The sequence below is a fragment of the Marmota monax genome, unplaced genomic scaffold (genome assembly GCF_021218885.2).
Source record: "Marmota monax isolate L192 unplaced genomic scaffold, Marmota_monax_Labrador192_F-V1.1 WCK01_AAM20220418_F8-fsc00061, whole genome shotgun sequence".
In the NCBI taxonomy this organism is placed as follows: domain Eukaryota; kingdom Metazoa; phylum Chordata; class Mammalia; order Rodentia; family Sciuridae; genus Marmota; species Marmota monax.
Genome location: NW_026695230.1, coordinates 18,845,042 through 18,917,130, shown reverse-complemented (window position 1 = coordinate 18,917,130; position 72,089 = coordinate 18,845,042). Strand labels below are relative to the sequence as shown.

General features: G+C 36.9%; 4 protein-coding genes and 1 pseudogene across 4 annotated transcripts; all 5 read right to left on the bottom strand.

Annotated features, from left to right (window-relative positions):
- Positions 1–11,179: 11,179 nt before the first annotated feature.
- LOC124088409 (olfactory receptor 6B9) lies at positions 11,180–12,112 on the bottom strand. Its single transcript, XM_046437954.1, has one exon. It carries the CDS (start codon positions 12,110–12,112, stop codon positions 11,180–11,182), a length of 933 nt encoding a protein of 310 aa, XP_046293910.1.
- A 22,948-nt stretch (positions 12,113–35,060) lies between these two features.
- Positions 35,061–36,005, bottom strand: LOC124088408 (olfactory receptor 6B9-like). Its single transcript, XM_046437953.1, has one exon. It carries the CDS (start codon positions 36,003–36,005, stop codon positions 35,061–35,063), a length of 945 nt encoding a protein of 314 aa, XP_046293909.1.
- An 8,074-nt stretch (positions 36,006–44,079) lies between these two features.
- Positions 44,080–45,421, bottom strand: LOC124088407 (olfactory receptor 6B9-like). Its single transcript, XM_046437952.1, has 2 exons — positions 44,503–45,421; positions 44,080–44,105 (listed from the first exon to the last, which is right to left on the bottom strand). Exons 1-2 carry the CDS (start codon positions 45,419–45,421, stop codon positions 44,080–44,082), a joined length of 945 nt encoding a protein of 314 aa, XP_046293908.1.
- A 5,029-nt stretch (positions 45,422–50,450) lies between these two features.
- On the bottom strand, positions 50,451–56,224 carry LOC124088406 (inhibitor of nuclear factor kappa-B kinase subunit alpha-like; annotated as a pseudogene).
- A 2,283-nt stretch (positions 56,225–58,507) lies between these two features.
- LOC124088405 (olfactory receptor 226) lies at positions 58,508–59,506 on the bottom strand. Its single transcript, XM_046437950.1, has one exon. The coding sequence runs from the start codon at positions 59,504–59,506 to the stop codon at positions 58,508–58,510; it is 999 nt and encodes a 332-aa protein (XP_046293906.1).
- Between the last annotated feature and the right edge of the window lie 12,583 nt (positions 59,507–72,089).

Sequence of the window (72,089 nt, the reverse complement as noted above, 5' to 3'; positions counted from 1 at the left end):
ACGAAATCTTTGAAATATGGGATATATTATATGCATACAGCACATCTCAATCCAGAGCAGGCATATTTCAAGTATTTGATAGTGACACATGAATAGTGGCTACCATATTGGATAACAGAGTTCTAGAAAGTGAGAGTTATAAGATAAAAAGAGAAAGAGGACTTTAAGGCTCAGTATGACTTTGGGGAAATAAGGAATATGTCGGTAGGTTACGGGAGCCACTTATGAACTGTGCATGAACCAAATCGATATGGATGCCATCGGGTAGGAAAGTCTGGTATCTGGGAACTCCCAGTGGCAATCCTGCTGGTTTGAGACTACCTGCTACATGTGAATTCCTACCAATCTCTGTCACAGGTTCAGCACAGCACTGGAAATGGGGTGACCTGCTGAAGCCACCCAGCCACACAGATTCTCAGAGATGGGTGTGTCTTGGCAAGATGACAAACAACTTGTTTGCTACAAGAAGCAAGAAGCAAGACTCCTCCTGTTGAAAACTTATCCCTGCCTTTGATGTATTCTCCCTTAAATAAAGGATCAGAGACATTTTTTAGTTGTTCAGTTCCAGCTCCAATTGGGACTCGATGACCTATCAGATGCTCCCTTAAAAATCTAATTTCTGTCTCTGTCTCTTATTCTTTACTATTTATTGTAGACACTCCACTTTTCAAGCAGTTCACATCTCCTGAGCAGGAAACTACCCTGGTAGGAAGCTGGCTGCCTTGCAATAAATAGGAAGTACATAATTGTGTTATATTTCCCAAGAATTTTATGCTCTCTGCTCTCAAATTTTCCCATTATATTATTTTATTTTTAGTCTATCAAAATTAGCTACAATTTTGATAATAAATTTGAATTCCAACTCTAACTTCCATTTTCAGGAAAAAATAATCACATAATGACATCAATAATAACAACAAAATTCTAAGTTTACTAAGAAACATATAGTTTACAGAAAGACTGTTATTAGATTATTAGATTTGTGACTTTTGCTTTCAGATTGCACACTAACCTTCGCCATGTACAGAGCTTTAGATTTCTCTATTGATTATTTATTGATAGGTAATAGACCACTCCAAACTGGGTGCAGTGACTCATACCTCTAATCTCAGAGACTGGGGAGACTGAAGTAGGAGGATCACAAGTTCAAAGCCAGCTTCAGCAACTTAGTGAGGCTCTAAGCAACTTAGTAAAACTGTCTCAAAATAAAATATAAAAGGTCTAGGGATGTGGCTCGGTGGTTAATTGTCCTTGGGTCCAATCCCAGATACAAAAAAAAAAAAAAACTTTCAATATTCATTCATTTAATTCAACCATCTGCCCATTTGTTTGCCTCAAGCCTGTGGATTAGTAAATCAGCCAGGACTTGGCTGGTAGTTTTAAAGATTTTAGGAGTAAAAGAACTTAAGTTTCATCTTTTTCTACCATTCTTTAAGCTACAATGGGATTCTGGTAATCCATAAATAATGGGTTTGAAACCTTATGGTTTTGGTTCATTGGAAATTTTACTTATTAATAGCAAGTATGTGTACCCAGTTCCATGACATGGAATGTAAGTAATTGTTCTCTTATTCTCATTATTGGTTATTGAAAACATCATTATTTTAGCTTCCATTAGCCTCACGAGGGGCAGCATTATAAAATCAAGATCCACCTTCCCTATCTGTATAAAGACTTTCCTGGTATTTCCAAGGCATTTTTACATTCTTGTAATTATTGCAAGTGGCTTTTTCCACTATTTAACAGGAATAAGTTCCTTATTTTTCTGGGACTTAATAACTCAAAACTTGTTTATTCTGAGGATTAACCAATCTCATGAAAGTCATTTTTACTATTTATACTATAAACAGACAACTATACCCCATAGCAGAATTAGAGTCAGAATCTTAAAGAATAGGCTAGATAAATCTGTATTTTTTAAGAAGTACTCTAGGTGGCTCTGAGAGTGGTACACATTGTTATTTACAATGAAGACATGGTGAAGGAAATACTTCAGCCATTATAGATATTGTCTACCTAGTATTTGTGACTCTGCTTTCAATGTTAGATGAGACTGTTCTATACACTTATTCTTTGTACTAGATGACTAACACATCTTTGTCTCCATTGTGACCTATTAACAGTCTCATTCAGCATTTAATTTACACATAATTATAGCAAATTCAAATCCCCAGGACTTTGGTAAGTGAATTTTTGGCATGTTTGTATTCTATAGAAGTATGCTTGAAAAGCTCATTTATAATGCATTTACATGTATTTAAAGGGGTCTGCATTTGTGGAGTCTATGGATTTGAAATGATGTCTATATCTGGTCTCTTTTTGTGAGTCTTGATCCATAAGGCCTAAGTTTTGCTCAGGGAATTCTTGTTAAATACACTGAAAACAGAGGCAAAAAGGATATTTATGTGGAGGGGGAACTTGCCCAGTAGATTTTATTCTAGTATCTTGCTTTGACATTAAAAGAGTGAGAGGATCATGTTTGATATTTTCAACCTCTAAACAGTTTACTTTCCTCAGCTCCAAACCTTGTATGGGGAGCATAGCAAACAACTGGTTTGAAACATACCTCTTTCATTGACAATCTGTTGAACTTATTCAGAGAGCTTTCTCCCTATTGCAATAGTTATTCTTTATAACTGAAGTTGATTCCTAAGATTTTTTTTTGTTTGACACACCCTCAGCACAACTAGAATCAGGATTTCAGATGTGGTGGAGAATTTTTCATTTTTAACAAAGACCCTGGTATATAATCTATTAGATAAATACATCAGTACAATCTACTGGGTAACTCCAGAGTCACATCATTTGGCTTCTGTCTCAGGTCTATTTGTCAGTGGTTCACTCATTAATTTTCATGATCAGAGACAAAGTAACAAACATCATAACATTTCTTTTCACAGAAAATTAAAATAAGTGTGTGTCATAGATCGAATCATGGGAATGAGAAAAATGAGCCTTTCACTTCAAAAGGTGATGCCATCACTCCCTGACTCATTGTACCTGACTCACTCACACCCTTTATCTTGCCTCCTCAGTGATAAGGCTTTTTTGTTGATAAGGATGTTGCCCTACAAATGTTAGATACTATTCTTCTCTTTTTTCTTGCCATAAACTTTTGCAAGCTGAAATTTCTTATCTCCATTCTCCCCAGCACAAACTGCTAATCTCAATGCTTCAATAGAGTCAAAACAATTTCTTTTACTCCACAAGGTTAAATTTATATCTAAGAAAAGTTTATAAAAAGGAACAAAGAGAGGAATGGGTAAGGGAAATAAAGCATATATGGGCATAAAAATTATAATGAGATAATAGGCAATTGTGCTTATCTTCAAAAATTCCTCCAAACTCTTAGAATTATTTCCTGATATCAATGTCTTCTTGTTTCTACTTACATTTTTGTGATAATGTTGCATTTGTTGTACAGATTGACTACCTCTTATATGAAATACTTGGGACCAGAAATGTTACAGATTTGGAAATTTTAGGGGACTTTGAAATATATTTTCATGCACACACACACACACACAATTTCAACTGTGAATAAACCTATTACTTTTAATATACTGTATTCCCTTGGTACCCCCAAACCATGAAAAAAAAACCCTACATATATATACTGTATGTATGTATATTTTGGGATTGAAACAAAACTTAAACACAAAATTTATTTATATTTCATATATACCTGAAATACATAGATTGATAATTTTGTATAATATTTTTAGTGTACCTGCATTTTTTAGTACAATCCATCGAATGAGGTCAAGTGTGTTATTTTCCATTTGCAGTATCATGTCATCCCTCAAAAAGTTTTAGATTGGGCTGGGGTTGTGGCTCAGTGGTAGAATGCTTGCCTAGAATGTGTGAGGCACTGGGTTCGATTCTCAGCACCACATATAAGTGAACAAAATAAATGTCCAAATAAAATAACAACAACTTTGTTTTTAAAAAAAAAAGTTTTAGATTATGATAAATTTTAGATTTTCAGGTTAGGAAGGAGTGCTCAACTTGTTTTTCCTATTCAAAACCTAATAAGTATATGAAAAAAATAATGCACACAAATAAATTAATAAAAAATAAAAATAATTGTTGGGCACAGTGATGCATGCCTGTAATCTCTATAATTTAGGAGGCTGAGGCAGGAGGATTGCATGTCGAAATCTAGCTTCAGCAGTTTAGCAAGACTCTAAGCAACATCATGATCCTGTCTCAAAATAAAAAGTAAATTTAAAAAAAAATGAGATGGGGATGTGGTTCAGTGGTTAAGCACCCCTGGGCTCAATCCCTGGTAGGAATAAATAAAAATAAATTAAATAAAAATTCACAGAAAGTGAATATATTTTTCTTTACTGGGGGTTCACAGTGAAATGTGTTCCCTTCTTTCCCAGCTGAGGCATCTATGCCTGAGAAGAGATCAGGGAACACAAGGGCCCTGATCTGTTGATATATGTGGGAAAATCTTCTTTACTCTCGGCATTTATCTTAGAGATATGAGTGATAGGAAAACTAACTAGTGCCTAGAAACAGAAATGAAACAGAGAAAAGTAGAGGCAATTCAAAAATTTAACCCAGATTCCCTAGTTGGGAAGGGGAAACAGGACAGCACAAATAGAAGGTAAAGGAGAGTGCCAACTGGTAGCCCTAAATACAGAAGAAACCCAAGGTTCTTATAAATTTCAAAATTTCAGCATGGGGATTAGGTCTGAAAGCAGTCCCTGAAAACTTACATGACAAGTTAGTTCTACAGAAGACACCCAATGCATCATTTGGCAAACAATATCGTGCCATGGGCCATCTTGAGAAAGACCTTATTAATAGGCAACTCTGAGGTTCAGGAAATATGAAATAGCCATAGCTTGGGGGCTCTGGGACTCACCTAGCAGTGAATGAGTAGGAGGTGACCACATGACATCTGTGGAGTATGGGAAGGTCAATCACAGATTTTCTGAGAGTCTTAAGCAGAAGGAGCATGAGCTGTGGAGGGCCCAGTGGCCTGTGTTCCAGCCTTGTGTTTATTCCCATAAGGGCTGAGTTTGAGAGCACCCTGAGGGAGGTTGGCAGACTGCTGGGTTCTAAGATTATCCTTTCCCTAGCACAGATTTGCTTGGTTTACTTGCTTCCTTCATACTCAAAGGCATTCAGATGAAATGCAGCTGTGGCTTCAACATTTGCCACACACAGGAGCACACAGACTAAAGCTCTCTGGAGTGAGTAGGAGCCATTGAGACGGTCCATACATTCAGCTGTTGAGAGGGGCTGATGAGAGGGCTTATGAGCAGCTAGGACTGACCCCAATTCCTCGGCTGTGTATACAGGGGCTTCTGGAGTGAACATTTCCCTGATGTGTACGCATTGCCTTAACCAGCCCTGGTGAGTAAGAGGGCAGGACTCAGCCTGCAAACTGCCCTAACAGGTTCCACTGGGGCTGAGAGTGAATACACCTGAGTGGAGCTGCAATGCAATCTACCCCCCACATCAGTACCTGGTGGATTTCAAAATTAGAAGTCCCAGAAAGAAGTGTCTCCAACACCTTGGCAAAGAGAAATGTCTCATTCTTTTTTTTCTATTTCCCTCACTATCTTTTTGTTTTAATTTTCATCTGATTTTGGTATACTTAAATCCTTTAATTGGCTTTCTTTCCTCCCTCTCTTTTCTCTCCTACCCCTCTCTGAGATACACTCCCAGCCATTTCCTTTTGTACTTTGAAACAGGGTCTTGCTAAGTTTTCCAGGCTGTGCTTGAAGTTGTAGTCTTCCAGCCTTAGTCTCCCAAGAAGCTGAGATTATATGCGTACACCATCACATCTGGCTCCTCAAATGTGAGAGTGCCCAATTTTATGAAACAAACATTATAGAACATAAAAGGAGAGATAGACCCCCCCCAATACAATAATAGTGAGTGAATGCATTATCCAACTCTCACAAATAGATAGACCATCCAGGCAAAAAAATAAAAATAAAAATAACAAAAAACAACAGAATTAAATTACATTTTAAATCAAATGGATTTAATACACATCTACTTAATATTGTAACAGCTACAGAATATACGTTCTTTTCATCAACACCCAGAACTTTCTCCAAAATATATCACATTTTAGGCCAAAAGCAAATATTAACAAATACAAAAAAAAATCCTAAAATAATTTCTTATAATTTATCAAACCAGGACTGGGGATGTAGTTCAATGGTAGAGTGCTTGGCTTGCATATATGAGGCACTGGGTTAGATCCTCACTACCACATAAAAATAAAGATATTGTGTCCATCTACAACTAAAAAATTTTAAAAAGAAATAATTTATAAAACCATAACCAAATGAAACTAGAAATCTACAGCAAGAGAAACTGCAGAAATTATACAAATATCTGAACAATACACTTTTGAAAATCAGTAGGTCATTGAAGAAATGAGTGGACAAATTGGAAAATATTTAGAATCAAATACAAATGGAAACATCATCTACCAGGACCTTTGGGACATAGCAAGAGTAGTTATAAGAGGGGAAGTTTATAGCTCTGAGTTTCTCCATCAGAAAAACAAAGATCTCAAATTAATAAACTAATGATCCATCTCAGGTTCTTAGAAAATCAAAAACAAGCCAAACCCCAAATCAAGTAGAAGAAAAAAGAATAATAAAGATAAGAACAAAAATAAATAGAGACTAAAGAACAGCATAGGGGATCAATGAAGCAAAAATAAGTTGTTTTGAAAATATGAACAAAATTGACAAATTTTAGCCAAAGTAACAAAGAGAGAGAGAGAGATCCCAAATAAATAAAATTAGAGATGAAAAAGAGAATACTAAAATATACACCACTGAAATCTGGAGGATCATTAGAAACTATACCAAAAATTATATTAATAAAATGCAAAACCTGAAAGATATTGACAAATTTGTAGACATATATTACCAACTAAAATTGAACAAAGAGGATATAAAAAGCCTAAATAGATCCAATGAAATTGAAACAGTCTGTAGTACATCAGTAATTAAACAGATTTAGTTATGAGGCTTGTTCTTTCCTTTTGGCTCTATTTATGAATAACATTGATCTCAATTCTAATAAAGCTTCCATGGATGTTACAATTAAGTAGTACATACCTGGAGAAGTAGGGGTATTTCTTGATTGATGGGAGATGGTTTGGGGTGATCTATAAGAGGGTTGTCTAATCATGGAAGGCCCTGCTGGAACCCAGTAATCCTGATAGAAGAGCATGAAGTTCCAGTGAGAACTTACTTGTATTCAAATTGAAAAAGGATGAGAGACTCTGGAGGATGTAGGCCCAGATAACTGAAGTAACTAGTCTCATTATCTCCTCAGATGAGATGGTTTAACCATTCACAGATGTGTGGATAGCATAGTATTCAAAGGCCCCAAATATATTGCTGTGTGTAAAAGTGAAGAGGTCAGAGAGGAAACTGAACATTTAAAGAATACAGCTTTCCAATCAGTTTGATGAAAATGAGTTATAGATGTGCTGATAGATATTGATCCTCTGACCCTTAGAATAATAGAACACGACCAAGAATAGTCAGTATTCAGGATGTTCATCTTTAACTGCAAGCAATTTCTGAGAGAATCCTGTGAAAATATCCCTAACAAAATAAAATTTGGCATCTCTCCAATAGCATTGCAGATGATTAGAATTATAAGAAGCATTTGTCCTTCACTTCTTCATCAAATCGATACAGAAGACCAGAGAGATAGAATAGATATGGAAAGTTACTTCACCCTTCAACTGTACATCCTGGATAAAGAACTCCACATTGGTGATGAAATTTGCATTGTAGAATACATGTTCATGCTCCAGGTATCAATAAAGCTGCCTTAGAGAATTAAACACTGCCGTGGACGATGGAACCACTGTGGATCTGCACATGTCCCCATTCTTCCATTCCTTGATCCCCAGCTGCTTCACACTTATGCCTCAGATTTCATTACCAACATGGATGTAGCCTGCCATTGGTGCCATTACTTTCCTGGACCCTATAGACATAGTCTCTCTTCAATGTCTTATGTTTATGGCCTATTAAAAATATTTATAATTACAATAATTTGTTAGGTGATGCATAATGAAAAGATGCAAAATGTAACATCAAAACATAAAATGTTGGGGGACATGTTGAGTAAAAAGGTAGAGATTTTTCATGATGAAAATTAAGTAATTATCAGTTAAAAATAGTCATTTATGACTATAAAATGTTTGTGTAAACTTTCTAGTAACATAAAAATAAAAACTTGTACTAGAAACACTAAACAAAGCACTGTAATACATTACAGATAATCTGTAGTGGCATTTATTACCAAATGACAATGGAAGTTAGCAAAAAATAAGGTAAATAGGATCTGTAGAACAACCAGAAAAATTTACAAATTGCAGAAGAAAGTCCTCATCTATCAATAATTATTTTCAATGTAAATAGGTTAAATTCCTCAATCAAAAGACACAGAATAGCTAAATGGTCAAAACAAACAAGACCTTATCATATGCTGACTATAACTTACTAACTCCAATTTTAAGGGCACACATTGATTTAAATTGAAGAGATAGAAAAATTTATGCCATAAAAATGGAAACCAGGGCTGGGGTTGTGGCTCAGTGGTAGAGCGCTTGTGTAGCATGTGTGAGGCAATGGGTTAATCCCCAGCACCACATAAAAAAACTAAATAAACAAAATAAAGGTATTGTGTCCATCTACAATTAAAAATATTTAAAAAAACAGAAACCAAAAGATAACAAGGATAACTAATTAACTATATAATTATTAACTATTTAACACACAGTCCTTTAGACAAAAATGTAAAATGGCACACAGAGACTTATTACACAGTGTTAAAGGTGTCCATTCAATAAGAAAACATGTCAGTTTCATTCCATATTATGTACAACCACAAGAATGGAATCATAATTGGAATGGGTTGTACTCCATGTATGTATGTCAAAATATGCTATACTGCCATGCATATCTACAGCAAATTAAAAAAGAAAACATCACAACTATAAATATGAATACACCCAACTTTAAAGTACCTGAATATAGAAAGCAAATATTAATAGATCTGAAGGGTAAGTTAAAATAATGAATGTCATGGGGAATCTAAAAAGTGTAGATAAATTGGAAATTACCACAGTCTGCAATGTATCATAATCTACACAAATGTAAAATACAGCCATTTTATCTGGTATGGTATAAAAACAAATACAAAATGGGAAGGACATGTAAAAACAAGGTAAATAAGGTAAAAATAAAACATAGATGGTATATAAACCAAAGGCCTAATTAAAACATGAAATGTATTTTTCAAATGATGGATTAAATAGTGTGTTTATCATTCTTAAAATTTTAGCAGATAATAGTTCATTAATTAATTTATTTAGTATTCCTGCTGACCCAGACACATGCATCTCTCTTCTACCATTTTACTAAATGAAAGCATATACTCTCACAGGAAAGCAGGGGGTTGAAATTCTAAACCTTGCTTCTTGTGTTCTGACAAAAGAAAATCTAAAGTCAGACACCAAAAGCCATGCAAGAGAATTTTATTATAAGTGACAGTAGAATAGAAATGAGGTGAAAATAAAGTAAGAGCAAAGTAAGGCTCAAGCAGAGAGCACTCTCAAGAGAGAGATGACAAAGACGACAATGCTGTCTCCAAATTAATTTCTTTTTGACATTTACCAGGAGAACCAGGGACCACCTTCTGTACTCTTTGCCAATCAGGTATAGCAAGGGTCGAACAGTGGAGTTTTTGACCTTAGTTGGTCCTCTCCAGAACTGTCATGTTGGCCATCCTAATTAGGGAGGACTTTATCTACAAGTCAATCCCATGTTAATATAGGTATTAGGGCCAGTAGCCAGTCAAAAGTCACCTTAGTGTGCCTGTGCCAGTAAAGAACACCCAGTTCTGAGATAGTAGGAGACATGTGGCACCATAATTTCCAGTTCTATATTGACCTTTATAGGTCCTGTCAAGAATCAGTCCTATAAATCCTTTTTTCCTGAGGTATCCCACACCCTTCATCCTCATTACCACTTTTACTTTTGTTTGTTTATCCTTAAGGATTTTGTATCCTGCTTTTCCATAGGCAATCTGCTACAAATTATGTACTCATCTGCCTTGGTAGTAACTTTAAAAAAAAAATCAAGAATACTTAAAGTAAACCTGTCCTTGCCCATGCATTTCACTACTCATTGCTAGCTACTACCTAACAATAATACTTTTCAAGATCTCGCATCTACTTTTTCAAAATTGAAATAAAGGTAGATATTTTGGGAAACTGGGAAAAATTCTTCATATTCTGGCCAAGTATCATATAAGCAAAAGAATTTGGTCTTTTGTCAATACCAGATCTTCCTTTACTTGAAAAGAAATGGGATTTAATAAACAGTCACTAGTTTTCCTAAAGTCTGGCCCTTATTTCATCCAAAATATTCTATGAAGAAGTTCCAAAAATTGAAGCAAATTAAAGCATGAAATGATATACATAATATAATCAATCACAGGATATATATATATATGTGTGTGTGTGTGTGTGTGTGTGTGTATCTATCTATATACATTCATGCATATATGTATACATATATACATACCTTTATTTTACCTCTTTATTTTTATGTGGTGCTGAGGATCAAACATGTGCTAGGTGAGTGCTCTACTGCTGAGCCACAACCTATCCCCTTGATTAAATTTTTAAAACAAATAAAATAACATTAAGACCAATTAATTATAAAAGTAGACAGTCCCCAGCCCTCCTCAAATAAATGAACAGACCATAACCTTCACATTTTATACAACAAATCTCTTTTTTCACCTCTCCCTAAAGGGAGAGAATTTTTAAAATAAATAAGTCAAAATAGAATAACCTCACCAACAAAACTCTGAAAACAGATAATAATTGATTACTTCTTAACACATTCTTCATAAACAATAAAATTACAACTATTTTATTAATAAATATCTCAGAATTTTGACAACTTCATCTACTGCCTTATAAAAGGAAGCATTTAATGAAAACCTGATCAACGGGGGGATTTTCTTTGATCCCTGGTTAAATCATTATTCTGAGTGAGTGTGTTTACAATTGTAGACTCTCCTCTAATTAAGGTGCTTTTTGTGGTTAAAGAAAATTATGAAAGAAGGAAGGTCTCTTCAACAAAGAGAATCTCTCAAGGGCTCAGCCACTCACGATGGTTTTTCTAATGGCATCCTTGACCTCCTTGTTCCTCAGGCAGTAGATGATAGGGTTAAGCATGGGAGTAAAGACTGCATATATGGCTGAGATCAATTTGTTAGAGTTAAATGAAGCAATGGCCCGAGGTCGGACATACATGAAGATCACTGCTGTGTAGAAAATGACCACCACTGTAAGGTGAGATGCACAGGTGGAGAAGGCCTTCCGCTGCCCAGTGGCTGAGGGTATGTGCAGGATGGTAGAGACAATGAAGGCATAGGAAAGGACAGTAGTAGCAAAGCCAGGAAACACAAGGATGATGATGGCAAGCACAAAGTCTACTCTCTCAACCATAGATAAGTCCATGCAGGCTAGTTTGAGGATAGGTGACACATCACAGAAAAAATGGTTCAAGATATTATTGCCACAGAATGCAACTTGGGAGATAAAGTACACCTTTGCCATGGAGATGGTGAAGCCACTTACCCAGGAACTAATGATCAGTTGAACACAAAACTCTGGGGTCATCATGACTGGATAGCGAAGAGGCCAACATATGGCCACATAACGGTCATAGGCCATGGCAGCCAAAAGCACACATTCAAATGTGCAGGCAAGTGAGATGAAGAAATAGAGCTGAGTCATGCATCCCAAAAAGGAGATGGTATTGGGATGAAGTAGAAATCCAACCAGCATCTTGGGGACTGTGACAGATATATACCAGGCCTCCAGAAAGGACATGGTGCCCAGAAAATAGTACATGGGCTTGTGCAGATACCCAGTGACCCATACAGTGAGGATAATGACCGAATTCTCCAACAGAACAAAGAGGTAAGTGATGAGGAAAAGGAAAAAGAGCAAAATCTGCAGCCAAGGGGCAGTAGGGAATCCCACCAGGATGAATTCACTAATATGAGTGATGTTTCCTTTCCACATAGCTAGATCATCCAGAGGCAAAGATTGATTGATAATAACACCAAACTGAAGAGTAGGATCTGCACTGCCAGCAAGGGACCCTCAGACTACAGATACTTTAATTTTACACTTTAGAGTCATCATCTAGTCCAGGGTATGATTTGGGAATCAGGAGAAGTCACAAGTTCTCCAGAAAATCAGAATCAAATTCCTGAAAACAAATAATGCAGAGCAAATAATGTCAAAGCAGAATTAACAAGTCAGACTTAGGGTTTAGACCTTAGGATCTGGACCTTCTTCATGTAGTACTAGGAGAAAATACTTTCTTTGTCCATATAGCCCCTGATTTCAGAGGCAGCTTGATTGTAGGAGATTATAGTGGTTTAAATCAGTGCCAAGGAAGGTCCAGAACCACAGGACAGGGATCCAGGGAAGTTTAAAACCTGGAGAAAATAAAAGCAACACATCAACTAGAAAAAAACAACAACAATAACAAAAAAACAAGAATACTTGAATCTGGCCGATTCCTCAGATATGTATTTTGAATCTGGCAATGATTCTCTGCCTCTATTTATGGCCATGATTTTTAAAAAATTGAATGAATAAAGGTCTACCACTTTAGAATGATTAAACACTATAAACTACTTGCTTGTTTGAGGAAGTGCTGGCATCAGCAAACCTAATGTGCTAGCAATCACCTAACAGTATAGCACACACAATTATGTATAGTATGTAACACTTAATAATAATAAATGATTATATAAATGACTTGCATAAAAACACATTTTGACATTGTAAGACTCTATTAATACAAACTATCATATATAAAACTTATATAGATACACATATATATACATATATATTACTACCGTAACTATTTAATATATGCATATCTGCATACATAAGGATGATTCCAGTAGTCCCCCTATTTATCCAAAAGGGATGGATTTCAAGATCCCGGGTATATGCCTGAACCTGTATTTAGTACCAACCTCCATATATTCTATTTTTTCTATTTATGAATATTCATGATAAAGTTTAATTTATAACTAAGAAATTAACATGCAATAAGAGATGAATAATGATAACTAATAAAATAGAACAATTATAATGATATACTGAATAAAAATTATGTGAATATGGTCTCTTTCTCTCTCAAAAATTCTTATTATATTATAGATCTTAATATCATTGGTGATTTTTTTCTTTCCTTATTAAGAACTTCCACATTGTAAAAGGAAATACTAGCTTTTAAATATGGCTTCTCTTTAGCATATCATAATTGCCAGTATCACTAGTTTTATACTGAGGGGTCATAATTATGTATAATAAGGATTACTTGAACATTAGCATTACAAGATGGCTATTAAGCATTTAATGGAGGCAGGTAGTATACATAGTATGGCAATGTTGAAGGGGTGATTCATGTCCCAAGCAGTACAGAGCATGACAGTGTAATATTTATTTTATCATGACACTAAAAATGGCATGTAATTTAAAACTTGTGAACTATTTGTTTCTGGAATTTTCCATTAATATTCTTGGGTTTCAGCGAACTGTGGTTGACTACAGGTAACTAAAAGCACAGAAAGCAAAATCACATATAAGATGAGACTACTATATATACATGTGGGTGGGTCCCACATCTTAGTTCATATCTCCTTCCTAATTTGTATAATTCACCCATCTTGTTCCAAAACTGGCTCAAATTTTTATACTTAAAAACCATTACTTGATGAATTCTATCTGCTCCTTGACTCTGAAACTTTTCCTTATTATATACACTACTTGAAGACAAGTTGCTTAAGGAGTTGCCTTAGATGTGAGGCGACTTAAGATATCCAACAACTCAGAAGGGTCCTGGGCTTCCAGGACTCAACAGGAGCTAAGGAGAAATTGAAATTTAATTAGAAATATATGTTGGCTTGAGATCATAAATGAAATTAAACTAAAAAGAGAAATACATTTCAAGGAAACCAATAGAGATGATCTGGAAAATAAAAGGAAGAATACAGAGAACAATAAAGAAGAATAAAATGTGGAATTTCTCAAGTGTTCATAAACTATTCTTGATTTGTATGTACTTTCTGACCTAAAAAACCTCAGATCCCTAACAAGGTAGTTGGTTTAACGAATTGGAAAGGTGAACACAGTGAATTGAATTCAAGTTTGACTTGTATCTTCACTAAGAAGAACTATCCTTTAATTAATTTTAACAACTCTCAAGGAAACAATTTTTGCCTAAGAGGTGTAAAGCAATAATAAAGCACATAACATAAATCCAAACAACTACAAAATAAGGTGAAAAGGAATTTTATATGTGAATCACATTTAGTTAACTCTGATCTTTAAAGAATCATAGAAAAAAATAAGAGCAGCATAACAAGAAATGTGGACAAAGGAAACCTCAATATTTAAGGGTATACTTAAGCATTAAAGGAAGTACATACCATTGGAACAAATAATTGAAGACCTAGTCCATAATTAATCACTTGCTAACCTTTATAATCTGAACCAAACCTTAAGTCATTTAAACCAATTCACTTACTAGTGGAAAGGGGGCTATAACACTAAAATAGTAAATCAGAAAATCTTGAATACAAAGTTGTACACCATTATTAGTGGTTATGGTAAAGATTTACTGAATAATTATTTGACATCTGGCCTCATGCTGGATACTGAAAATATAAAGATGAAATAGTCATATTCCACTGTTCAAAGTTGTGAGAGGAGATAAACACTTAAGCAAGCCATTATAGTCCAGTGTTGTACAGCCACAAGAAGGATACATACCTAGGTAGCCCGCTGAAGGGAGGACATAGTACTTCCTACACTAGGGGACTCCAAAGAAAGCAATGAGGCTTCCTTTAATCTGCACCTGGACAGCTGAGCCCTTCTGGGGGGAAAAAAATCACACAAGAAGACGAATGATACAACCACAGTTTTTTATGACTAAGATAAAATGTATTTCATATAAATATTTCAATCAAAGAACCATGTTGGAAATGTCCAAGTGGCTCTTGAGAGCAGATTGGTGTGTCACCCAGGGCTCAGCTGAGCCATAGACAACAGCTGGCTGTCCTACATGGTTTTTAGTTAACTCACTCTCCACTTCTCCCAAAGATCCTTGCCTCTGATCTCCAACATGAAGTCCTACTTCCTGCTCCAACTCACAGCAGAGTTTCACCTCCTATTTTACAAAGACAAATAAGGCTACCAGAAGGTAATTTATTCAACCTCCCATTACCAAATCATATGTTCTCACCCTCTCATGTCTCTGTTTAGTCTGTTCTTATCTAAGACCAATCCTCACATCTGCTCTCGTTCTCATTCTCAGGAAACTGATATATCAGATATCCCATCTCTTTCTGTATATTAAATTCATTATTCTCACAAATATTCACTAAGCATCCCTATGTGACAAACACTCTTCTGGATGTCTGAGATTACTCTGTTAATAAAACAGACAAATGCAGGCAAAACAAAACAACAAAAAAACCCTAATCCTAGGTAGTTGCATCCTAGAAAAGAGATATAAACAGTAAATACCATACATACAAATTAGGCATTGTTAAGCTCTGTGTAGGAAATTAATAGACCAAGGTAAAGAAGATCAGCGCTGGCCTTGGCGACAGGTTGATATTTTAAATAGAATGGCAAGATCAGATATCCAGAGCAGCAGCATGAAGAAGGAGAAGGCATTAGCCATCAGATTCTCTGATGGAAGAGTTTTCCTGACAAAAGAAATATGTAGTTCATGTGAGGCACAATGTGAGAAACAACAAGGAATTGAGAACAATTGGAGCAGAAGTAGTGGAGGAGAAAAAAGTCACAGAAGCAAGAGGCCAGGGAGATGAGGATGAGTTAATCATTGTTCTAGGCAGTTGTACTCATGTTGCTTTCTTCTTTGAGAGAATTGGTGTGACTTTGGAAGGTTGTTGCAGAGTTGAACTATTTAAGAATTCTTAAAATAACTTACAGATGACAGGTTACTGTTATTTGAATCATTCCCATATGTTGAGCAATCAATCATCTCTTCCTAAAAATAATAATCTTATTCCTCACTGATTATATTTTTGTGTCTGTCTCAGGACACTGTACCGTCTACTACGCCTCTCTTCCTTTTTCTTCTGCTTACTTTCTACTACTGCTGCCTTTCAAAATATCCAAGTTTTTTCCATTTCAAAAACGTTAATGTCCCACTTCCTGGCCTATTTCCTCCACACTTTTAACCCTACCATGGACCTCGCAGATCCAAGCACTGAAAATACCCAGACTAATGACATTAGAGCTGTCTTTCAAGGGACACAGACAGGCAATAAAGAATATAATATACTGAAATAAGCATTACAACCAAGTATTGAATGTGGTGAGCATCCATCATAGAGGCTAATCATTTCTGTCTGATGAGCCCAGAAAGCCTTCTTCAAACCACTTGGACTGAATAAAGCATGACAGAGATTTGGAAGAGAGCTCACTATCAAGGAAAGAAGATGGAAAATCACAGAGTAAAGCGATATAACCGTTTGATTAGAAAGAATTGGTGGCACAAAGGAGGATAAATGGACAAAGACAGGCTGGAAGGTGAGGTGATGTGAATAGTTCTCTCGCTTCGCACTTTTTCCTATAACCTGCTACTAATTCTTCCCATTTCCAACACACTGCATCCTATTGCATCTAACAGATTATTTCTTGTCACCATAGCTACCTGTGGAAAAGGAGACACAGACAGGCAATAAAGAATATAATATACTGAAATATATTATACTGAAATATAATTTATTTATTTATTTATTTGTTTATTTATTCTCTAATTTTACCCTGAGATCCTTTTATTACCCTGAAATTCACGTTTTATTCTTGGAACCTTGAGAAAGTTCCTGGGTCTATATTGCTTTACTCACTACCTAGATCTCTGCCTGCAATCCACTGTTCTGGGTACATGAGGAAGGCCACCAGAACCTGTCCTACACTCCTTCCTTGCTAAACACCCGCACAGTGTTCCTGCTCCGCCTGCAGCTCCACTCCTCCTGTTTGCCTTTGCTATCCCCCAGCCTGCACAATCTCCAATCATATCAATAATATTCGTCATTTTCTGGGTATCTCTTATATGGCAGAATGTGTATGAAGCCCTTTCCAGATACTAGGTCACTTAACTCTCACAACAATATAATAAGGGAGATATTACTGGCCACATGTTACAGACAATGAGATAAATAATTTGGCTAAATTCACACAGGTGAAAGTAGCAGAGATGGAATTATAGACTATTTGCTCCAAATTCTATACCTTTTCTACTGGGCAATAATCTTCCTCCTTTAAAAATTGCTTCTCACCTCTCTCTCTGTCTGCCCACAGCCCCAATTCCAATTTATATCTCACATAGTATTGTATATCCATCCTCAATTCTTTCCCATTTTGTTCATCCTCCTAACCCTCATTTTGACCCTTATAATGAAAGCAACTTTCTTTTTTTCAGGTCTATTTTTGTCCAAACTCCTGCCACTTTGAGTTTTTATGAGCAGTCTGAAGTTCCTAAAATCTAGTTGTTTTATATGAGCAACTTGCCTCCAAGTCTATCTGTTCAAGGACTCCTAATATTTGTGGTGCTCTTCATTCCATATGTACCTAACATCTGAATGTACATAACCCCCTGCTCTGTACATTGTTTTCTGATCCAGTCACTGACTAGTACTCTAACCATTACCTACCTCTGAAAGTCATTATTAGGAGTAGAATATAAGTTCAGTCATAGAAGCACACTCATCTGCTGAGTCTAAGAAATATAATTGATTTGAGTTATTCAGAAGATGCTGTAGATGAAAAGTGGATTTTCTCAGGAAAAAGAGAAAGTAAGCTGGCCTTCTCTCCACAGTCCAGGCTTGTCATTGGCACTGCTGCCTGGTCAAGTCTCTTAGGATATTCTGGACAGATGACCCCCTTCTTCTCATATTTGCCCTTTGTGCTTCTGCAGCCCAGTTCAGTCTGCACTCAGAGAGCTGGGGGACATTATGGAAGTGGCAGCTTATGGGCAGGCAAGTCACACTACAGTGTCTGAGACAACACCATGACTTATACCTCCTCCACTGACTGACTGTGTACTCTGGGCCAGAAAATGTTAAATGTATCACCTCATCTGCTTCTTATATTGTAATGTGAAGGGGGCTGTGTTCTCCACATTGGACAGATAAGCAAAGTAAGGCTCAGATTAATTAAATAACTGGCTCAAAGATACATAGTAAGAGGCAAGGCTAGAATTATTTTTACCTTTTTAATCTGTGAATGTTTAATAAGCGCCTTTCAAGGACCAGACTGTAGGGATAAAATTGTAATCAAAACAAACATGTAATACAGTTTTATATGGAAGATAGCTATTAAACAAAGTACCATGTTTGTGATGGGTTTACTAAAAATTATTTATGCCAATTAAAAAAAAACTTCATGGAGTCCAAAAAAAAACAAAGAGAGGTTAGATGAAAATAAGGGGACGTGCATAAATAAAGGGAGAGTTTTTAAAACCAGGTTGGCTAAATACAAATATGAACTTATGATTCTCAAATTTTAATCCATCAGTGACTACCGCAGACCTGATCCTTACATTATTCTGATGCCCATATTTCTCTGATTTCGACCTTCTTCCTTTGTCAATACTCAGCCCAAGCTTGTGCCACACTAAAGAAGTTGCAGTTTTTCTGGGCAGCAATCCACTTTGAGACTGTAGTTGCACAGACTTCATCTTCCACCTGAAACTTCTAACTCTTGCCACCCAGCAAATGCCCTATTCAAATTTCATCCTAACAAACCAGCCCTGCATACCCAGTCCTAACACCCACTTCCTGCCTATTGCTCCCAACTCCTTTTCAGTACTATCTCTGGTTTTATAACATTTTGGACCTGATAACATCATACCATTACATGTATCATTTTGCTTACCTGTCACCACTATTAGATTTGTGAACACCTTGAAAATACAATTTTAGCCTGCCTTTGGTATGTTTTTTATCTCTTGTATCTAGTATAGTCCCTGATATGTGTTTGGCACTTGATAATCAAATAATTTGCAATGCTTAATTAAGACTAGATGCCTTGGGGAACTGTGACCACGCACAGAGCAGGCCCAGCGGCCTGCTGAGGGGCAGAGCCGCCCCCAACCCCCCGCGCCTGCCAGGTAGGGGAACTGTGACCACGGACAGAAAAGGCCCAGTGGCCCGCGGCGGGACAGAGCTTCCAATCACTCCTGCAAGGTAGGCGGGCCTGCGACCCACCGGCAGAAGAGGAGCAGCGGCCTGCTGAGAGGCTGAGCCGCCCCCTCCCCCTGCGCCGGCAAAGTAGAGGGAACTGTGACCACGCACAGAGCAGGCCCAGCGGCCTGCTGAGGGGCAGAGCCACCACCCACCCCCCACGCCTGCCAGGTGACCACCGACAGAAAAGGCCCAGTGGCCCGCGGTGGGAAAGAGCTTCCAATCACTCCTGCAAGGTAGGCGGGCCTGCGACCCACCGGCAGAAGAGGAGCAGCGGCCTGCTGAGAGGCTGAGCCGCCCCCTCCCCCTGCGCCAGCAAAGTAGAGGGAACTGTGACCACGCACAGAGCAGGCCCATCGGCCTGCTGAGGGGCAGAGCCACCGCCCACCCCCCGCGCCTGCCAGGTAGGTGGAACTGTGACCACGGACAGAAAAGGCCCAGTGGCCCGCGGCGGGACAGAGCTTCCAATCACTCCTGCAAGGTAGGCGGGCCTGCGACCCACCGGCAGAAGAGGAGCAGCGGCCTGCTGAGAGGCAGAGCCACCCCCTCCCCCTGCACCAGCAAGGTAGAGGGAACTGTGACCACACACAGAGCAGGCCCAGTGGCTTGCTGAGGGGCAGAGCCACCCCCCACCCCCCGCGCCTGCCAGGTGACCACCGACAGAAAAGGCCCAGTGGCCCGCGGTGGGACAGAGCTTCCAATCACTCCTGCAAGGTAGGCGGGCCTGCGACCCACCGGCAGAAGAGGAGCAGCGGCCTGCTGAGAGGCTGAGCCGCCCCCTCCCCCTGCGCCGGCAAAGTAGAGGGAACTGTGACCATGCACAGAGCAGGCCCATCGGCCTGCTGAGGGGCAGAGCCGCCCCCCACCCCCCGCGCCTGCCAGGTAGGTGGAACGGTGACCACGGACAGAAAAGGCCCAGTGGCCCGCGGCGGGACAGAGCTTCCAATCACTCCTGCAAGGTAGGCGGGCCTGCGACCCACCGGCAGAAGAGGAGCAGCGGCCTGCTGAGAGGCAGAGCCGCCCCCTCCCCCTGCGCCGGCAAGGTAGAGGGAACTGTGACCACCCACAGAACAGGCCCAGCGGCCTGCTGACGGGCAGAGCTGCCCCCCACCCCCCGCGCCTGTCAGGTAGGCGGAACTGTGACCACTGACAGAAAAGGCCCAGTGGCCCGCGGAGTGGCAGAGCTTCCAATCACTCCTGCAAGGTAGGCGGGCCTGCGACCCACCGGCAGAAGAGGAGCAGCGGCCTGCTGAGAGGTAGAGCCGCCCCCTTCCCCCCGCGCCTGCAAGGTAGACGGAACTGTGACCACCATCAGAACAGGCCAGACCTGCAACCGAGAGACAGAACAGACCCAGTGGCCTGAGGAAGGGTAGAGCCGCCCCCCGCCGCGCCTGCAAGGTAGGCGGACCTGCGACCCACTGGTAGTACAGCCCCAGAGGCCTGCAGAGGGGCAGTGCCGCTGCCTGCGCCTGCAAAGTAGACAGAACTGTGACCACCGACAGAACAAGCCTAGCGGCCCGCAGAGGGACAGAGCCGCCGCCCGCGCCTGCGAGGGAGACTTTGCAACTATACAAGACCAATATAAATATATAGGGGGAAAATTCAATAGCACAACAGTTTCACCAAGTAGAAAGGAACGCGAACAGTATGAAGAGACAAGGAAAGAAAGGACCACAAGCATTGCAGGTCAACTCAACGTTAGAAGAGGTAATAGCTGCAGCAGATGGAATGTCAGATAAAGAATTCAGGATATACATGCTTCAGATGATCTGGAGTCTCAAGGAAGACATCAGACAGCAAAATCAGACAATGAAAGATCACTTCAACAATGAATTACATAAACAAATCCAAGAAGCAAAAGATCAACTATACAGGGAAATAGAGGTTATAAAAAACAAACAAACAGAAATCCTAGAAATGCAGGAAGCAATAAGCCAACTTAAAAACTCAATTGAGAATACTACCAGCAGAGTAGAACACTTAGAAGACAGAACATCAGACAATGAAGATAAAGTATTTCAACTTGAAAAGAACATAGACAGCTCAGCAAGACTGTTAAGAAACCATGAGCAGAACATCCAAGAAATATGGGATAACATCAAGAGACCAAATTTAAGAGTCATTGGGATACAGGAAGGGACAGAGTTTCAAACCAAAGGAATGAGCAATCTATTCAATGAAATAATACGAGAAAACTTCCCAGACTTGAAGAATGAGACAGAACCCCAAATCCTAGAAGCCTACAGGACGCCGAATGTGCAAAATCATAAGAGACCCACACCTAGACACATTATAATGAAGATGCCCAACATACAGAATAAGGAGAGAATTTTAAAAGCTACAAGAGAAAGGAAGCAGATCACATTTAGGGGTAAGCCAATCAGGATAACAGCTGATCTTTCAACACAGACTCTGAAAGCTAGAAGATCCTGGAATAACATATTTCAAACACTGAAAGAAAATGGGTTCCAACCAAGAATTGTGTTTCCAGCGAAATTAAGCTTCAGGATGGAAGATGAAATTAAAACCTTCCACGATAAACAAAAGTTAAAAGAATTTGCAGCTAGAAAACCATCTCTTCAAAACATCCTTGGCAAAACATTACAGGAAGAGGAAATGGAAAATAACAATGAAAACCAACAGTGGGAGGTAGGACACTAAAGGGGGGAAAATAATCAAAGAGGAAAACAAACCATGTTTAGTAACATAAATAAACAAATATGGCTGGAAGAACAACCCATATCTCAATAATAACCCTAAATGTTAATGGCTTAAACTCACCAATCAAGAGACACAGGCTAGTAGAATGGATCACAAAACAAGACCCAACAATATGCTGCCCATAGGAGACGCATTTGATAGGAAAAGACATACATAGGCTGAAGGTGAAAGGTTGGGAAAAATCATATCACTCATATGGACTTTGGAAACAAGCAGGCATGTCCATACTCATATCAAATAAAATAGATTTCAAGCCAAAGTTAATCAAAAGGGATAAAGAGGGACACTACATACTGCTCAAGGGAACCATAAACCAACAAGACATAACAATCATAAATATATATGCCCCAAACAATGGTGCAGCTATGTTCATCAAACAAACTCTTCTCAAGTTCAAGAGTCTAATAGACCACCATACAATAATCATGGGAGACTTCAACACACCTCTATCACCACTGGACAGATCTTCCAAACAAAAGTTGAGTAAGGAAACTATAGAACTCAATAACACAATTAATAACCTAGACTTAATTGACATATATAGAATATACCACCCAACATCAAGCAGTTACACTTTTTTCTCAGCAGCACATGGATCCTTCTCAACAATAGATCATATATTATGTCACAGGGAAACTCTTAGACAATATAAAGGAGTAGAGATAATACCATGCATCCTATCTGATCATAATGGAATGGAACTGAAAATCAATGATAAAAGAAGGAAGGAAAAAGAATACATCACTTGGAGAATGAACAATAGGTTACTGAATGATCAATGGGTTATAGAGGACATCAAGGAAGAAATTAAAAAATTCTTAGAGATTAATGAAAACACAGACACAACATATCGGAATCTATGGGACACATTGAAAGCAGTTCTAAGAGGAAAATTCATTGCTTGGAGTTCATTCCTTAAAAAAAGAAAAAACCAACAAATAAATGATCTCATACTTCATCTCAAAATCCTAGAAAAAGAAGAGCAAAACAACAGCAAAAGAAGTAGAAGGCAAGAAATAATTAAAATCAGAGCTGAAATTAATGAAATCGAAACAAAAGAAACAATTGAAAAAATTGACAAAACTAAAAGTTGGTTCTTTGAAAAAATAAACAAAATCGACAGACCCTTAGCCATGCTAGCGAAGAGAAGAAGAGAGAGAACTCAAATTACTAACATACGGGATGAAGGAGACAATATCACAACAGACACTTCAGAAATACAGAAGATAATCAAAAATTATTTTGAATCCTTATACTCCAATAAATTAGAAGATAGTGAAGGCATCGATAAATTTCTTAAGTCATATGATCTGCCCAGATTGAGTCAGGAGGATATAGACAACCTAAACAGACCAATATCAATTGAGGAAATAGAAGAAACCATCAAAAGACTACCAACTAAGAAAAGCCCAGGACGGGATGGGTATACAGCAGAGTTTTACAAAACCTTTAAAGAGGAACTAATACCAATACTTTTCAAGCTACTTTGGGAAATAGAAAAAGAGGGAGAACTTCCAAATTCATTCTACAAGGCCAACATCACCCTGATACCTAAACCAGACAAAGACACTTCAAAGAAAGAAAACTACAGACCAATATCTCTAATGAACCTAGATGCAAAAATCCTCAATAAAATTCTGGCCACTCGGATACAAAAACATATCAAAAAAATTGTGCACCATGATCAAGTAGGATTCATCCCTGGGATGCAAGGCTGGTTCAATATACGGAAATCAATAAATGTTATTCACCACATCAATAGACTTAAAAACAAGAACCATATGATCATCTCGATAGATGCGGAAAAAGCATTCGACAAAGTACAGCATCCCTTTATGTTCAAAACTCTAGAAAAACTAGGGATAACAGGAACATACCTCAATATTGTCAAAGCAATCTATGCTAAGCCTCAGGCTAGCATCATTCTGAATGGAGAAAAATTGAAGGCATTCCCTCTAAAATCTGGAACAAGACAGGGATGCCCTCTCTCACCACTTCTGTTCAACATAGTTCTCGAAACACTGGCCAGAGCAATTAGACAGATGAAAGAAATTAAAGGCATCAAAATAGGAAAAGAAGAACTTAAATTATCACTATTTGCAGATGACGTGATTCTATACCTAGAAGACCCAAAAGGGTCTACAAAGAAGCTATTAGAGCTAATAAATGAATTCAGAAAAGTGGCAGGATATAAAATCAACACGCATAAATCAAAGGCATTCCTGTATATCAGCGACAAATCCTCTGAAATGGAAATGAGGACAACCACTCCATTCACAATATCTTCAAAAAAAATAAAATATTTGGGAATCAACCTAACAAAAGAGGTGAAAGACTTATACAATGAAAACTACAGAACCCTAAAGAGAGAAATAGAAGAAGATCTTAGAAGATGGAAAAATATACCCTGTTCATGGATAGGCAGAACTAACATCATCAAAATGGCGATATTACCAACATTTCTCTATAGGTTTAATGCAATGCCAATCAAAATCCCAGCGGCATTTCTTGTAGAAATAGAGAAAGCAATCATGAAATTCATATGGAAAAATAAAAGACCCAGAATAGCAAAAACAATGCTAAGCAGGAAGTGTGAATCAGGCGGTATAGCGATACCAGACTTCAAACTATACTACAGAGCAATAGTAACAAAAACAGCATGGTACTGGTACCAAAACAGGCGGGTGGACCAATGGTACAGAATAGAGGACACAGAAACCAATCCACAAAACTACAACTACCTTATATTTGATAAAGGGGCTAAAAGCATGCAATGGAGGAAGGATAGCATCTTCAACAAATGGTGCTGGGAAACCTGGAAATCCATATGCAACAAAATGAAACTGAATCCCTTTCTCTCGCCATGCACAAAAGTTAATTCAAAATGGATCAAGGAGCTTGATATCAAATCAGAGACACGCCGTCTGATAGAAGAAAAAGTTGGCTACGATCTACATACTGTGGGGTCGGGCTCCAAATTCCTCAATAGGACACCCATAGCACAAAAGGTAATAACTAGAATCAACAAATGGGACTTACTCTAACTAAAAAGTTTTTTCTCAGCAAAAGATACAATAAGAGAGGTAAATAGAGAGCCTACATCCTGGGAACAAATCTTTACTCCTCACACATCAGATAGAGCCCTAATATCCAGAGTATACAAAGAACTCAAAAAATTAGACAATAAGAGAACAAACAACCCAGTCAACAAATGGGCCAAGGACCTGAACAGACACTTCTCAGAGGAGGACATACAATCAATCAACAAGTACATGAAAAAATGCTCACCATCTCTAGCAGTCAGAGAAATGCAAATCAAAACCACCCTAAGATACCATCTCACTCCAGTTAGGTTGGCAGCCATTATGAAGTCAAACAACAACAAGTGCTGGAGAGGATGTGGGGAAAAGGGTACACTTGTACATTGCTGGTGGGACTGCAAATTGGTGCAGCCAATTTGGAAAGCAGTATGGAGATTTCTTGGAAAGCTGGGAATGGAGCCACCATTTGACCCAGCTATTCCCCTTCTGGGTCTATTCCCTAAAGACCTAAAAAGAGCATGCTACAGGGACACTGCTACATCGATGTTCATAGCAGCACAATTCACAATAGCTAGACTGTGGAACCAACCTAGATGCCCTTCAATGGATGAATGGATAAAAAAAATGTGGCATTTATACACAATGGAGTATTACTCTGCATTAAAAAATGACAAAATCATAGAATTTACAGGGAAATGGATGGCATTAGAGCAGATTATGCTAAGTGAAGCTAGCCAATCCCTAAAAAACAAATGCCAAATGTCTTCTTTGATATAAGGAGAGTAACTAAGAACAGAGTAGGGTCGAAGAGCATGAGAAGAAGATTAACATTAAACAGGGATGAGAGGTGGGAGGGAAAGGGAGAGAGAAGGGAAAATGCATGGAAATGGAAGGAGACCCTCAGAGTTATACAAAAGTACATACAAGAGGAAGTGAGGGGAAGGGGAAAAATAATATAAGGGGGACAAACGAATGTCAGTAGAGGGAGCAGAGAGAGAAGAGGGGAGGGGAGGGGAGGGGAGGGGGGATAGTAGAGGATAGGAAAGGCAGCAGAATACAACAGACACTAGTATGGCAATATGTAAATCAATGGATGTGTAACTGATGTGATTCTGCAATCTGTATATGGGGTAAAAATGGGAGCTCACAACCCACTTGAATCAAATTGTGAAATATGATATATCAAGAACTATGTAATGTTTTGAACAGCCAACAATAAAAAATTAAAAAAAAAAAAGAAAAAAAGAAAAAGTGTGTTTCTCAGAAGAGCCACTCATGGCAAATTTTTAAGAACATAAGGCAAAGAGGAAAGGGCTCTTCACAGCTTCTCTCCAAACTCAATTCATAAAGATGCAAGGGTGCTTCACATATGAGGTATTGTATATGCTTTGGGGTGGTCACAGAGCATGAAAGGGAGGCACATATAAAGTACAATCCTTGTTGTCATAGAGATACACAACTAGTAATGAGCAGTGTGACTTTGACTGGGAGGAGTCATGTGAGGTCATGCTGGGGAAGACTCCAAGGCAGGATTCCCACTACTGTTGGTGCTACTGTATTCTAAAACCTGAGTGAATACTAAAGAAATGGCTTTTTAAAAAATAAATGAAAGGACTTGAGCTTCCACCTGTAGCCTCCCTACTCTAGTCTCTGAGATAGAAACCAGGTGCCTGTACAGTTGTTGTTTTGTGTTGATAGATACACCCCCCAAAAGTTTGTGGGAAAAATTTTTTTGAGTTATTGCAGCTAAGGGTGGGGGAGTTGGAAACCGGGTACCTGGATCAGCCGCAAAACCGTGCTGGTAGTAAGGGTTGATGGGATTTTCTAAGAGGTGGGAGGGAAAAAGAGGGAGAAGGGGAATTGCACGGAAGATGGCAGGAGACCCTCATCGTTATACAGAAGACATGTATGATGTTGTGAGGAGAAAAAAAAAAGTGTGTCACATTAGATTGGGTAGAGAGAAGTGATGGGAGGGGAGGGAAGGGGAAGGGGGGATAGGAAGGGCAGCAGAATAAAATAGGCATTATTATCTCTGTATGTATATATGTGACTGTATGACCAATGTGATTCTGCAACCTGTACAATCAGAAAAATGAGAAATTATACCCCATTTGATTCAAATGTATGAATTGTCAAGATCATTGTACTGTCATGTGTAGCTAATAAAAAAAGATATTAGATACATTTGCTCACATTAGGAATATGATGAGAATGAAATAAAATAAATGACATAAAAATGAAAAAAAAAAAAAGACTAGATGCCTTACCAAACTGCATTCTGTTTATTTCTCTTTAGAAACCTGGTGGAGTAGGTCATCTTGGTTGGAGATCTAGGTTCAGTTGTCCAGGGATCAGATCTGTGGAGAGGCGTCCTGGAGAACATACCCTACATCACTCCATGAGTTTTGGCCTCTCCACCTGAAAGGAGTTACAGATAGGTGACATAAGGAAATGGAGAAAAGTAATAGAGGCTTTGAAATAGCTTACTCTAAATCCTGGGGAAAATGCTTCTCTATGAAGCTGAATAATTCCACAACTTTGAATCTCCTCACCCAGGAAAGACTCCAGGGTCCACAAAGATTACATGAGAATGCAAAATTATTCAGTTACCTATTCAAAGAAAATGTAGCATCACCTCAATTTTCATGTGACAAGAATTTTAAATCCAAAATTCAAAGTTTATTTCTGGGCCTGTTGGGTGTCTGGGTTGGATAAGACATGAAGATGGCAGAGATTTTTCTGTTTGCAAGAGATTTTTCTCTTTGATCCACTCACTGTGTGTCTCTATCCCCTCACTCTCAATCTTGCTCTCTCTTGCTCTCACTCTTGGTCTTTCATTTCTCTGCCAAGGGCTAATTGTGTATGTTGACTCCTCCTATGGTCTCACCCAGACAGACTATGGAGCTGGATGGGTCCAGGGTACAATGAACCCACTGTTCAACAGAGATGACTGTTCTTTTAAAGGTATATCCTTGGGGATCTGATTCACAAGTGCCATGGATATTCAAGAGCAACAATGACAAAGAAGTTAGGGAATTTCCCTAATTATCTCCATAGGACAACAAAGAAAAATGCAAGATGGTTTTCAGGTAAAAAAGTAAAATAAAATAAAACAGAGCAGCAATGAGATCAATGGAAAATCAGGCTGGTGTCTGATCCTAATCCTAGATGCAAGCTTTTATTTTATTTTTTTAACTTTGTTTCTTTCTGGGGAAAAGTTTATTGTGACTACTCTGATTCTTCAAGATATGATGCTATATGAAGGGGATGCTGGGAGGAGGATCAAAGCACAGAAAATTGATTTCACAGTGTTGATAGAGCATACAGAGCTCTTGAGAGATGAGCTTTCTCTCTACTCCCTTCACCTAAGCATAAAAGGTATATAATTGTACATAGGGTAGAAATGAAGCACTAGTGGGTAAAGCAAATTTTAAAATTATGTTTTCTACATAGCTTAATTTTGTATCTTTTATATTTTAAAGAAATATTTCTTGTCTTTTCCTTTTGGATTGTTTTACATTGCTCTTGTTTTTCCTATACTATATGAATAATCATTACCCTGAGGGAGAGACTTAAAAGGAGGAATATCCATTTTTAGAAATCTAAAAAGAAAACAAACCAGAATCTAAAGCAAAGTAGGAGACAACACAAAGACACAAGGAACCAGCAGGTGACAGTATTGTTGCTCTAAACTAGATGGCAACCTTCTCTTTCCTCAACTCAATTTTCCCATGTCCCCTGTTACCAGCAGAGTGGTAAGACCTTGCAGGTCATAATTAGACTGTGGATCAGAGGAAAAGGATGAGGAGACTACTCAGGCTTTTCGAGTCCTGGGAATTAGGCCAGTGGAACAAGAAAGGATCTTATATCTGAGAGCTGGGCCAGGCCTGGTCACCAATCAGAATATGTGACTAGAGTGAGACAAAATGTCTGTACCCACAATGTTTCCACTGCATATAACTCTCTTTGAAAACAGCAAGTGTGGTAGTAGCAACTGAAGATTATTGTGCACTATTTGGAGATTTTTTTTCAGTTCTTAAATGTTACACCATTAGAGGAGGAGCAACAAACACAAATAAGTTGATAAAAAAGAGAATTTTGGTGCCATCTTTACAGCATTCATGTAAACATTTTCTTCACTAAAATTCTTGAGAGAGAACAATAATATTTTTAATTTATGAATTTGTTTTTTAAAAATAGTTATAAATACCAATTTTTTCATTAAAAAAATAATAACCTTTATTCAAATAATAGTAGGTAAAATAAGTATAAAATGCAAACTCAAAAACATAGTTATTACTATAGCTATTTTCATCATTTGTCTAATGTAGGGATTTATTGAATATTGTTTCATGTTTGCTTCTCAATATTCATAAAGTTTATTAACTTGGTTATCTTGGCTAGTAATATTGTAAACATTGCAACCGTAGGCCATCCTGGATATTTTAGGGACTAGTAGAATTACCCATTCAATCTCTCAAGAAAGAAATCTTTGAATTATTATAACATGTAATTTGTTTACCTTAAATTCTATAAAAATTTGAAAGATTTGAGACTGTCTCGGGAAAGGCCATGATGATATCTATGGTTACATAAGAGAAGCTATTTATAGCAAACAGATCACATCAGTAAGTTGTATGCCTGCTCCATTGTAAAGACGTCACTAGTGTTGTCTATATAACCCTTTCAACAACTCTATAGAATGTTATTACTATTTCCCAGTTTACAAACAAGAAAATAAAGATTCAGAACAACTAATAATTTTCCTAGGGTGATGTATTATATAGTGGAATCCACTCTAGTTAGCTTTAAGCAATAAGGGAATTTGGTTATTGTAAACTTTTTGAGAGGACTGGAGGAAATGCTTAGGGCTGAACCACAGAAACAACTGTCAGCACCACAATCACCTGTCCCTGCCACAATAGAAAAAGTTGCTATTGCTGCTGCAATGTTGATGAATCAGAAGCTACTGGCTTCATAACTTCTGCCATCATCCACATCAGCTAAATGGATGCCCAAACCCTGCCCTTCTCTGCCTATGTCTTGGGGGATTCAAAGTTTTATATAGATTCCACACATAACTGAGATCATGTAGGATTTGTCTTCCTGTACCTGGCTTATTTCAGGTAACATAATGTCCCCTACTTGAAAGAATGACTGGACAAGGCTCATAGTTGGAGAAGTGCCCGTTTACTGAAGAACAGCTTTGCCCATTTATAGAGCTGGGGGCGGTTCAACAGCAGGGTATTGGCACGACGATCATGAGGGTCAGCAGGGATCACCATTGGGCAGCTCTTCCTGCCACTGTCTGGGGGCATTGGGAAGTTAGTACCAGAAGAGAAGCGGGGTCAGCACCATCTTTGGAGCCGGGGCGACTCCCAACATACTTTAATTTATTTTGCCACAAATAACAGGATTTCCCCCTTACTAATGGCTGTGCAGGCAGATAAATGTCTTAGAAATCTATTGGACAGAATGGTGACTACAAGAAAAAAAGATACATTGTTTTATTTCAATGTTGTTAAAAAAGTAGGTTTTAAATGTTTTCAACCACATAAAAATGATCAGTAGGTAAGGTATTAGAATTGTCCATTAACCTGCTCTAATCATTCCACATTGTAAAAATATATGGAAAAATATCACACATAGATATACACAATTACCATTTATCAACTAAAAATAAAATTTAAAACATAAAAATCCAAAGAATCTCAGCTAAATGCATCAGACAGGAGCTAAAATTAAAGCCTTTGCCCCATAGTTTTAAGCTTTCTAGCCTTGGCATTTGAGAAAGTATTGAAAGAGATATGAAGAGATAATCAATGAAATTTGTCTCAGCCACAGAACTAAAACTTGAAAAAGCTGGAAAGAACAGCTGCTGGATATACCAGGAGGTTTTGAAGGTGTCATTACTATTATTATAGTTTAAGAGCATCATATATAATATTGACCACAGAATATATAACAAGTACAGGTTATTTTTTAGGAACTGAGTCATAAGCATATAACAAAAGAAATTTATACTATAGAATAAGAAATAATGTGTTCATTCAAATCATTATCAGGACAAGGAAGTGTTTGGAAGAGTATTAGAACCAAGAGACTGTCACTTTGAACAGGAATTAAACACATCCAGAAATCCTTGCTTCTTGATAGGTTTCAGGATAAACTGGTAACCAGTTTACAGATTGTGTTGATTTATCCTGAAAACAAAAAACAAATAAAAAACCAGGTTTTTTCATGAAGAAACTGGGATTTATGTTGATCTTTAAAGTACCATGAACAATCCTGCTCATCTTGTATTTTGTCAAATAATTTACAAGAGTGCATGCATCAAGCACTGTGCCAGATGCTTTCACGTCTATCCATTCTCTTTTAATTTTCATACCAACTTTTGAATGTAGATATTATGGCACACATTTTATAAGTAAGGAAACTGAAACTCTAATAACCCATAAAAGACATTAAGGTAACAACAGAGTTTTAAGCTAAGTATTTGGCTACAAAGCTCATTTACTTTCACAATATTTCTCCCTTACTCAGTCTCCAATAGAGTAGTTTTAAAAATCAAAATAGGTTGATTGTTAGAAGATTGTAAACCTCAGTGAGTGAATTAGCAGTACCTGGGAAAGTATATTGAGGAAACTCTTCCACAGATCTTAAAATATATCCCGATATACTCTGATAAGAGAGGAAGAGCAACCTAAAAAGGAAAAAGCAGGGGAGGGGTTCTCTGTGTAGTAAACTGAAACTTGTTCTGGAGAAACTTAGTGCTTCCTACTGATACCTGAAGGTCTACAATGCATGGCAAATAAGATGGGCACAATATATTTAAACCTGAGTATAAATTTACTGACTGTGTTAGCTTAGACATCTCAAAATCCATTTGACAATGACATCATATGGGTAGAAGAAAAGTAGAAATTATTCATAGAAAAATTAAATGTGGAGCAAAATGTTTGGTAGATTTTCAAGTTCTGACATACACTTTAGGAGAAAATAAGGTTTTCCTATGCCATGTTATTGATTTCAAAATACAAACATATGTGAGTTTTTAAAGTAGTATTGTTTATTCTGGGTATCCCCACAATGATATATTTCAATTTAACTAATAATTGTTGGATTCCATATCAGTCAGGATTCCAGAAAGAAAAAGAAAACAATCTCTGATGAAATTTTTTAGGAGAATTGCACATTACAACTATCCAGAGGCTGGACAAGGTGAAAACAGCCAGTCAGGAATATTGAGCCATGTAAGGACTAGCAGAGCAGAAACCCAGCACACCTGTAGCCTGAGACGGGTGGGGGCCGGCGGGGGGGGGGGGAGGGTCACTAGGCATTACCAAAATCACACAAGTCAGCCAGGAAAGAAATGTCTTGCATTCTCTGTTTGCATCCTCCAATTTCCAGCTAGAGCTTCCACCTGGTTAAACCAAATTGGAAGCTAGAGGTCCATAGGATCAATTCCTCTCACCTCCTTGGAGATGGGGTATGCAAAGGAATAAGGAAGTGCAGAGGATAAAAACTGAGGGTCAGGAGTTCGAAGTAGTAATAACTAGTACAAGGCCTGTAATATCAAGCAATGTGGAAGCTATTATAGATATAAAGATGAATAAGGTTAATTTCTACTCTACAGAAACCCACAGTATAGTGGCAAAGTAAAACACATAAACTGGTAACTGTCATTTAGAGTAAAAAGGTGCTACAGCTGAATATTTAATCAACTCACCTTGTTCCTGCTTCATTTTATCAGTGACTACTCTTCATCTGGTAGAAGCACAAGCTGAAGATCTAGTACTTTCAGAAACTAAAAATGCCATCATAGAACTTATTATATATCCATAAATTTTATGAGAAATTTTTAATATTGCAAATTTCAATTGGTAAAGATGAATTTTCTTCTTCATGTGACCCCTTTCTTCCTCATTTCACTTCAAAATGTGCTAATCATCTTTTAATTTTTTGAGTATGTTACTACCTCTCTTGACTCTTGGGTCTTCCTCTCCCCACAACCTTGACTCACTGCTACCCACAATTTATCACCCAACTAAAGCAATAGCCTACATGCTACTTACGCTAGAATATTTTCTCTGAGCATCTTGGCCATCTACCTACCATTTGCTTCCATAATACCTGTATTTGTATCATCACACTTATAGCATATAATATATTTGTGCTCTTATCACTATTTATCTCTAAACTATTCAAAGGAATAATTCGTTTTACTTTGTTCACCATTTTGTTCTCAAAGACTATCATGGTAATGGTCTTAGAATAAAGGTAAAATTAGAAGAGAATTATAAAACCACCAATATTATTATTCATATCAATGGTGTTTCATCATCAATAATCCAATGCAATCACAAACACCACTACTACAACCTTGCATGGAAAGCAAACATAAGAAATACTCAGTAAATGAATGAATAAGTATGGGAAGAATTGATTTGTTATCACTATTGAAAACTTTAAGAGAGCTAATATCAGAATGGATGTCTCACATTCAGGATAAGTAAAATATAAGGTTTACTTCATGTAGATGGGAAGAGAGAAGATATTATTAAAGTTTATGGATAATAGAATTATTCTAAAATAGATATTATAATAATAACAGAGTATGTTCTACTTAAATCATATTGAGAATTCCTAAGTAGTAGAATAACATAATAAGAGCAATATGTAAGAAATTAGCCAAGATATGTTGAATAACTTTGCAAGTGACTTAGAACAAATAATTTGGGGGTCTCACTTATGTTAGGAATATATAGTTATATATAGGAATATATAGTTAGAATATCTCTTCCTGATTATTTCTTCTATATTTAGTCTCAATTTAATGAGATTTGTAGAATTCTGTCTGGTATACTACAGTTCCTTACCTAGTTAGCAGATGCCTCAATGATGTATAACACTTACTTGTTTTAGGAAATTTTGCATTTGTTTTTCGTTAATTTGTATGTAGCATTTATTTTATAATGATGTATTGAGAGTTTCAGCTTGGTCCTACATGAAAGTAACAATATCCCATTAGTTTGTTGGTGGTCGCATGATACACCCTGGAAAGCCAAAAGAATTCAAGAACTCAAAAGAAAGAGTCTTAAGAGATATACAACCAACTGCAAATGTGACAGGAATATCAATTATTTCATCTCTTGTGAAACTATTGCTCTCACCTCTGTAACGAGAAATGAGTTTTAATAGTCCTAGAAGGAAACTAAAATTGGAAGAGAGTCATAAAATATCAATATTATTATTAATGTTGATAGTATTCCATCATCAACAACCTGAAGCAATCACAACCAGCACTATCACTACACCATTATCCGTTATCACCACATCTATACTTAACAACAGGACTGCTTTCAACATGTCAATGCTTGTTAGCTAACTTGCCTCCAGAGCCACTATCCTAGAATCTTGAGAGGGAGGGAAAGGGGGAAGGGGAGAGAGAAAGAGAGGAGAGAGAGAGAGAGAGAGAGAGAGAGAGAGAGAGAGGGAGAGAGAGAGAACCTAAAACAGTGGATTTTAGAGTGAGATTTCCTAGGCTCAAATAATGAAATTGATAGTAATTAGGTAACAGTCCTAAACAACTTATTTACTCTGTTCTTCATTTTTCTGATTTGCAATAAAAATAATAAACTCATAAAATTTTACAGGAATAAAATGATTTATTATGATTAAAGTGCTAAGAACAATTTCTTGCACACACTAAATATTTATTGTAATTGTATGATTTCAAGGCACTAATAAATATCTACATTGTTTATTAAAAATAGTCCATTGTTAGCATGACAAATATTATGCACTATTTTCTACATTTTCTCCTACAATTTTTTTCCTTTTCTCATGCTTCAATTTCTATAGGAATCCATATTGTAGAACAGTGCTAGTAATAATGTGACCATGACAAATGTCATGGAAGAACATCCTGCATGGGACACTGTCTCCTCCTCAAGGCAGCAGAGATCAGCTGAGCAAGAGGCATTGACCTCCCCTCAGGGTCTTCTTGATAGCATTCTTGACTTCTTGATTCCTTAGACAGTAGATGAAAGGATTTAGCATGGGTGTGAGGACTGCATACACAGCTGAGATTAGTTTGTTGGAATTAAATGATGCAATAGCTCTGGGTCGGACATACATGAAAATCATGGCTGTGTAATAAATTATGACTACAGTGAGGTGGGATGCACAGGTGGAGAAGGCTTTCTTCCTTCCCTGAGTGGAGGGTATACGCAAAATGGTGGACACTATGTAGAAATAGGAGAGGACAGTGGTGATGAGAGGAAAAACAAGAATAACAATTGCCAAAGCAAAGTCCACCAACTCCGCTGTGGACATGTCTTTGCATGCCAGTTTGAGGATTGGTGAGATATCACAGAAAAAGTGGTTCATGACATTAGAGCCACAGAACGCAACATGTGAAATAAAATAAACTTTGATGACAGAGACTGTAAAACCACTTATATAGGAGAGGGCCATCAGCTGCACACAATAACCTGTGGTCATGATGACTGTATATCGAAGAGGGTGGCAGATGGCCACATAGCGGTCATAGGCCATGGCTGCTAAAAGCACACACTCTGTGCAGGCTAGAGAGATAAAGAAATAGAGCTGGGTCATGCAACCTGTGAAGGAGATGCGTCGTCTCTGCAGGAGGAATCCATCCAGCATCTTGGGAACTGTGACAGAGACATACCAGACCTCCAGGAATGACATGCTACTCAGGAAATAGTACATGGGCTTATGGAGGGAGACTGTGTCCCAAACAGTGAACATGATAACAAGATTCTCTGCTACCACCAACAAGTAGACCATGAGGAAGAGGAAGAAGAGCAGGAGCTGCATCCATGGGGCAGTGGGGAAGCCCACCAGGATGAACTCACTGACCAGAGTGATGTTCATCTGCTGCATGACTGACAGCACTTGGAGATACTAAAGTCTTCTATGGTAACACCACAAAAATGAAAATGTCTATGGCATCAGACCAAATACCAAAATAAGTCAGCAATTCTGTTTTCCTGTAAATAAAACTCATAAAATAATTTCTGTTAAAGGTACTCTTCTTCAAATGTGATGCAAATTTTTTTTTTTTTTGGTTTTAACAAAAGCTTCCATGAATTGAAACACACTTCCAAACCAATTATTGACGGTGATTGTAACTTACCTATTGACAATAATTGGAATGTCAATATTCATGTCATTCTTTGTTCCATTATTAATGAAGATAGACACATTTGTTTCTTCCATGTTGATTCCATTTCTATGTTTAATTAAAAACTTACCAAACAAATATTTATTTCCACCTGAAATAAAACATGGAGGTAAGCATTGGGTCAGAAAATGTTCCAAAAGTTTAATATTTCTGGGATCTCTCCACTTTAGTGTTTTGATCCAGCACAATTTCTTCGAATTAGAGTCTGAAGAAATTTTTAAATGACAATAGCTATTGGAAAATTTCATGTATACAAAAACCAGGTCAAGTTCCCCAGCAACATTTGCTTTCCAACACACTCCCTTCCTGCATGGAAATTTTTCCCTACTATACTCAATCTTATACACACTCCTTCATGACTGTGGCCCAATTGCCATATTCAATTAATATTCATGTATTTCATATTCATATTCAATTAATATTCATGTATTTGAACATTGATTGGCAAATACATGAATATTAATTGAATATGGATTAGCAAGTAAATTAATGAATCCCTTGCAACTTTGATATCCATAGAGAATCATCCAAAGGCAGATGAGAGAGATCACTGGATCTCTACTGGCAAGACAGTATCTATAAGGCATCTTTGACAAATCTAGAGCTTGTACTTGCAGGATACTTTGATAGATCTGAGCCCTAGTCTCCAACTAACTTGGTAGGTCCTCTTTCTAAAGACCCAGCATTGTCTCAGGCTGAGATCCAAAGAGATGAGGAGGGGCTGGAGAGCACATGAGTACAGCACAAGGACAGATGGTTATTGTAAAGCTGGAAGGTCATCATGTTTTTTTGAGCTAGCTCAAATATCTTATCAATTCATTTTATTAAAGACCTCCCTAAAGCCTGGCTTTAAAACATTGCTTGCTATTTTTGCCAAACTCCTGTCCATGATGTGTTGTTCTCTTTGCACAGAGAATGTGGTAGGCCATTCAGAGTTCACTCTGATATGCCCCCAGCTACAGATTTTCTGGCCTTAGTTCTTGGCAAGAGGCTGAAGGATGAAGTACTGAAATATATATTATTGGCACCACTATCTACTTTCCATAGTTGCATGCATTAGTATGGCTCAGCACTGTTCGCTGGGTAGAAGATTGCCCCTTAATCTCAACCTCCAATCTACACTTTCACCTCTGAGGAAATTGACTAATAAGGAGCTCTTGGCCTAGTTCTTAATCACTAGCCAAATGCTTTTGATGGAAAAAAGAAATTTGTATGGTATCAGAGAATAACTAGTTTTTCCTATGACCTAGCCCCATTAGGAGTCATCACCAATACAGAAATGCTACTCATTAGATCATGTGTTAACAATGCATGACTCCCTCCTCAGCCACACAATTAACCTTATACTCACCTCTGCACAGAAGAGCACTGACTTTAGAGTCAGAACAAGGTTTCAGGTGTTATTTACATCACCTAGTTGTTGTATCATAGTGAGCAGATTACTTAAGGAAAGGTACTTCCATCCTATAAAATGGGAACAATTACAATTGGACTGTCTTGTGAGAAGGAATATGATGATGCATTGAGATCATTTAACATAGGACTTAATTTATAGTTATTCTCTATAAGTATTAGCTGCTATGTTACTCTACACTTATACAGTTTACTCGATTGTACGTTTTCACTCCTGTGTACTCAAACTCTTTTTGCACTTTTCCTTTTATATTCTGGGAGACAAAATGACCCAAATTTGTTAGAGAGTAGGATTATAGCATCTGTAAAAATTTGCAGATCTTTCATGCCTTATTCCTAATTCACTCTAATGAAATATTTTTATTATTCAACACCCCATTTTCTTCAACAAATGTACCTCTAATATTTGCTAGTTTAGAGCATGCAGAAATGCAAAATCATCTCTTTCTACTTTCCTTGTTGTAGAAGCAAAAGCACTAAGTTATGGGCTCTCTGTGGCATCCTAGAAAAAAAAATTCATTATGATCTAGGACTTCTTTGTTTGCAGTCCTTAATGTGCTGTCCTAAAGGATCAAAACTCTAATGTCTTCTGGAACAAGAAACATATCCTTCATGCCCCTAACACCCAACAGATACAGATCTTCCCAAATCTCTCAATTTTGAGTATGGATGTACTGGATCTTCATTTCCCATATTATTCCCCCAAATACCCTTTCTGATGTTCAAGAATGGTACCTGCATCCATCTCCCTAAGTTCTTCCTCATCATCTTTGGGGATATCTTCAGGGATCAGTCAATCTTTGTTGGTATCTCCATGCACTCACCAGGTCTATCTGTCCTTACTCTGAGAATAGAAAATTCTTCAGACATTTATACTGATCATGGGAAAGAAAACTGGTCTGCAGATTATCATACTCCCTAGGAAAATCATGACACATCCTTGCCTAGACTGCATGGTAGGTGTTGCAGCTACAAAGCAAGAAAACAGGAGCGGGGACAAGATAATATATTCACCACTTGTCTACCCTGCCTTTTTTTTCTCCATGTGTTTTCCCCAGGGCCAACTTGTGCTCAGCCTGTCTTGGCTCTAGGGAAACTTGATGTGTATTGCCAAGACTATGTCTAGGGCACCTGGAAAGCTGAATCTCTGGCTACCTATCAATTTCTGTTAAATAATGGATCCTGTTTATTTATACCTCTGAATATGGTGTGGTCCTTTCACTTATCAGTATATGCAAGCTGGTATTATATCAAATTACTCAGAAACCAGAGCAAGAAACCTAAGTGGATTTAAGATAACAGACTTATTTTTTATACTTATTTTTTATACTTTATATAAAATATGCTTTCTGCTCTTACTGTTCTCTCCCTGTGTACAAACTGCTGTGCTATATGATCCTGGAATAAAGTATACAGGTCCTGAGCTCGCCCTAAAATAAAAAGTAAACCATATAATTAGGTGACATGTTCCATAAGACATATATGAACAAAATGCTCTAGGAACTCCAAGGAGAGAAAGATCCTTTATAACTGAAGAACACAGAAAATATTTCTTCAAATAGATGTCATTCCAGACTCATGGAAAGAAAATATTTGAAAGCAGTATGATGATAAGTAATTTTGGGGGGCAGGGATTCTTTTCAGTTATACATAACAGTAGAGTCCATTTTGATAAAATTATACATGCATAGACTATTAGGGCAAATAATTTTGATCTCTAGTTCTGGCCCCTATTCCAGTTCCAACCACCATGCAGGAACCTGAAGCTGGTCCCTACAGCCATATACAGGTACACTACTATCCCCAGACCCTATAACTTGATATATGCATGCTATAGTCCTCCATGCATATGCCTGTGGTAAGTCCTGGTCCTGCCCACAGTCCTGGTCCTTGATGCTGGAGAAAGATGTAACTCTAAATATCCTAAGAGCCCTCACCATCACTGTGACCCCTTGCAGCTCTGCAACAAAGGACCTTGCAATTGTTGATGTTGCAGATAGCAGCTGCCTGAGCCAACCAGAAACTGCACTCCATTGAACTCAGAGCTACTACACATACTGATATGGGTGGCTTGTGCCACTAGATACAGACCCATAGCTTGTAACATTGTACTTCCTCCAGTAGGTAAAAGTATGTCCTAACCCACAGCCAGTCCACAAAGTCAGGAAGAAGTGGCTACTCATCAAATGTGCAAACAAATTTGCAAAGCTTCAAGGATCATTAGAATTAGGAAAATAGTAAACTATAAAAGAAATGCAACAAATGTCTAGTAACAAACCCCCCAAAAAGAGATACATCAACTGCTTGACAAAAAAAAAATCACAATAATTGTTCTAAAGATGTTCAGTAAGCTATAAGAGAATACAGATAAATGATTTAATAAAATAAGGAAAATAATAAGGAGAAAAATGAGAGGTTCAAGAAACAGATAAAAACATAAAAAAGAACGAAACAAATTTTGAAGATGAATAATATAATGACTGAAATGAAAAATGAAATAAAGGATTCTAATTGTAATCTTGATCATGAAAAAGAAAATCAGCAAACTTGAAGACAGGTCATTTAAAATTATTCAGTCAGAGGAGAAAAGAAAAGAACAAAAAAGAATGAAGAAAGCCTACAGGATTTATGGAACACAATGCAGAGGGGAAACCAGTTTTAATACTATAGTTTAAAAAGAAAGAAAGGAATGAGCAGAAAGTTTATTTAAAGAAAATAATTATTAAAAAAAAAACTTTCCCAAATCTACTACATGAAGCTCAAAGGTCCCTAAACAGGTTCTTCCCAAAGATGCTTCAATGAGACATAACAATCTGCCATACTCTGAATGTTTATGCTCCCTCTTTCAAATTGATATGTTGAAAACTTAATCACCGGTGTAAACATATTAGGATATGGGGCCTTTGGAGGGTAATTAGATCATTAAGACTCAGACTTCCTAGATTAATGGGATTAATGTTCTTATCAAAGACACCACAGAAGCCAGGTATGGTGATGCATACCTATAATCCCACCAGCTCGGGAGGCTGAGGCAAGAAGATTGAAAATTCAAGGCCAGCCTTAGCAACTTAATGAGGCCCTAAGTAATTTAACAATACAGTCTCAAAAGAAAAAAAGGTTGGGGATGTAGCTCAGTGGTATAACACCCCTGGGTTTAATCTCTAGTACTGTGTGTGCATGTGCGTGCACACACACACACACACACACACACACATACAGAAAAGAGGCCACAGACAGCTGCCTCATCCCTTCCACCATGTAAGGACACAGCAGAAGCATCCTGTGTTCACCAGAAGAAGGGCCTCACCAGACACTGGATCTACAGCACCTGGATCTTCTTCAGAACTATGAAAAATTGTTTTCTGTTATTCACATATGTTGTTTATATTATAATATCAGAGCAACCATAACAGAAAAGGTTTAAACAGGTAGTTAAAAATCAAAACTGAAGAAAGAAATTTGAAAGCAGCAAGAGAAAAGAGGCTTGTCATATGAAGGAAGCCCCTATCAGGAGATTGATGGACTTCTCAACAGAGACCAGCATTGCAAGTCTGGAGACAGGGGATGGTATGTCCAAAGTGCTGAAAGAAAAAGGGCCAACCAAGAATACTTCACACAATGAAGCTGTATTTCAGAGATGGAAGAGAGAGAGAAACATTTTTTTTTCCTGAAAAACACAAAACAAGTCTTAACAAACTTAAGATAGAAATCATATCAATTTTTAATTTTAAAAAAATTTGTTGTTTTTATTGATGAACGTTTAATTTTTATGTGTGGTGCTAAGGATAGAACCCAGTGCCTCACACATGCCAGGCAAGTGCTCTACCACTGAGCACCAGCCCCAACCCCAAATATCTTTTTTTCTAGAATGGTATGAAACTAGAAATTGTACTAGGAAGAAAGTAGAAAACTCACTATGAGTGGAAATTAAACAATGTGTTCTTACCCTATGGATAAATGAAGAAATTAAAAAGAAAATAAAAGATATCTTGAGACAAGCAAAAATTGGAAGCACAGCATACCAAAAATTAAAAGATGCAACAAAGACAGTTTTGAGAGAGATTCATAGCAATAAATGCCTATAATATGAAAAAAAAGAGAAAGATCACAAAGAAGCAATCTGTCTCTACATCTCAAGGAACTAGAAAGAAAAGCAAACTAACTAAACCTAAAGTCAATAGAAGCAAGGAAATAAAAAATCAAAGCAGAAATAAAGGAAATAGAAACTAGAAAAATAATAGAAAAAATCAGTTAAATAAGCATCTGTCAGCAGATTAATGAATAAAGAAAATGTGGTTTATCTGTATCACAGAATAGTATTCACTCTTTAAAAAGGAGGAACTCCTGCCATTTGTGATGACCTGCATCAACAAGAAAACATTATACTAACTGAGATAAGGCAGAAACAAATAGAAGCATAGCCTGCTCTCACTTATCTGCAAAAGCTTAAAAAGTTGCATTCATAGTAACAGAAAGAAGAATAATGGTTACTAGGGGACGGGGTAGCTGGGAACAACTAGAGATATTGGCCAAATGGTACAAATTTTCAATTTCAACACAAATAATTTCTGAGGATCTACAGTATAGCATGGTTACTACAGTTAATAGTAATGTATAGTGTACTTGACATTTGCTATTTGAGTCAATACCAAGGGTTTTCAGCATACACACACAAAAGGGTAATTATACAAGGTGATGGGTAAGTTAACTAGCTTGATTGTGGAATCATTTCACAATGTATACATATGTGAAATCATCATATTGTATGACTAAACTCATTTTGTCCCCAAGTTCCAAATGTGGAACAAGTATAAAGATTTAAATTATGCAACAAATACTCCACTTATAGTAACTTTGAATTAGTTATTATGTTTTTAGAGGCCTATTCTTTTGAGAAGTAATACATGAATGATTAGAGCTTTGAATACATACATATTTAATATGAAAAATATATATATAAAGGATATATAAGCTCTAGATTATTATTTTCAACATATTTTAATGCACTAGGTCAATATCATTTAAATATTAGCAGAATTGAAAGTCTGAGACTTAAAGAGTTACATAAATGTGATTTTTGTCAAACATATCTCAATAAAGTTGGGTGCTGAAAAGAAAACTGTGGGCAGGTTACATTTACAAATAAACATGAAAAATTCTTAAAAACAAACAACAATGACAAAGAATTCTAAAACTGTTTTGCATTAACTATACAAATATGGAATATTACCTGTGCTAGAATATAAACCATGACTAGGATGTGATCAATAAGAATGAGGTGAGAAAACTTTCAGTGTGGAGAGACTAGCACAGCAAAGCATGTGGAATAATGAGAGCAAAAGGTGAGAGGACAGAATCATGAGGCCTCTGCAGAGACTAGAGGTCCTAACCACTGCCTTGGACTCCAGGAAGCAGGCAGTCACTGAAGGGACACACACTGCCAAAGGATGCACTGTGTGCTCAGAACAGGGGAAGTGGAAGCCTCCCTGTCGATAGAGTTGACCATAGCCTAGGGAGGCCCCAGAGTCTCTGCTACAAATTCTGCCTCAAGTAACCATTAAACTCTAGAATTGGTTGCTAGAAGTCTTAAAAGAATGAAGACCCAAGAGCTCCACTTGTGTCTGAGGCAATAGCCAAATGTGGCTGAAATGAGCTGAAGCAAAGGCCTGAGAAAATGAGGAATCCTAGAGGAGATTCCCTCCTCCACCTCCTCCTCTTCCTCCTCCTCCTCCTCCTCCTCCTCCTCCTCCTCCTCCTCCTCATGAGCTTCCTTCCTCCTCCTCCTCCTCCTCCTCCTCTTATACTCTTTGTCTAAAGGTGAATGGTGAATTGAACAAATTCTGGGAAGGTTGGGACTGTTGGTCTTCATAAAATGAAACTATGGAACATGACAATCAGAGAGAGCAACTTTGCCCTGAGAAATGATTCTAAGTGAAAACAAGACACTTTCCTTTAGGTCCCTGGGCAAACTTTTAAAAAGTGATAATAATCACAGCCTAATATTTATCTGTACAGGTTCGTCATGAGCAAGATATGAAATTAAAAACAAAGAGATAATTAAAATGTACTGTGAAGAAACTGGAAAAGCAAACAAAAGAACTAAGTTTATTCATTTGGTGAGAACTAATAGATATTTTTGAGAACAGGAACTGTATTTTGACGCCATGCATATTTCAAACGTACATTAAATATGCAATTATGTATGCAAGCATATGTATTAAAATTGAATATATTATATTATTATATTGTTTCAAAGTACCTAAGTATCTATGGTGTAAAATGGTTAAAGCATGACTTTTTTTTATGGTTCAAACAATATATAGCGTCTTCCTTTAAAATTTTTTACATACTATAAATTTTTTAGGAATCCAGGTTGTAGAAAAGTGCTGGTAATAAAAAGGACCATGACAAATGTCATGGAAAGAACATTCTGCATGGGACACTGTCTCCTCCTCAAGGCAGCAGAGATCAGCTGAGCAGCAGGCATTTGCCTCCCCCCAAGGTCTTCTTTTTTTTTTTTTTTTTTTTTTTTTTTTTTTTTTTTTTTTTTTTTTTTTATTTTTTTTTTTTTTAATTTTTTATTGTGGGTTGTTCAAAACATTACAAATTTCTTGACATATCATATTCCACACTTTGATTCTAGTGGGTTATGAACTCCCACCTTCACCCCATACACAGATTGCAGATTCACATCAGTTACACATCCATTGATTTACAAATTGCCATACTAGTGTCTGTTGTGCTCTGCTGCCTTTCCCATCATCCACCCTCCCCACTCCCCACCTCCCAAGGTCTTCTTGATAGCATTCTTGACTTCCTGGTTCCTTAGACAGTAGATGAAGGGATTTAGCATGGGTGTGAGGACTGCATACACAGCTGAGATTAGTTTGTTGGAATTAAATGATGCAATAGCTCTTGGCCTGGCATACATGAAAATCATGGCTGTGTAATAAATTATGACTACAGTGAGGTGGGATGCACAGGTGGAGAAGGCCTTTATCCTTCCCTGGGTAGAGGATATACGCAAAATCGTGGACACTATGTAGACATAAGAAAGGACAGTGATGGTGAGAGGGAAGATTAAAATGACAATTGCCAATGCAAAATCCACTAATTCGGCTGTGGACATGTCTTTGCATGCCAGTTTGAGGATTGGTGAGATATCACAGAAAAAGTGGTTCATGACATTGGAGCCACAGAAGGTGACATGTGAAATGAAATAGACTTTGATCACGGTGATCATGAAGCCAGTCATGTAGGAGAAAGCAACCAGCTGCACACAATAACCTGTGGTCATGATGACTGTATATCGAAGAGGGTGGCAGATGGCCACATAGCGGTCATAGGCCATGGCTGCTAAAAGCACACACTCTGTGCAGGCTAGAGAGATAAAGAAATAGAGCTGGGTCATGCAACCTGTGAAGGAGATGCGTCGTCTCTGCAGGAGGAATCCATCCAGCATCTTGGGAACTGTGACAGAGACATACCAGACCTCCAGGAAAGATAAGCTACTCAGGAAATAGTACATGGGCTTATGGAGGGAGACTGTGTCCCAAACAGTGAACATGATAACAAGATTCTCTGCTACCACCAACAAGTAGACCATGAGGAAGAGGAAGAAGAGCAGGAGCTGCATCCATGGGGCAGTGGGGAAGCCCACCAGGATGAACTCACTGACCAGAGTGATGTTCATCTGCTGCATGACTGACAGCACTTGGAGATACTAAAGTCTTCTATGGTAACACCACAAAAATGAAGATGTCTATGGCATCAGACCAAATACCAAAATAAGTTAGCAATTGTGTTTTCCTGTTAATCAGACTCATAAAATAATTTCTGTTAATAGGGACTCTTCTTCAGATTTGAAGCACAAATTTCCATTAACTTTTTTCTTTTTTTCTTATGAAACTCTTCCTGGATCAAAAATTGCCTTCCACACCAACTCTCACTTACTTGAAGATAATGATTTGAATATCATGATCTATCTCATTCATAGCTACTTTTCAATAATTATGGACAACATGTCTTTCTGTGTCTCTCATTGGTTCAAGGACTTTAATCAATTAGTAACTGCACAAGATGTACTCCTTTCTAAAAGAAGCCAGAAGATATCACAGGATCAGATAAAGTTTTAAAAGTTTAGTATTTGAGTGATCTGTTAGCTGACATATTTTGAGCCTGCCTAATTTGTTCAGTGTACAGTGTATGGAAATTTTAAAATAATAATAGCTGTTCAAAAATTCCTTAAATCCAGCATTGACTTCACATCAGTGAATGAAATATGACAAATTTTAATTATCACACATAAAAAGTACCTCATAGTTCGATCCCTACCTACTTCTCCAGTCTCATCTCTCATGACCCTATAAATAATACTCCATGCTCCACACATACTCACCCTTCTTTTGCTCCCCAGGTTTATATGATCTCTTTTGTCCCTGTGGCTTTGCATATATTATTCCCTCCTCCTATTACATCCTTTTCTAATCTTTACCTGGTGATTCAAGGTTCACGATTACATTTAGAAGTCATCTATGAAAACTGGGTCAAGTGCCCCATCAGCATTTGCTTCTCAGTGCATGCTCCCCTCCTGCATTGAAATTTTTATCTACTACACTGCAATCTTCCAAAACTCAAGATGCTTCCCTTCAAGACTGTGACCAAAATGCCTGGGACAATGACTGGAAAACACACAGATAATGACGGAATGTGGATTAACAAGTGAATCAATGAATCCATTGTAACTTTGGAATCCATAGGAAATGGGTCAGGGACAGAGGAGAGAGATCTTCAGATTTCCCCTGGCAGAAGGCACATGTCCATCAGGCTGTACATCATTGACACATTCAGAGTCTGCACTTCCAGTACCCTTTCATGACAAACATATATAGAAGGTTTGAGAACCCTGGTATCTGAGCCCTGCTCTCCATTCACTTCTGAGGTCAGTATTTCTAAATATTAGCCATTATCTCTGACTCTGGTCCACAGTGATGAGAAGCAGGAGGTTACATGAGTGCAGCACAAGCACAGATGGACCTTGTGAAGAAGGATGGCAGAACATTTCTGTGAATTATCTCAACTATTTTAGTCTTTGGTCAGATAAACAGATATCACAGGATAATCTCTTAAAATATTATGAATGAATGTGTATCTCCATTAAATACCACCCTCATACATAAAGACTGAATTGAGGTCCTGCTTTCAGATCATTGCCCATATCTTCTGCCCAATCCATGCATTGTTCACTTTCCACCAAGGAGGATGGCAGCCAAACAATAGTCATCTCTTATCCATTGAAATACAGATCTGACCATGACTTATGCCAAGAGACTGAAGGATGAGATGCACCACTATCCCTTTCCATTGAAGAACTCATAGCCAGAGCTCAGCCTTGCCTGATAGTAGGAAGGAGATTGTCCCTTGCCCTCCATCCCCGGCATCCAATTACAACTTCACCACTGAGATAGTTCAGTAATATTTAGTTGGTCATTTTTAAATTGTCTTTGACCACATGGTTTTTCTGGGAAAAAGAAACTGGCTTAGAGAACAGAGTAGGGAGTTTTCCCATATTCTAAACCCATAGGAAACAGCACCACTGTAGAGATACCCCTTCTTTTCAGGACATGTACTACATTCTACATTTTAACCATCAGTCTCATGCTGTCCCACACATTCACCTTTCACAAAATTTAAAAGGACTGACTTCAGGTTAGAGCAAAGCTATTGATAATATCATCCTGAATAGAAGACTTAGCAAATATGTACTTGAATGTCCTCTTCTGTATAGTGGAAACACTGATAATAATGCCTATCTTGAGGGTTTGTTGTGAGAATTAAATGTGATAATGCATAGAAATAACATGGGACCTGGTCCATGTTTGTTCTCTGTATTAGCTATAATTTCACTATACATTACTACACTTATACATGTTCATTCAATCATAGGCACTATATTTCAATCACATGTGCTCATATAAACACATGGCCATTCACTTGCTTTTACTTATACTTACTTTTACCTGTTATGATCTAGAAATTAAGGTAATTCCAATTTCCTGCAGAACATGATTATAACATCTTTGATGAGCTCTAAGTTGCAGACCACTAATGTCTTCTTTCATATACTTAAACAAATGTCTGTAGCTTCATATTCTTCTCTATTTTCTTTGCCATAAATGTACCTTTTAGCAGGCTCTATTTTGAAGAATGTAGGGCTGCAAAATTCTCTTTATTTTTCTTATTCTCTTATTTTCAGAACCCAAATCAAAGCCTTGAGATCTCTATGGTATCTGAGGAAAGAAATCATTTAATTATGTTACAAAACTACTTTTCCCAGTCTTATGTATTTGTTCTTAAGAGACAACACATACTAATAGCTTTCTTCTAGAATAAGAAATATACCTTTTGTCCCCCTGTCCAATACATAATAATCCTTCACCTGCCTGAATTTCCCCAAACTTGGGTAAATTTGCAATGTGCACTGGATTTTCATTTTCCTATTAATTTAACCCCATACCCTTCTGCCCAGGAATGATGCCTGCTAACATTTCCCAAGTTTGTCTTCATTTTCTGTGGAGCTTTCTTTAGAGATCACCCAATCTCCCCTAGTACTTTAACCATTCATCATAATCCATCTGTCCTATTTTGTTGAGTGGAAAATTCTTCAAATATTTGTACTTATCATGGAAAAACTGACCAGTTCTGCAGATTTTTATCTTCTCTGAAGTGTATGGTCTTTGCTTAGAAAGCATAGTGAGCACAGCAGGCACTAAAGCAGGAAGACAAAAGCAGAGACAGGAGAATATATTAGTACTTGCCTACCTTTTGCCCATGCCTTCTCCCCAGGAGACTCACTTACACTTGGTCTTTCCTGGCTCTAGGGAAACTGAGCACTGCCAAGTCTATGTCCAGGGGACTTGACAGAAGAACTGAATCTTCATCTATCTATAAATTCCTGTTTATACCTGTACCATGTTTATCTCTACCTGTGGGCATAGTGTGATCCTTTTCTCTTCTACAAGATGATTTAATACCAAATTATTTTAAAAATCAGTATAATAACCTAATTTGGTTTATAAGATAACAGATGCATTCATGTGTCTATCTTTAAGATAACACCAATAATTTGTTTTTTCTATTATTTTTATATCTTTAATTGACATATAATAATTATACTTATTCCAGGGTATCATGGATGTTTTTAAATATGTATGTATTATATAATGTACAAATTTTAGAAAAAAAATATATATATATCCTCAAATATTTATCATTTCTTTGTATTCCTTTCTTCTATCTTTACTCAAATGTATATACTATGATCTTACATGTGGAAACTAGAAAAAGTTAATCTCATAGAATCTAAGAGTAGAACAGTGATTATTAGAGGCTGGGGAAGGAAGTAGGGAAGAAGGATTGGAGAAAGGTTGGTCAAGGGGTACTAAGGTACAGTTAGAGAGGTCAAGTAAATTCTGGTGTTATTCATTCTTTCTTCAGAATTTAAAAATCATTTAATACGCAAAGTGAAAAACTAGAATACAAAAGAATTACACATTTTTAAAATAAATAATGCCTTCTAAATTATTTAACAGAAGATAGAGATCCACTATCAATTATCTAAAACCACTGGGGCCTGATATTTAAGAATTATGAACTTTTCAGATTTTAGAAAGGAATTCAGTGCATATAAAATACATTAACCCTCAGAGTCTATGGCACAATTGCCCCCCCCCAATCAAAATTGTTAATATTTCTGCAGCAAAATACATGAATATTCATACTAAATGGGATAAAAATATTAAATATCAGTTTAGATTAGATTGCAAGCAAATAAATTTTTTCACCAAGCTTATGAAAACCTTGTTTTCAGCGCTTATTGGATTTTGAAATTAAAATTAGAGATAAGGGAATATAAACTTACGTGACAAGACTTGATTCTTTAAACAACTCATTTTTACAAATGAAAAAACACATAAGTTTTCAAATACATAATAAATTAACAGGCATCTTTTGATATTATTAAAATACATTTTAAATACATACACAAATAACATACAACATCTTTTATGATTCAACTTGTATGAAAGGCACAGATGTACAATCTTTTCTGCAAGAAGGGGACACTGTTAAATGTGTAGAAAAATTAAAAATGGGATTGAGATGACTCTTTATGCCAGGAAAAGCACTTAATGAGGACAACACAAGGAGGTAGGGCTTTTTCTTCATGAAGTACAATTTTACTTGTGAGCAGTTTCTTCCACAGAAACATAGGTAGACACTTTTACTTTAAATGTACATTAAATGAGGTTTACTTTTCTATGTACAATACTATGGCCTTATACCTAAAAATTAACTTTGGAGGGCATTATTGTAGTTAAATAAGTAATGTTTTACCAGGTTTGAAGAAGCTTCAATGATGTTCCAAAGTAGCTACCGTATTAAAACAAATATTTAAATATGTTCAGTGACTTTTTTAAAAAAATAAAATCCTGTTTGGAAGTCAACTTTATTTAAAAATCAGGATAGTGTGCTTGTAACATCTTGGTAGTTTCTGATCACAGTCATTATTCCTCTGATTGGCATGTGAAGAGCAGTTTCATGGAGGAAAAACAAGTTCCAACATGTACAGCAACAACTTCCATAGGTTTGAGGTCAGCGAACAAGAGGCAAGTCATCCTGTTAGCTAACTATAATCAAGATTCATCATACTATTGCCCTGTTCCTCATTTATTTCACAAATAATAGTGCTTAAAGGAACAAGACAGTTCAAATTTTTTTCTATCACTTGTTCTAAAGTCTTCCACACATGACAAAGGCTGTGCACGTTCTTCTAAAGTCGGCAGCCATGCTGATGCTTGAGGGTTTACTGTACCTTCTAGACTGGATCCAATAAGGGACCAGGCAGAACTCTGTGTGCAGGCAATTTTAAGGAGAAGCCATATTTCTTTCTGCCTTTTTCTCTGCATAAACATGATAGTATTGTCAGCTTCTTTGATGTTACTGAAGGCCACCTCCATTTTGGGGAGTAGATTAATAATCTTCTGCTTACAGCCCAACAACTTGCTCAGATGACCAAATAGCTCCTTGAGAACATGGCCCTGACTTTGCACAGTATACATAATGATCGTCACCATCTCTGTGCTACTGCTGTAGGAGTGATCTACAGTTCTGTACTGTAACTGCTTATAAAGATCAATTGCATGCTGTTCCAGAGATTCCATCAAAATCTCCCTGATGTATTCCATATAGGCTTTTTTGTAGCTCCATGATTTCAGTGTAAAAAGACATAATCTGACCTTTAAAGTATCCAATGACACCAACCTCAGCACAGTAAATAGCCTTTTCTTCCATTTCTTTCCATGCTTTTAACATTTTTTTCTGATGATATCCTATAAGTCATCTGTTCACAATCTCTCTCTAAGTCTAGCTGAATGCTTTTGTAAAAAACTCCAATTTAGCCTTCAGTTGCTGTGATGCTGAGATCAAAGTGTTCTTCATTTTTGTCAAGTTAGCATTATATCTAAGAAGATTTAACATTGCTGCTTTCTGTCCCTGAAAGAGCCTGCTGTAGTCTTCTTTTATCTCAGACACATAGTGCCCTGCTTCAGTCCATACTTTATGTAGCTATGTAATTGGAAGCTGTATTTTTCTGTTTTATACATTATAATTTACATAATTTGATAAACTTCTGAAAGTGAATGGTCCTTCATATACAGTCTTCCTTTTATCCAACAAATAAACCATACAGCTATCACAGCCTCTAACTTCATCTAGAACATTTAGAGGTTGGTTTCTGAGGATCCAAAGAAATTCCTGTCTCTGAAAAGAGTTCTTGAAAAAATTTCATGCTCAATGTGAGAATGTAGTGAATGAAGACTTGCATCAGATGGTAACAGAAAAGAAATGATCTTTGCAGAAATCATATTTAGATTCAAATTCAGAATGTGATCCATTAACACAGAACATTTTGCTTGCTCCAAAGCAAGATCAACAGGTCCCCCTCTTTGGTGTGGGTCCCAATTCAACATCAACTGTAGCCAGATTTCCTTGGGCTCCACAATTAAACTACAAAGGCTGTTTGGTTGAGATAAATGGTTACTAAACCCAACTTCTCCTGTCATCTATTCACTTGAAAATATACACTTTGAATCCTTCTTATTAATCTTCTCATGCCAGGTAAATGGCTGCAGATGATGCAAAAAAAAAAAAGTCATCAACCATGACTGTTAGGCTTATCCTCAAAGAACTCCAGGGTCAGATACTATGGTGATCCCACAAAAGGTGTACAGAAACTTCCTTGATCAACATCTTTGGCATATCCAAGATCAATTATTTTATGCATTACCTTTCCATCAACATCTTGAAAAACTATATTTTCAGGTTTTAGATCTTGATGTATAATTTTGTTTTCATGTAAATATGGAATCCCAGACCTCTGTATCACTCAATAAAGAAAATATTTGGCTTTCTTTAATTCCACAACAATTTTCTGGTTTGTTAAGTAGCTCCCTAAGATTTTCTCCAGGACAGTATTCCATTACTACAAGAGGCACATCATTTATTAAAAGTTCAATTCCTCAGGAACATCACAGGCCTTTACAACATTGGCGTGCTTCAACTACATGATCTGGATTTCATGGCTCTACCATTCTCTGTTTTGGGTACTTAGCTCTAGGTGACAAGACTTAATTGCTATTTTGATTAATTGCTATCAAGTTCCCAATGCTGGTACAGACAAACATTTCTGAAGGGTGGCAAGCCACTCCTGCATCTCCCGGGGCCTGCCCTTACTCGACTTCTCCCTGTTTGTTCATTCTTTATTTAAAAAACCTTCTTGGTCTTATTGAACTCTTATATATATATATAGGATGCTATGCTAAACAGTCTTCAGAATAAAAATATGTTCGTGATGGTATCTTCCCTTTGCAAACTTATGATATTATTGGTAAAATAAGAAGAATGTACTATGATAAGCATAGAATGTTACATGTGCCACAACATGTACAAAATGTTCTAGAAACTACCAGAAGGAAGACATACTTTTTAAGTTAGGTACCTAGAAAAGATTTCATCAAAAAGTGTCATCCAAGACTCATGAAAACAAGGTAGTTTGGAAGTAGTTTGAGAAGTAATTTTGTTTCTGCAGTCAGAACTGGTTCCTAATATAAGTTCAACCATTTTTTAAACCTTTGCTTTAGAAATTTTTCTTCATTCCTTAGTTTATCCATTATAAGATGGAATAAAAAAAAATAGTTCCCTTGTCAGTATTCTATCATTGATGAAAGGATCAAAAGTGAAATATATTAACAGTTCTAACACTGCTTTATGCAAATGTGGAATATTACCTGTGCTAAAGTAAGAGTGATGGCCCAGATGTGATCAGTAGGAATGAAGTGAAAGGGCTTTGAATATAGAGAGACTAGCACAGGAAAGAATGTGGAATTGAAGCCAGAATTAGGCAAGCAGTCAGTGTAGATGCCGCAGTCCAGCTGCAGCAAAATAACTGGGGTGGGGTGGGGGTGGGGGTTGACGAACAACTTGTGTAGATTGATATAGCAGGAGTAAGAGCCGTTTATTGTAGGACAAGAGGGGTATATATACATTACACACAGCTTATCTTAATTAACATAAACTAGATACAGCAGTCAACCAATAAGGAATCTCCACACTTAATGGCTCGCTGGCGTTACTTCACAAACCACTCCCTCTGGCAGAATGCCAGGCGCCATCTTGACTTGTTTACAGACCCTAACATGTAGATAGGTAAATCAAGTCAGGTCAGATCTAGGAGGCCAATTTTGAGTGAGTCTTGGAAGTTGGAGACTGTTCCCTGAGGGATCTTATCAAGAACCTGCCCTAGCTCCAACCTGCTGCCAAGGTACCCTGTCCCAGGACTTTCCCCTCCCTACAGGGAGCTATAAGATTGTTAATGTGTCCTTGTTTACTCCATCCTGCCCTTCCCCCTTCAGCTCACCCATTTCCCACCTTTTGGCCATCCCACTGAAGGCAGGAAGAAGAAATATAAGGGGGGAAAGGCAGGAGAACAAAGGAAGCCTAGGGCATATAGAGAGGGCAGAACACTTCGCTTCTTGGGATACCATGATATCAGCTATGGCCCCCTTCTTTCTCTCAGGAGAAGTCTGTGTTACCCCTTTTTAAATAAACCCTGCTTCATGTGCTTGCCTCGGCGTGCTTTTTTAATGTTCAAACTTCAACATGGGGGAAGCAGGACTCGTCACCGATAACCAGCGGTATCAGAATGACAGCAAAAGGTGAGTGTTATGTCTCACATATCATGTGTCCCCCAAAAGCTCATATGTGAGACAATGCAAAAAGTTTCAGAGTTGAAATTGTTATGAGAGCTGTAACCTAATAGTGAATCAATCCACTGATAAGGATTAACTGGGTCATAACTATAAGCAGGTAGGTTGTGGTTGGAGGAGGTAGGTCACTGGGGTCATGACTTTGATATATATATTTTGTCCCTTGTGAGTGGAACTCTCTCTACTTCCTGGCCATCATGTTCTGAAATAATTTCCTTCACTATGCCCTTCCACCATAGTGTTAGGCTTCACCTTGTGCTCAGAGCTCTGGATTCAGCCCACCATGGACTGAGTCTCTTTAACAATGAGCTAAAATAAACTTTTCCTTCTCTTTATTGTTTTTGTCAAGTTTTTTTGGACACAAATGAAAAAACTGACTAAAATAATGAGACAAAGAATAACGAGGCCTCTGCAGTGACTAGAGGTCATAATCACTGCCTTGGACTCCAGGAAGCATGCAGTCCCTGAAGGGACACTCTCTCAAAGGGTGCACCATGTGCTCATAACAGGGGAAGCAGCAGCCCCCTTGTCTGTAGAGCTGACCATAGTCTAGGGAGTTCTCAGGATCTCTGTTACAAATTGTGCCTCAAGTAACCATAAACTCTAGAATTGATGGCTAGAAGTTTTGAAAGAACAAAGGCTCATCTGATGCATTTGTGTCTTGGTCTATAGTCAAAGGTGGCTGAATGGAGCTGAAGCAAAAGCCTGAAGAGCTTTGTGCAGCTCTTGAGGATATAAAGGTCTACAAATGACTGGTTGGAACTTGGTGGGGGAGAGTGGATCTAGCCCTTCCTTCCTCCTCCTTTTCCTCTTTGTCTAAAGGCATATCAGTTGACACTGGTTCTGGGAAGGCTGGGACTACTGGTCTTCATGAAATGAGACTATGGAATGTAAAAATCAGGGAAGGCAATCTTGCTCTGAGGAATAAAGACAGCTGCCTTTTAGGCTGTCATCATCCATATCTCCTGTAATTGTTCTATCCTTGCCGGCACCTAAGAGTGCTTTCTAAAAGAGCTGATATACTTGGCTAGAGTGAGAAATGTATAAAGCAGTTAACCAGATGTAGGTTTTTCTTTAACTCTCTCTTATAAATTAGCTGAGTTAAAAACAAAATATTGATGAATAAATGTCATGAGAATTAAAATTTCAGGTAAAAAATTTTTTAAAAAATATCTTCACAAAAGAAGAGTGTTAGCTGTATATACCATTGTAACCATGAAGGAAAGCACAGCATAATTTCATTTTGTGGAAACCACTGCAAATAATCAAACTTCTATTAAATTATTAGGTCTAAAAAGACTAGTCATGCTTTTAATATATATTTTATTTTGGAATAATAAATTTACAGAAAAATTATGAAATTTGTAAAAAGAGGTCTCATATATTCCTCAGTCTCTTTCCCTTAATATAATCCTCTTTCATTCCATGTATAATTGTCAAACCTAAGAAATGAAAATTGACATGTTACTACTATTTAAATTTTACCATTTTATTCATTTTTAAAATTTTTCCATTAAAATTCTTTTTATGTTCCAAGATCTAATGCAACATACTATACCACACATAGGAATCTTGTTAATTTAGTCTCCTCTGCTCTAATATTTGACAGTCTTTACTCATATTTCATAACTGCAATAGTTTTTTAACAGCAGAGATAGGATTTTCAGAACTGCAGGATGATTGTTATATTTAAAATGTTATTCATCCAGAAAGGTTTTGGGGATATTTGCTAACAATGTTAAATGTTGGCAAATATTAAGATACTAGATTGTTTATATAAAATAAATACTGTAATAGCAATAAAAAAAATCTATGTGTACAAGGTTTGTAGTGAACAAGAGTTTAAAATAAAGACCAAAAGGAGAATCAGAACAGGCTATGAAGAAATTTGAAAGGCAGAGTTTTATTCAACATTGGTGGGAACCACCTGACTTTTCTTGAAGGAGGTTACTAGGGATTGAACCTGGGCCCTTGTGCATGCCAGGCAAGTGCACTACCACTGAGCCACTTCCCAGCCCCCACTCAATATTTTTGGTACAAAAATCCTCTGTATTGATTATCACTTTCCTGTAGATGTTAGCTGCCTTTGGAAATGCTGAATAGCACTCCTTTCTGAATGACCCAGTACTTCTGCCTCCTGCACTGATGCAAGAGAATAGTGACCTCCCCAAAAGTTACATCATCTATTCGACAATTTGAAAGATTGGCAGATTATAAAGATAGTCTGAAACAAATAGGACCAAAAGGAACAGGAATAAAACAAAGTCCCATATCTACATTAAAGGGAGAAATAAGTTAAATCAACGGAGAATGAAGAAAACTTTACCATATATTAATGATTCGTTTTGAAAAACCTCAGGAGGTTTTATGACCTTAAAATCAGTGCAAGCCATGAGGGTCATACAACTATTGAAATTCAGTCCAGGTCAATAGAGGGCTCAATCTTGTCATAGTTCACATAGAAACAAACCTCCTTTCATTCATTTTTTATCAAAAGATGAATATATTCAGGACACTATGCTAAATATTATTTCCATACCTGAAGTATTTAAACTCAAACTTGAAGTCAAAATTAGAGATTTTTTTAACTTGAAAAAGTAATGCGTTTCATTTTTAAAAAGGCTCAGAAAATAAAGAAAAACACAAGGAAGAAAACCAACATCTCATTTGTACTATTAACTAGAGTAAACTTATAATAGTGATGTCCAGAGAAGGCACCCACCCCTCCCAGATCATTATCCCCTTCAGAAACTTGTTCAGGGGGTGACAGTTTGGGGTAGACTTTTGATAAACTTTATATCCAGTCATCTTTAAACTTACTGTAAGACACTTATAAGGTTATATAAAAGTTTTGGCACAAATATATTTATTATTTAAAATTTGTGGTAAGTCTAGACTAGCAAACAATGCCCAATATCCTTGCTAGTAGCCTTTCACAAACTTTATTAAGCAGCATATAACTAAAAGAACAACAGCAATAATCAGATGCCACAATTGGAGATAGAAGCTTCTTTGTCTTCAGGGTTCTAGGTCTTGGGCAAAAGTGTAGGGAGCTAAATTTCTGAAAATTATATTACATATCTTCCAACTATCTTTCTATCCAGATAAATAAAATTATAGATATTATTGACTAAGAAATGCTTATTTAAATAAATATGTTGGGAACAATGCTTTACCACAGGATATAATTTATAAGAATAAGAGGTCCATTGCATAGCTATCACCAATAATTTATTAAAATTCTTTCTATTTAGGTTTAAACAAATAAATAAGGCTGATTCTTTTGATACTGTTAGGTAGCCAAACCTTTTCACATATTGAGAATATTAAGAACAGTCTTTCTCTCATTAATTCTATTTAGATTGTATTATTTTCATATCTTCATAATATTCTTTTTAATGTCTCTAATTCACTTAAATAATTCCCTATTTGTAAAAGTTAAATATATTTCCATGTTATTGTCATTATAAATAAAAATATCTACACAAATCTTTTTGAATCAGAATGGTTTCAATATTTTTAGGGTTTGTAATATATATTCATATTTCCTTTCAGCAAGACTGAGTCAATTTGTAGCCTTCCATATTCTAGTAAAGGGTTTAGTTCCTGTGCCTGCCAAATCCATCTATATGTGTGACACATGTTCCTTGCCTCCGTAACTCCAAGCTATATTTATTTATTATATTTATTCATAGCCATTATGTATTAGGTACTGTTGTGGGCCATCGTATTAAAATGGCATGTAAGCACATGTGATCCTTTCTCCATGATGCCTATAGCCTAACTTAGGGGCTGGGGATGTGGCTCAAGCGGTAGTGCGCTCGCCTGGCATGTGTGGGACCCAGGTTCGATCCTCAGCACCACATACAAACAAAGATGTTGTGTCCGCCTAAAAAAAAAATAAATATTAAAATTCTCTCTCTCTCTAAATTAAAAAAAAAAAAGGGAGACAAAAGATTAAAGAAACAGTTGCTTTCAGTCACTAGTTTAATGTAGACACTGACCTCGGTAAATTAGAAATGAAATTAGAAACCCCTGTGGTCTAGGAAATGATATGTTGTCAACACAAAACATCTGCTTCTTATCTCCTTGCTTTGTAACTCACACTAGAGTGATCACCTCCTGAACCTGTTACCTCAGAGGTAACAGTCAGTAGGCTCTGATAGATGAGAGCTCATGATAAAGTCTGCTGTTTTTCCACAATGAAGACTGCACTTCCTTGGGTAGAAGTGGGACTGGGTAAATTCAATAGTGGACACAATACTACACCAGCCTCTAGATTGCAATTTATAGAAAAGTCCTGTAAAAATTTAACTTCTGGCTTACAATCCATTCCTCTTCCTTCTCCTGGACTAATCATAGGAGGTATTCTCTGCAGAGATTCCTTTGAAATGCTAACCTCTAATTTTGGCCCCCAGAACTCCTCAGGACTTCATAGAAGATATCAACCCCAGTTTCACCAGACTTCACACTTCCCCTCTAACCATTTCTCTGCCAGATTTCCTCAGGTTAGCATCCTGTCCCTGGTACAGGTGAAGAGTTCGACGTAGGGCTCTCTTGACCTCTTGGTTACGCAAGCAGTAGATGATGGGATTGAGCAAAGGTACAATGACAGCATAGAGTACAGAGACCAGCTTGTTGGTGTCAAAAGCAGAGAGTGCTTTAGGCCGGGCATAGATGAAGATACTGGCTGCATAGAAGATGACCACAACAGTGAGGTGAGAGGCACAGGTGGAAAAGGCTTTATGGCGTCCGGCAGCAGAGGGGATGCGCATCACAGCACCAGTGATGGCCATGTAGGAAGCTCCAGTGACAGAGAGTGGTCCCAGCAGGATAAAAATGGCCAGAACAAAGTCTGTAAGTTCGGCTGTGGACATGTCAGTGCATGAAAGGTTGAGCAATGGGGAGACATCACAGAAGAAGTGGTTGATGATGTTGGGGCCACAGTAAGAAAGGCGAGAAATGAGAAACACTTTGACCATGGAGATGCCAAAGCCTCCAGCCCAGGAGCCAGCAGCTAGCTGTACACACAGTCGGCCACTCACAATGACAGCATAATGGAGAGGATGACAGATGGCCACATAGCGATCATAAGCCATAACAGCAAGAAGGACACACTCAGTGCAGCCCAAGCCCAGGAAAAAGTAAAGCTGGGTCATGCAACCCTCAAAGGAGATTATCTGTCCATGATTCTGCTTGGACCCAATGAAGCCAGCAAGCATCTTGGGAATAGTGACAGTGACATACCAGATCTCTAGAAAGGACATATTAGCCAGAAAAAAATACATGGGTTTGTGAAGGGTAGAGTGGTTCCTAATTGCCACAATGATGAGGGTGTTTTCAGATAGCACTAACACATAGGCCAGCAGAGAAAGGGAGAACAACAGTGCCCGCAGGGGCACAGGAGCTGGGAAGCCCAGCAACACAAACTCACTCACTTTCCCACTGTGGTTCCTCCGCTCCATGATGTCAGTTTTGTCCACAGTTCTTCAGGAGATGGAAATGGAGTGTCTTCAAGGGGCAGCCTCAAGAATCTAGCTTTTCTCTTGGTGGGTTTATGTTGATAAGATGCAGTATATAGAGTACATGTAATTAATCACTGAGCTGAGAAATATGATAACACGAACATGCACAAAACTAAATAGGTTTGTTTTGGAGACAGAATAGAAGTTGGTTCTGGCACTTTGGGAAGCATGTATTGAGAAACACCAAGTAAGATGATGCTAGTTGATCCCAAGGTCTCTCTTTAGTCCTACACAAAAGCAAGAGGGAATGATTAAGATCATCAATTTTGAAATGAAAATACAGTAGTAATAAATTTTCATAAGCAAAATAAAATGAAAATAAACCCAAAATGGTGAGTTTCAGTTGCCCTAAAGTGAGAATTTGTCATAAGTTGGATTGTAATTCTATTGTGAGGAAATAAATTTCACAGTGGAGGAATGACAATACTATATAACACATCTGAGCATTTACTGTGCATTATTATTGCAGGCACTGCAGGATTAGTTCACTTGATCTTCAGAAAAATCTTTCAACTACTCTGAGTAATTGCCTCACTTAATACCTAGGGAAACTGAGGTATAGAGAGATTAAGAGACATGCTCTAGGTCACATAGATGGTAAGAAATGAGACCAGGAAGTTAGGACCTTGGTGCTTCTAAAATATTCAGGTGATATGCAGGATGGAATGTAAGATATATCCTAAATTCACATATAGGAGAGGGAATTGTTGGGATTCAGCTAGACAAGCAGTTCCTACCTGCAAAGAAAAGAGACCAAAGCAGAACACCAAAGGTTACAACAACTGTAGGATGAAAGTCCCACAAAGCTCAGCACTCAAGGGGAGGACATGGGACACACTGGAAAACCAGGCTAGAAAACAGATGCCAGATGTCAGAAAAACTGACAATCTCATCAGTTATAAAAGTTGTGCTAACTCTCTTGGAATGAAAGTAGAGTACCTTCTTTTACCCTCAAGACCAATTTACATTTGGTGGACCACTCTCTGTTTATCTTGATATCAAAGACAAAATTTTCTCTTTTGAAACTTCAAGATTTTTTTTCTGGGCCTGATGTGAAATAGAAGTTAGCATTTTCACATGATGATTGATTTGAATAAAGGACTATTTTTCACCCCACCCCCTGTATGATCATAAATTGAGAGGAGTGCACAGATTAGAAAGAATGGACTAGACAGTCAGCTGAATACCTCAGTGCTATTTCCTCTCACAAATTTTCTTTCGTTTTACTCTTAGACCTATGAAGACCTTTACTCTTAGCTTCTATGAGGTACTAGGAGCAAAATGTGCTGGCAAATCAAACTTTAACCTGCTAATGATTTTATACCTGAGATTCTCGTCTCTTTATACTCTGCTGTCGTTACTTGAGCCCTTGACATTTCTCTCAGTACGAGAGACTTGCATTTCCCATCACCTCTGTTGTTATCATCCTCATCCAAATATTGTTTATTTCAAAATTTAAATGGATCAATGATGTTCTAGATTATCCATAAGTTAAGAGTTTGTAGTACATAAGGGTTAATAGTGTTTAAGAAGCTCATGATCTAGTAGTAGGAATGTGTCTTCATATTCTAACACTTAAAAGCTTACACTGCCATGTCCATCTCCCCATCATGCACTAGCTTCCTAAGTGGGAACTCAAACTTGCAATTGTCCTTTTTGACCTTAGCCTTGGTCTTTTCTCTTCAATAACTGATTTGTATGCCATTCATTGGGCTTTTGACCCCCTTGACCTCAGACCTGCCCAATTATCCTTTAATAGAATAGGATAATAGAAAACTATCTTAACATTTGATGCTCTGCAAACTTGAAAATAAAAAAACTTTCACAGGTGAACTCCTAATTGGTATCTCTGCCTGTGATCTCACCCCCACACCTCAAATCTTCTTCCTCTACTCCTCTACTTAAAAACCTGTCCACAGTGCCCCATTACCTGCATAATAATGTTTGAACTATTTAACAAGACCTACAGATACTTCATGATCTGCCCTTACTTTCACCAAAATCTTGCTTCTTGCCACAGTCCACATTGTCTTGTAAGCCCTGAAGCTCTAAGCACATGTTATCACCACCTAACTCTGCTCATGTTGCTGTGTCATGAGCATGACTGACTCCTACATGCCTTCAAGTCCTGACTCATGTGGCATACCCTCATCAGTTACTCTTCTTTTCCTTTTACCTTTGTAGTTTGGGTGAATTTCTTCTCATTACTGCTCCCATTAAATAATGTGAAAACTTAAGTACCATTTTATTTGCTGTATCACTGCTGCCATTACTCAGATAGATATAAAAGAGGAGCTACGTAGTTGAAGTGGCCCCATATATTGTTACTGATAAAATAAGGAGTGGACATGATTCTCCAGAAGTCACTAGAGTTTCTCAAATGAAATGTGTTTTAGAGAAATCCTTCCCAAACCCATTATTCCTCTATCACAATGAATGGCATTTGTTTCCATGGAGTCACCTATGCCAGAGATCTGGAAGTTTCCTAGATATTTCATGCTCATCCTCCTCCTGCCCCACATTCCACCCACAGTAACCTAAATCCTATCTAAACTGTCTGTTTCACTGTCCCTCAGGTCTGTCTCCTTTCTCCTGTCCTATTTCTACTGCCTTTTCTCTAGACCCTTATACCAGGTCCTTGCTATTTCTTAACTTAGTGATTTCAATAGTTTTCTTACCTTGCCTTTCTTACTCCAGACTGAACTTCCTCATTCTATTCCTCCACTTATTTCTGGAGTGACCATGAGGGCATCCAGTATTGACAAACACATATGAAATCCTCCAAAAAGCCATCAAAATGTGTTTCCTTTAACTGTTCCACAGCAGTCATTGCTCACTTTTTTCCCTAAACATTCCATGATGTTTTCTCACTCAGTGACTCGGCACATATGCTTTTCCCTATCAACAAAACTCACCCTGCTCCCAGGAATTTATATTTATCTTTCATGTTTTCATTTTTTATTTATCACTCCTCCCAAACTATCCATATTCTGCAGACATAGATTATTAACTGGTATCTCTGTCTCTCCTGACAGTATTTCCTATTAGAGGGTCTTCTTTAGTTAGGAAAGACACTACAATGGCTATATGGATGCACAGGTGGATGGAAAAGTGGAGAAAGGTATAATATGCACAGAAGAGATGAACTGCAAATAATAGGAGTGAAATATAATGAAGGCAGAATAGAAAAAGGATTTGAGTAGAAATGATCACAAGTGGAGAATTTCAATAGATTACCAAAAAGTTTGACAGATTTGGAAAGACACATTGATTGTAAATCTTCAGGTGCCAGAAAAATCATGAGGATGTTAGATTAAGTGCAGGAAGATTGGACTGTCTAGATAATAGTTATGGTATTAGGGTGAGATGAATTTGCAGTATAGACTGTAGATTCAATGAGAGAATATTAGGTGAAGATATAGAATACAGAAAGAATGGACTAGTAATGGAAGATCATAAAGGACATAGGAAGAACAGGCAGAATAGGAATAAAGAACATGAATGAAAAAGATGAAGAAAGTGTATTGGTCTGAGTATCAATAGAATGGACCAGATGTGGACAATATTAATATGAGTTCAGAGTTATGTTTTGTGTAGAGAGGAGTAAGAAAATGGAAGTATTGAGCAAAATAAAGAAAACATGGGAGAACTGACCACTTGAAGAGAAATCAGCAGATAATAGAATCTACTCACTCTTTTAGATGAGATGGCTAGACTGGTTAGCAGAGGAATTAGGGAGTGTATTTAAAAGACAGTTAAAGCACAGGGCAAAGAAAGATATAGAGACTCCACCTTCTCTTTCTTCCATGTCAGAGAGCTCTGCCAAACCAAGCAAGATCCCTTTATCTTGCACTTTACTTCCTTTCGCCTTTGTTTTCTCCTCCTCCTTCTGATGCTTTGGGATGGTTCCAAGGCAGGAGTCCAAGAGACCAAAAAGAGATACAAGTGAAATGTTTGGGAAACTCAGTAAAATAATTTGGGGCAATTTACTTAACTTCTTTGAGCCTTAGATTCCTAATCTACTTAACAATATTTATGTGCCTCACAGAGTCACTGAGGAGTAAATACTATAAGACATAAAGTGTGTGAACTATGATGGGGGCCCCATTTCTCTCCTGCCCTTATCCTTTCCTTTACCTCTGGCAACCACTAATCTGTTCTCTATTTTTGTGTTTTGCCATTTTAGGAATGCTATAAAAGGAATCATATTCTATGTAATCTTTTGGAATTGGCTTTTATTTTTTTCCAGCATTTTGCTTTTCTTTTCTCCAACATTTTCTGGAGAATCACAAAGAAAATAAAAAACAATTGATTGTATCAATATCTGACTTTTCTTAACTATTGAGTAGCATCCCACACTATGGACATACTTTAGTTTAAATATACAACAGTTGAATAATATCTGGGTTGTTTTCAGGTGGGGCTATTGTGAATAAACCTACTATAAACATTGTATGTAGTTTTCATGTGAACGTTTGTTCTCATTTTTTCTAGGACAAATGCACAGAGTGCAAGTACTGAGGTGTATGTGAATCAAATGATCAGTTTTTTTAAAAGAAACTCTCAAACTGTTTTCTAGAGTGGTAACCACATCTTATATCACTGCCAGAAATGTATGAGTTATACAGTTTTTGTGCATCCTTGTCATCATTTAAAGTTGCCACTGTTTTTAATTTTAGTGTTTTGGGTAAGAGTGTAATGATGTCTTGTGGTTTCATTTTCATTTGGATCCTAAATAACACTCTTCTAGGTAATCAATGGATCATAGAAGCAATCTCAAAAGAGATTTTAAAGTACATTGAATGAAAATGAAAGTAGCATTGGATAAAAGTCATAATTTTGTGGGACATAGCTAAAGCAATGCCAAGAAAAATTTTATGGCACTAAAAACACATTTCTGAAAAATAGAAAATCTGAAATTGACACTTTAAGAACTTAGAAAAATAAGAAGAGTAATATCAACACAAAGCAAACAGGAAGAAAAAAATCATGAAAGAGCAGAAATCAATGAAAGTAGAAACAGAAAAACAAAAAGAAAATTAATGAAACAAAGAGCAGGTTTTACGAAAAGAATAGTAAAGTTGACAAACCTTTAAAAAGATTACAAATAAAAAAGGACACAAATTATCAATTTAAGGAATGAAGCAAGATGAATAATAGGACCAACATAAATTCTGAATACATAAAAAGGATAGTAAATGAATACTGTGAACAGTTCTGCACACACCACTTTAACAATTTAGAAGAAATCAACCAATTTCTTTAAAAATACAAACTATTACAATTCATCCAATATAAAATAGACCATTTTAAAAATCTGATAATTATTAAAGATAAATGCTTAGTCTAAAAGCTCTAAAAAGATGCTGGGCATGGTGGCACACACCTGTAATCCTAGCAGCTCAGGAGGTTGAGGCAGGAGGATCATGAGTTCAAAGCCAGCCTCAGCAAAAGCAAGGCACTAAACAACTCAGTGAGACCCTGTCTCTAAATAAAATACAAAATAGGGCTAAGGATGTAGCTCAGTGGTCACGTGCCCCTGAGTTCAATCCCCAGTACCAAGAAAAAAAAAAAAGAAATATCTTGACCTATATGGTTCACCAGAGAAGTGTTTAAAGAACACTAATACTACATAATCCCCTTCCAGAAAACAGGAAAAAAGAAAAAACTTTCCACTTCATTTTATAAATCTGATATTACCCTGATACAAAAATTGAAGAAAGGGCAAAAATAAAAATTATAGACAATATTTGTTGTTAATATAAACAAAATATTAAAACATAATTCATCAATGTATAGGAAAAGTCATATACTGTGAACACATGTCCTGTATTCAAGAGATGTAGGCTGAGTGTCTGAAAATCCGTTATGAAGGACAAAATCGGGGCTGGGGATGTGGCTCAAGCGGTAGCGCGCTCGCCTGGCATGCGCGGGGAACTGGGTTTGATCCTCAGCACCACATAAAAATAAAATAAAGATGTTGTGTCCACCGAAAAAACTAAAAAATAAATATTAAAAAATTCTCTCTCTCTTAAAAAAAGGACAAAATCCTATCATTTTCAACAATGTGGATGGATTTGGAGATCACAATGTTAAGTGAAATAAGCCAGACACAGAGAGACAAGAAAGATGTCAACTTCTATGCAGATTCTTGAAACAAAAGTCGAACTCATAGAAATTAGTTTTAATTTATTGTGGTTAAAGAACCTATGTTTTATGATTTCTATTCTCTTAAATGTGTTGAGGTTTGTTTTGTGGCCAAGGATATGGTCTATCTTGTTATATTTTTCATGGGCACTTGAAAAAAATGTATTCTGCTATTGTTGGAAGGATTGTTCTATAATGTTGATTAGATCCTGTTGGAGTCCTACTCTCTTGCTCCTCTTTTTTTTTTTTTTAAGATATTAACAACTTGAAAATTAAGATTTGCTGTATAGTCCCAGCAGTGCTTGATCTCTATTTCATTTTTTTCAGTCTATTTTCTTTCTGTTGTTTGATTAGGTAATTTCTGTTGTCCTGATTAGGTGATTTCTATTGTTCTGTTTTCCAGTTTGGTGATACATTCTCTTCTCCTCTCCATTCACCCATGAAGTCCATCTGCTGAACTTATATCAGTTATTTTATTTTTCAGTTCTAAAATTTCCATTTGTGTCTTTTTTAATATTCTATTTCTTTTCTGGGATTTTCTATTTTGTCACTTGTTTCAATGTGTTCCTAATTCTTTTTTGAAGTATTTTTGTAATGATTGCTTCGGAATATTTATTAGACAATTCTAACATTCCATAATCTCAGTGTTATTATCTATTGGTTATCTTTTTAACATTTGGTTTGATTTTTTTCCCCAGGATCTATGGTGAATAATTTTCTACTAAAACCAAGACATGATGGGTATTCACTTATTACACTTGAATTGTAAACTTTCTATCTCAGCAGGCTTTCTTTGATATTGCTCCAAAATTGAAGGGGATAGTGGGCAAGTGGGGCTAGAAGCCCTGGTTCATCATTCACTCTCCAATGACCTAAAAACTGTGGGATTTCTAATTACAGCTGGTAAGGAGTGGAAGTCCAAATCCCTAGTCTTTCACTGATAGTGTCCTAGTAGGAGTAAGAGAGCTCAGTTATTGCTCCATATGTGATATGCACTAACACACATTTCTACTAGATGATGGTGAACGTTCTGATTCTCCATTAGGCATCCTCTCACAACAAATGAAGAGAGAAGGACAGATGGGGGTGGAAGTTCAAGTACTCCATATGGTCTCCACTGACACCTGGTGGTTCTGATTAGAGAAGCTCATTACTTTCCAGGAGGGATGAAAGTCCCAATTTCTTACCCAAAGTGGTGGGTAGAAGTCTTGACTCCCCACTAAACCTTTGTTAGTAAGGGTAGGGATAATACTAGAGGGTTTTTTCCCTATTATATTTGGCAGGAATACAGTGGTTATTACTTAAAATATTTCTGGTTGCCCCCTTCTTGGTTGTTCAGCAAGAGAAAATACACTTTTGTCTAAGTTCTTTTGTCTGTATCTATGTCATTTCTAGATTTCTGTTTTGCAAACCAATGGAACTTACTATAATTTAATTTCTTGTTTCACAAGGTCCCTGGTAAGGCAGCTTTTTCTTTCCCATCTTTCTGTCTTTTGTTTGTTTTATATATAATGTTCAGTTTCTAGTTGTGCTTAGTGGACATAATCAGTAAAAATTCTTGATCAACTTTTGTAGAAAAAATAATAATGTTATGAAATTTACAGAATATGCATAAGTAAAAAGTATGACAGCAATATCACAAAAGACAGAGAAGAAATAGAAGTTTACTTGTGTAAAAATATCATATTACATACGAAAATATTATATTATTACTTTAAAGTACACTGGTATATGTCAAGAATTCACATTATTATCTCTAGAAGAAACACATAAACAGTCAAACTAACAATTCCAGAGATAGTTAAAATACCAAAAAAGAAGCAAAAGAGACAGAAAATGACGTTAGACACAAACACATAAACTGAACCAGAATTAGAAGACTAAATATTCCAATTAAGAGGCAGAAATTATCATCCTGGATTATCATCCTGGATTAAGTATATGCTATTGACAAGAGGTGCCTTTTAAGTATAAAAAGGAAGGTAACTATTGGTACCTATAATGGATACATTACCATATATTATGTTTTGTTCAAAGTATTCATTACCCATCTGGGTGGAGGATTTTTACATTCCTCTCATTGACATTATTATTGACATATGACTTTATTTGATCAATTACATTTTATGCCACAGATGTGTGAATTCTGAGTACAATGTTTAAAAGCTAGAATGTTCTTTTCCAAGGGAATTTTTACCTTCTTTAATAAAGCTAACAATTTTCCATATAATGTTATTCAATCATCTTTGGTTTCAGAGTGACAAATACATGGAATAGACTTTAATCAATCTACAATGAATATGTATTATGAGTAAGAAATTAATCTTTGTTTTGAAAGGCCTGAAAAGTTGGGATAATTTCTTACTTCAACACAATATAGCATATTCTCATTAATAATTATAAGAAACTTTGGAATTTTTTTTTCATAGATCCTTGCAAATAATGGGAAAATTAGTAAATCTTTTTTTAAAATTTTATTTATTCTAATTTGTTATATATGACAGCAGAATGCAATTTGATTCATATTACACAAATAGAGCAAAATTTTTCATGTCTCTGGTTGTACACAAAGTAGAGTCACATTATTTGTGTTTTCATACATGTACTTAGGGTAATGATGTCTGTCTCCTTCCACCATCTTTCCTATCCCCACTTCCCTCCTTTCCCCTCCCTCCCCTTTGCCCTATCTAAATTTCTAATGTATCTAAAGTCTATTCCTCCACGCTGCACCCTGAACTCCATTACGAATCAGCATCCTTATATCAGAGAAAACATTTCGAATTTGGTTTTTTGGGATTGGCTTCCTTCACTTCCAGCTTCCTTCACTTCCTTCACTTCCAGCTCCATCCATTTATCTGCAAATGCCATGATTTTATTCTCTTTTAATGCTGACTAATATTCCATTGTGTATATATACCACATTTTCTTTATCCATTCATCTACTGAATGATATCCAGGTTGGTTTCACAATTTAGCTATTGTGAATTGTGCTGCTATAAACATTGATGTGGCTGCATCACTGTAGTATGCTGTTTTTAAATCCTTTGGGTATAAACCGAGGAGTGGAATAGCTGGGTCAAATGGTGATTCCATTCCAAGTTTTCCATATTGCTTTCCACCATTGGCTGCACCAATTTGCAGTCCTACCAGCAATTATGAGTGTGCCTTTTTTCCCACTTTCTCACCAACATTTATTCTTCTTTGTAGTAAATTTTAATTACTTCATGATTCCTCAAAGAATTATAAAATTTGTTCATATTTCAAATTTATTGAAGATAGAAAAACAAATGTAAAGAATGAAAATGATTCTATTATGTCATTTGCAGGAAAATGGATGGAACTTGAGAGTGTTATGATTAGCAAATTAAGCCTAAAAGTATTGATGGATTAAGAAATTATTCAAAAAAGAATAAAAATAAAATGATTATTTTTACTCATTTTAGGTTTCATTCAGATTGGCTTTATATAATTTGTTTATAACATATCTTATAATAATAATTTGTTTATAACAAATTGTTTATAACATATCTTATAATATAAATGTTTATAACATTTCTTATATGTTATAACATATTAACATATAAGAAAAACATTACAAATGTTACAAATGAAGTCAAACAACAACAAGAGCTGGCGAGGATGTGGGGAAAAGGGTACACTTGTGCATTGCTGGTGGGACTGCAAATTGGTGCAGCCAATTTGGAAAGCAGTATGGAGATTCCTTGGAAAGCTGGGAATGGAACCACCATTTGACCTAGCTATTCCCCTTCTCGGACTATTTCCTAAAGACCTTAAAAGAGCGTACTATAGGGATACTGCTACATCGATGTTCATAGCAGCACAATTTACAATAGCTAGTCTGTGGAACCAACCTAGATGCCCTTAAATAGATGAATGGATAAAAAATGTGGCATTTATACACAATGGAGTATTACTCAGCACTAAAAAATGACAAAATCATGGCATTTGCAGGGAAATGGATGGCACTAGAGCAGATTATGCTAAGTGAAGCTAGCCAATCCCTAAAATCAAATGTCAAATGTCTTCTTTGATATAAGGAGAGCAACTAAGAACAGAGTAGGGAGGAAGAGCATGAGAAGAAGATTAACATTAAACAGGGACAAGAGGTGGGAGGGAAAGGGAGAGAGAAGGGAAATTGCATGGAAATGGAAGGAGACCCTCATCGTTATACAAAATTACATATAAGAGGAAGTGAGGGGAAAGGGAAAAAAACAAGGGAGAGAAATGAATTACAGTAGATGGGGTAGAGAGAGAAGATGGGAGGGAAGGGGAGGGGAGGGGGGATAGTAGAGGATAGGAAAGGCAGCAGAATACAACAGACACTAGTATGGCAATATGTAAAAACATGGATGTATAACCGATGTGATTCTGCAATCTGTATACGGGGTAAAAATGGGAGTTCATAACCCACTTGAATCAAATGTATGAAATATGATATGTCAAGAGCTTTGTAATGTTTTGAACAACCAATAAAAAAAAGAAAAACATTACAAATCTACTATTGACAAATCTATAACAATAGATGTAGTTTTAAACTATCATTAATTTTCATATTAATCATTTTTATAAATTAATAAAACATCTGAGTATTTTATATTAACCATTTTTATATATTGTAAAATATCTGAGTATATTTCATATCACTTTTTATTGGAACATTATAATTATAATTATTTGGGCTCATTTTGACAAAATAATACATGCAAGAAATTTAATTTCAATCCCGATTGCCCCCCTTTCCCTTCTCTCCTCCTTCCCCCTATTCTGACTCCTCTATTGATCTTCCTTTAATTCCTTTATTTATTGATTTATTTTTATTGATATTTTCCATATATACACAAGTTGAAATTATTTCTGTGCATTTATATATGTATATAACATGATATTGTTAAATTTGTTTCATATTTCTATCCCTTTGCCTTCTTCTTCCCTCTAGTTCTTCTACTCCACTGAACTACACAAATTAGGCATCAAGAAGAATTAAATAATGTTATGAGCTGGTAAATGGATGGAACTGAAGAATATCATGCTAAGTGCAATAAGCCAGACTCGGAAATCAAGATCTGAATGTTTTCTCTCATATGTGGAAGCTAGAGCAAAATAAGGGAAAGAAGGTGGTGTGGGAGGGGATAGGATATCATTTCATATCACTTTTAACTACCAAATGCTAATGAACTTTTAAAAGTCGTAACAGCAAATAATGTCAAATTTATTTTCTTGAAGAATTGTTTTCTTTAAAAAATATTTACTAATTAAGTGAAAATGATTATTTATGTATAAAAAAGAAAAATATATACTCATTCTAAACTTCCTTTGCTTCTTTGAGGTTTCATCTACTGGAGAATGCTATGTGCCAAGGTGTTCTTAGATCTTTAAAAGAGAATCTCATTGATAGTGCCATTTTTTTTTGGCATTAATGAGAGCTTATAAATCCTTTTTTGATGAAGTATTTCCAAAGAAGTGAAATTATTGTGAAGGAGTCTACTTCAAAATTCCCCATTGGTTGATATTGTCAAAAAATATTTTAGTCATTGAAATTACTATTATTTTAATTATTATCTAAATAGCTTTACAAAAGATAATTTTAAAGTTTATCTATGATCCAGGGTCAATTTAAGTGAAACAGTTTTCAGTTGTTAAGTCACCAAAAATGTGTTACTTCATGTGTTATTTATTTGCTTTGTGGTCTGTTCAATTTTTATCTTTGGAAAGTTTTTAACTTTATTCAATTTGTTTATTTGTTGTGGGGAAAACAATTGTATATAGGTTAAGTATTGTTTATCAAAAATGCTTAGAACAAGAAGCATTTCAGATTTTGGATTTTTTTTTTTTTGGAATTTTGGAATATTTATTTATACATACATAATCTTGGTGATAAGACTGACTGAGTGTAAATATGAAATTCATTTATATTTCATACATGCCTTAGACCCATAGCCTGGAGGAAATTTCATACAATATTTTTAGTACACCTGCATTTTGACTGTAACCTATCAAATGAAGCCAGGTAGGAAACTTTTCACTTGTCACATGCCAGCACTCAAAACACTTTAGATGTGGGGGCATCTTGGATTTTGGATTTGAGGATTAGGGGTGCCCAGTTTCCAGAGAGAAAATTCTATTTTTCTATTAAAGTAAACTCATTTATAATAGTCAGTTGTTCTAAGTTGATTATCTTTGTATCCACAAAATGCCTAAAACCTGTTGTGGTGCATATATTTCTCCTTAAAATCATATTTCAAACATTTAATATTGCTTCATTGAATAAAAACAAATCATATTTGCATCTAACTTTTAGATTATTTAATTAATTAACACAATTACTGTCTTATTAAAGGTTCTTTTACTTAAAATA

Coding starts and splice junctions, on each gene's coding strand:
- LOC124088409 (XM_046437954.1), bottom strand. CDS start 12,112: ATGTGGAAAGGAAACATCACTCATATTAGTGAATTCATCCTGGTGGGA.
- LOC124088405 (XM_046437950.1), bottom strand. CDS start 59,506: ATGGAGCGGAGGAACCACAGTGGGAAAGTGAGTGAGTTTGTGTTGCTG.
- LOC124088408 (XM_046437953.1), bottom strand. CDS start 36,005: ATGCAGCAGATGAACATCACTCTGGTCAGTGAGTTCATCCTGGTGGGC.
- LOC124088407 (XM_046437952.1), bottom strand. CDS start 45,421: ATGCAGCAGATGAACATCACTCTGGTCAGTGAGTTCATCCTGGTGGGC. Junction 44,106..44,502: donor TATCAAGAAGACCTTGGGAG/GTGGGGAGTGGG, acceptor TTTTATTACCAG/CACTTTTCTACAACCTGGAT.